General features: G+C 43.5%; 2 protein-coding genes across 4 annotated transcripts; one reads left to right on the top strand and one right to left on the bottom strand.

The window, feature by feature from the left end:
- Positions 1 to 315: 315 nt before the first annotated feature.
- LOC133131460 (nuclear cap-binding protein subunit 1-like) lies at positions 316 to 8253 on the bottom strand. 3 transcript variants are annotated; one of them, XR_009709021.1, is made up of 4 exons: positions 8061 to 8253; positions 6792 to 6913; positions 3426 to 3649; positions 2889 to 3258 (listed from the first exon to the last, which is right to left on the bottom strand). XR_009709021.1 is itself a non-coding variant. In XM_061246834.1 (3 exons), exons 1-3 carry the CDS (start codon positions 8070 to 8072, stop codon positions 1654 to 1656), a joined length of 357 nt encoding a protein of 118 aa, XP_061102818.1. In that variant the 5' UTR covers positions 8073 to 8253; the 3' UTR covers positions 316 to 1653. The 3 variants fall into 3 exon arrangements, 1 of the variants encoding a protein (XP_061102818.1); XM_061246834.1 differs by lacking the exons at positions 2889 to 3258; positions 3426 to 3649 and adding an exon at positions 316 to 1876; XR_009709022.1 differs by lacking the exons at positions 2889 to 3258; positions 3426 to 3649 and adding an exon at positions 2787 to 2820.
- Positions 8254 to 19825: 11572 nt separating this feature from the next.
- On the top strand, positions 19826 to 71416 carry LOC133131555 (sodium/potassium/calcium exchanger 2-like; the record flags this gene model as incomplete). Its single annotated transcript, XM_061246929.1, has 12 exons — positions 19826 to 20662; positions 23849 to 23902; positions 42532 to 42567; positions 43254 to 43362; positions 48073 to 48087; positions 52530 to 52580; positions 56019 to 56114; positions 58143 to 58243; positions 63536 to 63673; positions 65426 to 65515; positions 66472 to 66638; positions 67620 to 71416. Coding segments are annotated over 12 exons (1944 nt in total), but the record flags the coding sequence as incomplete, so codon positions are not given.
- Positions 71417 to 72089: the final 673 nt, after the last annotated feature.

The raw sequence follows: 72089 nt of genomic DNA, 5'->3' as shown, positions 1-72089 counted from the left end.
ACCTGTGTGTGTGTATGTGTGTGTGTGTGTGTGTGTGTGCATTTGCATGAGTTTGTATCCGCAGGTGTGTTTGTGTGTGTGGGGGGGGGGGGTATGTGTGTGTGTACCTGTGTGAGCACCTGTGAGTGTGTATTTGTGTGTGTGTGAGTGTGCATTTGCATGAGTTTGTATCTGCAGGTGTGTTTGTGCGGGGGTGTGTGTGTGCGTTTGCATGAGTTTGTATCCGCAGGTGTGTTTGTGCGGGGGTGCGTGTGCGCATTTGCATGCAGGACAGAAACGCTAAAAGGGCCCTCAGTGAACAGACAAAGCAGAGTGGTCAGTAAGTGCTCTTTATCACGGGAACAGGAAATGCTGATGGTCTGGACTACCTGCACATGCTTTATTTTAATGGACATATCAGGCCTCATGACACAAAGCACAGGGTTACCTTCATCTGATCTGAAGCTCAAAGCACCTGAGCTTCGTATGGTATATCATTCTACAGACACTGCTCTATCGTGGGATCAATGCTGAGAGTTTCAGCAGTGTGTCAATTTGTCATTAATAGGCTCTGCTGGGTTGTTGTTACTTGGCACTCAATGCGTCTAATGAAGCAGTCAGTAACACAGTTCACTCTGCTCACCTGGTTTCTGGGGTCTGAACTGTCTGCAGGTTTTAAGGGGAAAAGAGAGAACAGCGGATCCTGTGGCTCTTCTGGCCAGCACTAGTGATCACTGTTCTGCTCATCCTCTTAATGTGGTTGATATTAGCACAGAGCACTTGTCTGGCAAGCTGAGAGTTGCCGGTTCAACTCCCTGCCCTGGGTGTGTTTGTGTGTGTGTATGTGTTTGTGGTTTGTGTGTGTGTGTGTGAGAGAGAGGCATTAATTGTAAGACTAGTTCCTGGAAAAAGCACTATATATGTAAATTATGTCCATTTACCGTTCTCGAGCAGTGTTTTTCACCCCTAGTCCTGGGAGCATGTTTAGGAAAGATTTTGTTTTCCCAGCTGAGCTCCGTGATTTAGTTTTCATTGACCTGCTAATGGAATAATCCTCTTTATTTGACATCCAGTGGAATATTAATGCTTTCTGCACAACAGAATGGACAGCTTTAGACGGGTGTTTGCACTTGTATAAAAGCTAACGAAAGATGTTGTTCAGCTTTACTTCTCAATATCTGCCCTCTCAACAAATTTGGGGCTTTTTCAAGTTTCATTTGGCTCTACAATTATAATGCAGGGCATCACTGTAGAACTAAATGGGCCTAAATTATAATGCAAAACCTCACTGTAATTTAATCAATAAAGCCAAATATCTGGGCTAATTTAATAAAGACACCTTTAATCACTTCTGAAATAACTGCACTAACTAGTCCATCACATTGTGTTTGTTTGTAGATTTGCTCGTGGGTATACATCAGAACATGGGCAGCAGTTGGTGCGGGACCGGCGGGGCAGGGCAGTCGGGCAGTTTTACTGGGCTGTGGGGGCATTGGGGCGAGGCAGTTGCGCAGAGCAGTTGGGCAGGGCAGTTGCGCTGGGGCAGTTGTGCAGTGTGGCAGGGCAGTGGGGAAGTTGGGGTGGAGCAGTTATGCAGGGGCAGTTGCGCTGGGGCAGTTGTGCAGTGTGGCAGGGCAGTGGGGAAGTTGAGGTGGGGCAGTTGGGGTGCGGCAGTTACGCAGGGGGAGTTGCGCGGGGGCAGTTGTGCAGTGTGGCAGGGCAGTCGGGAAGTTGGGGTAGGGGCAGTTGGGCAGGGGAAGTTGCACGGGGGCAGTTGCGGGGGGCTGCACGCACTTGGCCAGGGCGCTGAAGGAGTGGCTGAAGGACTTGGCCGCCAGGTGGAGCAGAGTCTGCAGGAACACGTCGATCTTCAGCGGGTTGAAGCTGTATCCTCTGTCTGGTGACACAACAGAGCAATGAACCCTGTGCCAGCAGAACCACACCCTCACTCTCTGCCCCAAACATAAACGGGTAACTTAACTCTCTGCCCCAAACATAAACGGGTAACTTAACTCTCTGCCCCAAACATAAACGGGTAACTTAACTCTCTGCCCCAAACATAAACGGGTAACTTAACTCTCTGCCCCAAACATAAACGGGTAACTTAACTCCCTGCCCCAAACATAAACGGGTAACTTAACTCTCTGTCCCAAACATAAACGGTTAACTTAACTCTCTGCCCCAAACATAAACGGGTAACTTAATTCTCTGCCCCAAACATAAAAGGGTAACTTAACTCTCTGCCCCAAACATAAACGGATAACTTAACTCTCTGCCCCAAACATAAACGGGTAACGTAACTCTGTAAGGACACTTTTACAGGCAAAGCACCTCATGCACTTGGCTAGTATCTCACTCACTCACGGATCGCAGGGTCAAGGTTCTCCACAAGGGGGAGCCATTAGCACTCATGGTGCCTCTCAATGCCACTGTGTGTCCTTGTTTTCCATCCATCCATTATCTTAACCCGCTTATCCTGAACAGGGTCGCAGGGGGGCTGGAGCCTATCCCAGCATACATTGGGCGAAAGGCAGGAATACACCCTGGACAGGTCGCCAGTCCATCGCAGGGCACACACACCATTCACTCACACACTCATACCTATGGGCAATTTAGACTCTCCAATCAGCCTAACCTGCATGTATTTGGACTGTGGGAGGAAACCAGAGTACCCGGAGGAAACCCACGCAGACACGGGGAGAACATGCAAACTCAACACAGAGAGGCCCCGGCCGACGGGGATTCGAACCCAGGACCTCCTTGCTGTGAGGCGGCAGTGCTACCCACTGCACCATCCGTGCCGCCCCTGTCCTTGTTTTGGTATTATTAAAAGATGCATACCTGTAATGTAATAATAATATTGCAATATTCAGAACCAAAATCTTACTATAAAAACTAAAACAGTAATCATTAATTTGGCTCTTACAATACCATTAAAGATGGCTGCAGTACGCAGATATGATACCAAATTAGCACAATAAGCAGGGCCACAATTTAACATATAATACATACATGGACAGGAAAAGTTATGGGCAGCCTGTAGCCTCGTGGCTGGTGGTTGGTGGTTTAATCCCTGGTGTAGCCACAATAAAATCTGCACAGCTGCTGGGCCCTTGAACAAGGCCCTTAACCCCAAATTGCTTCAGGGGGGATTGACCCCTGCTTAGTCTAATCAACTGTAAGTTGCCTTGGATAAAAGGGTCTGCTAAATAACACATTGTTGTTGTTGTTGTTGTTGTTGTTGTTGTTGTTCTTGTTCTTCTTCTTCTTCTTCTTCTTCTTATTATTATCATAAAATGGAAACACAAAGCAAAAAGGGATTAAATCCTGGATTAAACAGAGTCTTTGAAGTCTCATGAAGGTTTCTAGTTTGGGTGATAAAACATGTCAATGCTCATCCTGCACTGCTGCAAATCTGCTCAGAGGCCAGCAGGGGGCACACTCACCATCGTCCTCCTCCTGGTTGGGGTTGGGCACCTCCTTCAGCACGGCGAGGATCTCCTCATTGCAGGTGTGCTTCTTGATGGCGTTGCTCCCTGCTATGGCGACCGGGGTTGTACACATACATCTCCAAATACAGTCTTTTCTTGCAAGGGCATTTCCACTTCCAGTGGATGTGATGTTTTAGTCACTGCATGCTCTCGTGGTGAGCTCCTTCTTCTGCCATCTCCTGTGAAGAGCAGAGCCATGAGCACAGGAGTCTGTCTAGACACAAGACTACTACTGCTCACTACTACTGGCAAAACAAGGGTACTGCAGCACACTGTCAGGAGTCTGTATATTCCAGACCTGGGCATTTTACACGGCCCGCGGGCCCTTTGGTTGACTCTGACCAGCCCGCGTAAAGGTTCATAAGAAAATACAAAATAAACGTATTTTCTTATTTTACCTCATGCGTGGATTGAATGTGCATTTCTTTTATTTTGAAGTTGTGTTTTTTTACATTGCGCATAGGTACGTAAGGTACGTAAGTGATGCGTGTTACTGAATTGGCGTTGTCGCAAGCAGGTTACAGGTGCCAAGACGACTTTCACCCCCAAAATGTCGACTAAAAAAAGAAAGGTAGATGCTGAATGCAGGGTTTTCAAGAAGACATGGACTGCTAAGTATTTATTTACTGAAGTCAGAGGTAAAGCAGTGTGTTTGGTTTGCGGAGACCAGAGTGCCGTGTTCAAGGATTACAATTTGAGTCGACATTACGAGACGAAACATTCAGAGAAATATAAAAACTTGAATGATGCTGAAATGGCGCGGATATCGGAAGATTTGGTAGCTAAGCTACAAAAGCAACAAGGGTTTTTTACCAAGCTTCACACATCCAGGGATGCAGCAACCAGGACCAGCTTTGTAATATCACACAAAATCACTAAAAACAGTAAGCCATTGTCAGATTGAGAGTTTGTAAAAGAGTGCTTGGTGGACTCTGCAGCACTAATATGTCCTGAAAAAAAAGAAGCATTTCAGCAAGTCCCGCTGTCCAGGCGCACCGTGACGAGAAGGATCGAGGACATTGCGGGAAATTTGGAGCTTCAGCTGCAACGTGAAGTGGCAAATTTTGACTTTTTCTCCTTGGCTTTGGACGAGAGCTGTGATGTCCGTGACACAGCCCAGTTACTTGTATTTGTCCGTGGGATAACGGACTTCAAGATTACGGAGGAGCAAGTCAGTGCTTAAAATTGACGATGTGATTGATGTTGTAACTAAAATAGTAAACTTCATCAGAGCACGAGCATTGAATCACAGGCAGTTTGTTGCACTTTTAGAGGAACACGAGACTGAACATAGTGACATCAGCTATCACACAGCTGTCCGATGGCTCAGCCTGGGCAAAGTGCTAAAGAGTCTGGGATCTGAAAGCAGAGATCCGAGAGTTTTGTGAGAAGAAAGGCAAAAACATCCCAGAGCTCTCAGATGAGAAGTGGATGGCAGATTTTGCATTTGCTGTTGATGTGACTGCACTGATAACTGCACTGAACACCAAACTGCAAGGCAAGGGCCTTTTCGTCCATGAAATGCACAACCTGGTGAAGGCTTTCATGACGAAGTTAGTTTCTTTCAAGGCAACTGGAGAGCAAAAATGAAATGCACTTGATTTCCTCTCCATTTACCTGCAATGTGGATGATGCACACCTAGTGATGTCCAGTTGGAACTCATTGACCTGCAGTCTGATGCAGTACTGGCAGAGCACTTAAAGTCACGACCGCTGCTGAAATTCTACTCTTCTCTTAAGCAAGAGAAGTTTCCAAACATGAGGAGACATGCTCAGAAGATGTTTGTTCTCTTTGGCTCTACCTACATATGTGAACAAACATTCGCAGTGATGAAGTTTAACAAGTCCAGGTACAGATCCTCTCTCACTGATGATCATCTGTCAGCTGTGCTTTGCATCTCCACCTCAGACATTCAACCTGACTTTGATGCACTTGTTAAAGACCAACAGAGACTAGATTTCTCTCACTGAACAAGAAAAAAGAACTGAAAAACACAGAATGAGTGATGACTGTGAATGTGATTAAACTACAAATGTAGGCATCATTATTTTCTAATATGATGCATCTTACTGAATGTGGCTGAAAATGGTCACTAATATAATGAATCAAAAACTGTACAAATGCTCACATTTCGTTAACCATTGTTTTGGGAAATCTTTTTGAGTAAATGTCATTTTTTCTAAGACAACCTCTCTTTTTCATTGCTCAATTATAACATATACTCTTACCAGTCTTACCAACTTATCAAAACAATGCTATTTACTGCTTCATATAAAGAAACAATTAATATTATGCAGACTTTAGTTCAGCCTTTCGTTCCGGCCCTCCATAATATTTTCTTGTTCTCATGTGGCCCCATGTAAAAAATAATTGCCCACCCCTGGTCTAGACACGACTACTACTGCTCACCTGTCTGCCCTCTACTGGCAAAAAGGGTACTGCAGCTCACTGTCAATTCACCTATTACCATAAGAATACAGGTGCATCTCAAAAAAATAAAACATTGCGGAAAAGTTAAAAAGTTTTTCTCCATAATTTAATTCAAAAACTTTCATATATTTTCGATTCATTACACATAAAGTGAAATATTTCAAGAAAATCAAAAATCCAGTATCAAAATATTAGAATATTACATAAGACAAATCAAAAAAGGATTTATAATACAGAAATGTCGACCTTCAGAAAAGTACCAATACTTGGTCGGGCAATCATGAGGAAGACTGCTGACTTGACAGTTGTCCAGAAGACACTCATTGACACCCTCCACAAGGAGGGTAAGCTACAGAAGGTCATTGCTGAAAGGGCTGGCTGTTCGCAGAGTGCTGTATCAAAGCATATTCATGGAAAATTGACTGGAAGGGAAAAGTGTGGTAGGAAAAGGTGCACAAGCAACAGGGATGACCGCAGCCTTGAGAGGATTGTCAAGCAAAGCTGATTCAAGAACTTGGGGGAGCTTCACAAGGAGTGGACTGAGGCTGGAGTCACTATGCACAAGTGTCACATTCTTTCTGTCAAGCCACTCCTGAACCAGAGACAATGTCAGAAGCGTCTTATCTGGGCTAAGGAGAACAATAACTGGACAATTGCTCCAAAGTCCTCTTTTCAGATGAATGTACATTTTTTATTTAATTTGGAAATCAAGGTGCCAGAGTCTGGAGAAAGAGTGGAGAGGCACAGAATCCAAGTTGCTTAAAGTCCAGTGTGAAGTTTCCACAGTCAGTGATGATTTGGGGTGCCATATCATCTGCTGGCGTTGGTCCAGTGTGTGGACCATCCCTCGATCTAACAGACTCAAAGCCAGCAGTGCAGGCCTTACGTACTTGAGGTATCCTTCGATCTGGTTGAGCAGCCGGTCCATCTCCACGTCCTTCTTCTCGTGCAGCTCCTTCCCCACCCAGGGGAGGCAGGAGAGCACCGTGTACACGTACCAGTCACAGCGCACCTGCACACAGGTAACATCCAGTCACACGGGTAACCAGGTAACAGACTTACACACAGGTAACTACCCTGCACACAGGTAATATCCAGTAACACAGGTAACAGACTTTCATACAGGTAACAACCCTGCATTCAGGTAACAGCCAGTCACACAGGTAAGAGAGTCACACAGGTAACCAGGTAACAGACTTTCACACAGGTAACAGCCCTACACACAGGTAACAACTCTACGCACGGGTAACAGCCTGTCATGCAGGTAACAGCACATTACATGACACAGGTTGTGGATTCTAAGACATTCTGGATGAGGAACGAGTGAGGGCTCAAAAGCAGAGGCAGACTAATGACACACTAAAGTGGTAAAGCTGGGATATCTGTCCTTCCTGACTACAGCAGCTTACAGCCCACACACAGCCAGAGCCTGTTTTAGCTGCTGCTCTGTGCGCATGCAGTCTACGTACACTCTGTGTGCATGCGGTCTACGCACACCCTGCGTGCATGCGGTCTACGTACACTCTGTGTGCATGCAGTCTACGTACACCCTGTGTGCATGCAGTCTACGTACACCCTGTGTGCATGCAGTCTACATACACCCTGTGTGCATGCAGTCTACATACACCCTGTGTGCATGCAGTCTATATACACCCTGTGTGCATGCAATCGCAGTGAGGACAGCCTCAATCTGGCTCAAAATGCATTGCATAAAAGCAGAAATAAAAACTGGTAGATCCATGCATGACAAACATAAACGAAGGCATAAAAATGTACAACGACGACGAAAAATGAAATACCAATGAGGATCAAAACAAAATTAACCAGGCAATTTAACCCTTACAGTGCCATATAGCACTAAAGCATGACGACTGTAAAATACCAATGCCACCCTGAAACGTTAGAATAAGTTTAGTTATTGTTATCTGACGTTCGCTACCATTACAGTTGCGGCCGGAGGCGGCAGCAAAAAGTTCAACTCAAATAAAGTTCACCAGTTAACTTAAAACAACCGTTCAAAAAATGTGCTATTTAGCTGGCAAATATTAGCAAGATAAACAAAACTGTTTCAATAAAGAGAACAGTTGATTCACATTAGCTCGCTAGCCAAGCATCTAGCCAGACAACGCTAGTTAGGCAGCCAGCTTCTGCACACGTACCGTCATTTTCATCGTTATGCCGTCTCCTTGACATTTAAAACAAATCTAAGCAAACGATAGATCTTGCAAAAATAAAATATTCCCATGGAATACTTAATTAACAGTGCTTAATTGTCAAAGATACAAGAGTGTATCGGTGAAGGCAACCGCATCCATGAACCCACAATAGAAACGCCGCAATATGGCGGTGCAAGTACTTCGATTCAAGCTCTAGGGGTCCGACACAGTTGCCAGGTTTAACCAGCAGAGGTCTCCCTCATACTTATTTACATAAACCTGGGGTCACGAACTTTATCAAGACTGGCAATGTTTAAGAACCGCTTTGCTAACAGTTCTTACTAGTTTACCTGTCACTCTCATAAGTAAAGGAACAGTGGAGGTACATTTTTGTTCTTTAGGGAAGACATTTCCCAAATGTACCCTGAAAGTACAACAATGTTCATTTTGGATACCGTTGAGTTGGCTACTTTTCAAGCAAGAACGCTACAAATGAATGGATGATGTATTTGTAGCGCTATGCTAGTCATACATGTAACACCACAGTGACAAGCATTTGTACCATGGGCACTTTTTCGTACCTTTTTTCTGACATAGTTTCAGTCTTAAAAACGAGCTATTAAACGGGCTGTTCTTCATATAGAATTAATTCTATATGAAATGATCCACACACTCATACATCCCTTGCCTTCTACTGCTTTCTAATACTAGAGATAACCTGGGATTTATTATCTTTTCTGGTTTCTGACGGCATCATTGTGTACCCTCAGTCAAGCAGGTGTTGGCTTGGTTAGTGCTTGGATGGGAGACCACCTGGGAAAACGGAGTTGCTGCTGGAAGTGGTGTTGGTAGGCCAGTAGGGGTCTTCCCTCTAGTTAATAAACCCTAGTGCCCTGATACAGTGATGGGGACACTGTGCTGTAGAAGACGCTGCCTTTCAGATGAGATGTTAAACTCTTCCTTCATGGGCGTCAGGCGTATGCTCGTATGCGGGGGTAATAACAGGTCCTGAGGTCAGGCACGGCTCTGGCCAGACTGCAAGTTGAAGGTTGCGATTGGACCCATGGATTATCTTTTTAATTACTTTTTAAATACATTTTGATATAGTTAATAGAATTTAATCGTTTGACAGGCCTAGTTATAAACCATGAAAACTGAAAACCAATTTACCATGGTTACCACAACCCATGGTAAAACAGGGTCGTTTTTCTAAGGGGTACATTTTCATGATATTTCTAGCCATCTAGTTTAGTTTGTGAATTTTCACACTCAGGTGTAAGTCGCATGAACCTGTATTATCTTTATAATTGATATGATATGTGTAACATGTTCATTTAGGGCACCTCATGAGCCAAATGAAGATACAATTTATGAAGCAGTGCAAGACAGTTATTTTGTTGAGAGTGCACATAATTAAATAGAATTCATTTTCATGAGAACAACCTTTTCCAAAAAACAAAACAGTACAAAATCACCTCAGGGAAATCAAAATTCAGCTAAGATTTTTTTTTTTTTGTTATTAGCTGATGCTTTTAAAAAAATGACTTACAGTTGATTGGACTAATCACGCTATGTAGGGGCTTGATCCACCAGCCTCTGGGACCCAGCCGTGCACCTTATCTACAGGAGTCTGTATTCAATCAAGCTGTCCTTAACATTGATTTACAAGTAAACATCACATGTTTTCATCACAAATTCAGGTAGGCAATTTCACCTTAAACAAATGGTATTTCATAGAACATGAAACATGTTCAACTGCAAATTAAACTGTGAGGGGAAGTGTAGCAGCTTAATTCCACCACTAGAGGACACTCTCTCACTTTAGTTATTTGTACAAATTATACATACGTTTATTATATGTACATATCAAGTAAGAAGAAAACACCTACATGTTTGTACCACATCAATCAATATGACTAATATTCATTGAATAAATGTTCAATACATTTTACACACCCAAAATTACTGAAGTACTGCATTACGTCTAAATCACGCAGACCCATGAAATGATTGTACAATCCTACCAAGTTAATGTATTACTGTGCTAATGTATGATTTGGAATATAATTACAGCATTGTTGCCAGTGGTTAGTGGTGAATAGACTAGGGTTCTGTGTCCCAGCCCATTGACTGCCCATTGACTGGTAATGAGTTTATATTATGACATCATCCTTGCATTGTATTAACCCTTTCAGCCCAAATGGCACTCAAGCTTAACTACTGTAAAATCTCAAGAGCACCATATAGCACTCTTGAACCTTTTCAACCAATCAAAATGACAGCTATACTCTTTTGAGCCCCCATTAAAACCCTCCTAAATTTTCTCAACTTTCTCAATTTTCTCAGCCAAAGATGGAGCCACTTCATATTGGGCTTGGGACTCACAGGGTTAGTGGAGGTGGCACACGCATCTCAAATGGCCACTGGAATGATCTGGGTTGGGGCCTGTATCACAAAGCAGGATTACTGTGGTAGCTGGATAACTGCACAGAGTAAAACCCGGAACCCGCCCAAATCTGGAACATGGATTAAAGTAAAAAGAGCTGTTTTGGGTTTTACGCACAACAGTTATCCAGCTAACTCAGTAATCCTTGTTTGTGATACAGGCCAACAGCCTTGGCAGTAAGAACAAGTGGGCTTGTCACCCTACGTACACCTGATTACATGAGCATTCCCACCTTCGGTAATCTGCTGAGAGTTAAGCCTGCTGCTTCAATGGAAGAAATCCCACTGTGATTACAATGGGATTAGAGCTCAGTTTCTGGCTGTAACATCATTAGCTCTTAAAACCATTTGTCTGTCACGCTTACTGCATTTAGCTGCCTCATATTGCAGTTTCTTTTGCTAGGATCCTGTTTTTTCACCTGTGATACTGGATGAACTTTGACCAACTGCCAGCCTATCAACAGCCATAGCTACAGAGGCAGATCGTGAGTGGCCATTTGTCTTTGCTCCTATCCCGCTCAAACTGGATCTTCCAATCACAATTACACAAATGTGAATAAAAGGGTGTTCAGTGTACGTTTTAACAAGAAGCAGATGAAATAATCATCTTCTTAAATGGGATTTCTCAACAGAAAGGCAAAGCAAACTGACCTATGGTTTGGCTTTAAACTGAAAATCCCTTTACCTTAAACACACTTTTTCCTCCTTAGCTGATTGGCTGGAATTCAGGTCTGAGAAGTCAACAAATTGTTGCAACCTCATCCAAACGTACACTCTTGGGGAACCATAAGCGTTAATCGATATGGGTGGACTCTGTTTTTCTTCAAAAAGACATACTTCTCCAAAGCATTTTGGTAAATTTCCAACTTGTTGACTTGGCCTATGGTCATGCCAGAATGTACACTGAATGGTTTAAGCTAACCCGGTGTGGATTAATACTTGGATGGGAGACCTACTGGGAAATCTAAGTTGCTGCTGAAAATGGTGTCGTCCTTCGGATAATTTGAATAATAGTTTCAGTACAGTTTTGTAAGAGCAGCAATGGATGCACAATTACTGGCAAGCATTGTTACTACTTTTTAACAGTGGTTTTACATTCATGGCTGGTGCCAGTTGGCAAGCATTTGGTGATAATATCTACAAGTTCAGACTCGAAAGGCACTAAAGAGAAAGAAATGAGCTGTTAGGTGTTAAATCTGTTCAGTGTAATTTATTAAATAATGTGGTATGAATGTAGAATTTAAGGTAGAATTTTGGCACTTTCATGTGTTGTGTTAAGTTATCACACAGGACCATTCCAATAAATGTGGAGTCTGTCAGAAGGTTGCTTTGCGCTTTGATAGAGCCTTCCCTCCATGTGTGTAGAGCCACGCCCCTGAGTGCAATATGCAGCCATGTGACCCACCCTTGACTGTTCCCAAAAAAAGGTCCTTTGGGTCCTTTGGTATGATTCTATAGGGGAACCTTTTTTTGTTCTTTATGGAACCCTCTCTCATAGGTGTGAAGTGTGAAAACACCCAGACAAAGAACCATTTAACTAGATAGGGTTCTTTATATCGAATCACAGGGTTTCTATTGGACCTAAGTGTACATTTTCCACACCACGACCTGCTCTCAGGATTAATCAGACTCTGTATTTAGCAGCTTAGAACTGATCCATCCTCTCAGAAGTCAGGCAGGCAGAATCTTCCAATTGCTCAATCAACACAGTACACGTACACTAAATTTGTGGTTTCAGCTTAGGGTTCACTTCCCTTTATACATAATGCTGATGAACATGCAACATTTAGGGGTGCTCCCAAGCAATCTCACCACCACCATATGGGCAACAGCCATGGGCGTGCTTCTGAGAACATGGCCATGTCTTGGACTACAGGGATCTTGTATCAACAAAGTAAACAAGTACTGACAAAGTAAAGCAGGGTTTTGCATTAATCCTTGGCATAAAATCACAAATACGTTATTAGAATGTTATAAACTGAACATTCCAATGCTGATGTAACAATCACCACTAGCAAATGGAGTTCTGAGGGGCGACATGGCTCAGGCAGTAAGAGCAGTCGTCTGGCAGTCGGAGGGTTGCCGGTTCAATCCCCCGCCCGGGCTGTGTCGAAGTGTCCCTTAGCAAGACCCCTAACCCCCAAATGCTCCTGACGAGCTGGTCGGCACCTTGCATGGCAGCCAATCGCCGTGAGTGTGTGTATGAATGGGTGGATGAGAAGCATCAATTGTACAGCGCTTTGGATAAAGGCTCTATATAAATGCCAACCATTTACCGTTTAGTTCTAGCAATTGAGTTCTAGAACACAATCAAATAAGCCTACGCTTCAAAGGGCTCAGTTTCCTCGGGAAACACCAAACGTGGCTTCTTCTATTGTTCTTCAGCAGCCCTATAAAGGGACTTCGTTGTTTTTGTGTCATCTTCCTCTAGGTCAGGGGGCATCAATTTCTCAGACAGCAGGTATTGTATACATTCCTCATCCTGGTGTCTGTTCATCTAATTGGCAAAAAAAATAAATGCTCCTCCTCCCTCTTCTGATGAAGCCCCACCCCTTCTGACAAATCCATTCCGTCGTACAGCGCAGCAACAAAGCAGGGATTTGTGTGGCACCACTCTGTTTTGTGCGTGTCTTTTTTTTTTGACGAGCCCAAATGAATCCTCTGACAGGCTGGGGCCTTTGTGTGGGAGATGCTTCCAGAACAGCGAGAGAGGCCCCATTGTGGAAATGTGCTGATGCATGTCCAGAGCATCTCTTAGCCTGAACAATAGTGTTTAACTAACCCATTAAGGTGTGTGATCACAGACAGTGTCATGTGATTAGAATTGTCTTACCTGAACAGTCTAATGCTGATCACGACTGGCCAACTGAAATCAGTGGATTTCTAGAACACTGAAACATAAGAAAAGAAAAAAGAAAAAAAGAATAAAAGTCATTAAGTACAATATGTAAGTATTATGTAGCCTATAAATACATTTCATAGTACTTTCCTCTGAAATCAAAATAGCTACTTATCAGTACTAGGTATTTACCCAGTAAGTACTAGGTAACTAACAGGCTGTAAAGTCTATAAATTGTTACTAAAGAAAACCTACTCTTCGGGTAGGTTAATGCAGTTCACCTCCCCTCACCTTAGATGTGCCCCCATCAAAGAGCTGCATTCATACCCATTAGAGACCAATGAGTCAGGGAAGGCCCTGAACCCCCCCCCCCCCCCCCCCCCCCTCTCCCCCGGGTTTGAACTTTACATCAAACATATTGATCTTTGCCTCGGGCAGACACTGGCATACTGAAGACTGGAACCTCTAATCTGGCCTAATTCTAATCTGACCTTCCAGTGCTGTGTCAAAAGAGGAGTGAAATTAACACCTGATGATGAAACGGCAGACTTTGAGAAATACAAGCTATATGGCTGAGAATTATGAGATAACGTATTTATGTAATGTTGAACCATATATTCAACTTGCATTATGTGCTATGGGTGTGTGTGTGTGTGTGAGTGTGCGTGCATGTGCCTGAGTGTGTGAGTGTGTGAGTGTGTGAGCGTGTGTGTGTGTGTGTGTGTTTGTGTGTATATGCGTGTGTTGTTGGTGGGGGGTTCATACAAAGACTGTGGCACTGTTTCATTTAAACAGTTAATGCTTTTTTCTGGGTTTTTTCAATATTGCTTTAAAAATCTTTTACTTTTTCCTGTATTCCCTTTGCCAAATCCTCTGAGATGAATCAGATTAGGCTACACTGATTTCAGTGATGTGTGGAACTGAAATACCAAACTTGGCACCTTGTGCACTTCATTTACGCAGGCTGAAGGAAAGAATTAGATTACTTCATTTTACAGACAAATCTAACGTGCTGCACTGAATATGAGACTCATATTGAGGATTCAGTGCCTCCAGTCTTCCAGAACATTCCAACTCATTCTGTCATTTAAACATGATGGTGCCATGTTCCTCCTCCCCGTGTGGCTTGTAAAATTAGTTTCTAGGGAAATGGGGGAAAAAAGAGCAAGTTGCCTTGAATATTGTGACAGAGCAACAGTAGTAATTGAGTGCAGAGTCCCTTTTAACAGTAAAGGAGCAGTCTGAGATATCAAATCTGAATGTATGTACAGAAAGCTTACAATCTTGTCAATCCAACAGTGTTATGTTTGGTACACTAAGGTCAATTGAACTTGACTTTCACCTCTTAGGATCTGAAAAGGCCATTTTTGGAAAGCCACAAGATATACATTCAGTGATCACTTTGGTGTAGTCCTGTACACCAGCTTGTTAATGCAATATTTAATCAGCCAATCATGTGGAAGCAACTAAATGCATAAAAGCATGCAGACATGGTCAAGAGATTGAGACCAAATATCAGAAAGAAATGTGATTTAAGTGACTTTGATCATGGGATGATTGTTGGTGCCAGACAGGGTGGATTGAGTATCTCAGAAACTCATGATCTCCTGCATAACAGCATAACAGTCTCTAGAGTTTGCAGAGAATGGTGCGGAAAAAATACCCAGTGAGCAGCAGTTCTATGGGCAGAAATGCGTTGTTAAAGAGACACATCAGAGGAGAATGGCCAGACTGGTCGAAGCTAACAGGAAGGTGACAGTAATGCAAATGACCACACATTACAACAGTGGTATGCAGAAGAGCATCTCTGAACACACAACCTGTCAAACATATAAGTGGATAGGCTACAGCAGCAGAAGTCTTAATAAGTCTTCTGCTGCTGTAAATGCTGTAAATGAATCTAATAAATACCTAATAAAGTGCTCACTGAGTCCGTACTGATCTTAAAATAGCTTTCTTTTTTACATGATGAACTGCCGTGGATAATTACAGTGTATTAATTATTGAATATAATTTTATCTATACTTTTGCAGCATGCATTTGTACCTGCCTCATGAAAGCCAGTGAAAAGAGCAGGCGTAGCAGCAAGAACAAACAGTTCACTTCTGTCAGCGTTTGAGGAGGTGGGAGTGAGACTAGGCTGCACCTCCAGCAGACCTATAAGCAATGATGTTACCCTCTTGAACGTGTTTTCTTGTTCAGGGTACAGAACAAACCGCCATGGCATCAGATTGAGTGCGGCCTTTGACGTGGTGTTTCTCCTTTCCTCATTATTCCTCGGCAGCTCGGGGGATTCGCCGCCAGGGCAGGGAACAGCCAGTGGGAATACCGGCGAGTCTGGGCCTGTCTGCCGTGCTGTATCCCGCTTCCCGCTGGGAAGCTCAGCTCCGCTCAGTTCCCACCGGGAAGCTCAACTGAGCTCAGTTCACTTTTATTTGTGTCGCGCTTTTTATGGAAGATTGTCACAAAGATGCTTTACAGGGCTGACATTGGCTCGGGCGGTAAGAGCCGTCGGAGGGTTGCCGGTTCGATGCCGCCCTGGGTGTGTCGAAGGGTCCCTGAGCATGACACCTAACCCCTAAATGCTCCTGACGAGCTGGTTGGTGCCTTGTATGGCAGCCAATCGCTGTTGGTTTGTGAGTGTGTGAGTGAATGGGTGAATGAGAAGCATCAATTGTACAGCGCTTTGGATAAAGGTGCTATATAAACAACAGCCATTTACCATTTACAGAGTAGCAGAATAGCAGGGTGCAGCCTGTAGGTGCATAGCTGGAACACAGGCGGTTGGTGGTTCCAGCCCTGGTGAAGCCACGATAAGATCTGCACAGCTGTTGGGTCCTTGAGCAAGGCACTTAACCCTACATTAAGTAACTTGGATGGGTCAAATGCAGAGGTCCAATTACTTCACGGGGTTGAATAAAGTATATTTTCATCTTCCAGCACCAGACCTGATCTCCCAAAGTAGCATGCATGTGAGGTGAACTTCCCAGAAAGGTCAGGAGGACCCCGGCTATAGAGGGGGAGCCCATCCTCCTCTGGCCGTACAGGACCCAGCTATAGAGGGGGAGCCCATCCTCTGCTGGCCGTACAGGACCCAGCTATAGAGGGGGAGCCCATCCTCTGCTGGCCAGCAAGGTGGAATGGTAGATGGATAAGATGTGTTAGGAAATGCATTATAACAAATCAAATTACTTGGATAGGTTACATTTAGGTAGTATATTAGTATTATAGATAGTCCAAACCTGCCCATTATGTCTTGTTTGTTGATGATACTCCCATACACTCTCACAAATAAAGGTACGAAAAGAGCCTGAAATGCTTGTCACTGGGGCGGTACCCTATAGGTACATGAATTTGTAGCCAGCAATATATAATTTGTACCTTACTTACTTGGAAAATGTACTAATTTGTACCCAAAGAGAACATTACAGTACTTTCAGGGTACATTTCTGAAAAATGTACCTCCACTGTCACTTTATTTCTGAGAGTGTATTAGGTGGCAGTCTCCAAGATTTTTTATTTTGAGAGCTTGCAAAGTCCATCGGATTAGTCCTGAGCCACCACACCTGTCGATCACACCTAACTCTGCTGCCTTCAGTAACCACGGCAACTCCCTTCTATAGATCAACGGTTCACCCGGAATTTGGGTCTCTCCGTGTCTGCGTTGCAAATGTATGGGGCGTGAATGGCAGAGATTTGCAGGTTCGGTCGGTAGTCTACCTGCCTGTGAAAAGAACCACGCCACGCTTCACGTAAGAGACAGACACAAACCAAACCTTTGATTCGGATATTGATGCTAGCCTACTTTGGTTCATGACTGGCTGGATTTTGCTCTCAGCGATAACAGTGTAGGGATGAAGACGTATTGGAAGTCGTTCGTTCAGTATCACTTTGCGCTCCTCCCCGTGTGGCACACGCTGTAGGCTACAGCAACCATCACATTTGTTCAATGAACGCGAAAGGGCACGGGAGAAAACAACGGTTTCCACTCCAACCAACTGCCATATCGTCGCCACTTTTCTTTGCCTTCTCTAAGGTAAGAAATCGCGCCTTTTCTCGTATGAGTAAACTACTGTTTTTTCACCTCCAAGACGGTACGTTTTGCGAAGATTTGCCATACAGTTGGCTGGATGTTTTTACTCATGGAACACACTCTTTTTGGGAGTGATAACGCAATTTAACAACAGGTTTTATGTGGCTAATATGGCACATTAAACGACATGATTGACAATAGTTAGACTGCGCGTAAATATTCACAAATAGATCAAGTGACGCTTGGTTTTTAGCTGATCATTCCAATAGCCTAGTGAGTATCAACATAAAAATATTGTTTTATACCCAGTAGACAGAATGAATTGTTATGAACATTTAACGACGTAGACGTAGTCTACAAACGTAATCAACATCGCAGGACAAAGATAAGGTTTAAATAATCCAAATAATCGGAGCCTAATGACAATAATATTACCGTAGCGTATATTAATGTAATGCGATACAAAAACGTTCTCCATGACGTTAAAGCATGTTTTTTTTTCTGAAACAGTTTGCTTTAATGAAGCAACATTACGGACGGAGAGAGTAGTTTGAACTCGACCTTCTTCCAATTCCACAACGCCATTATGGGTTAGAATCGGTTTGTGTAAATTAATATAGGCTATTTTAGCAATATGTTAGCAATTTACGCCGAAATGTAAAATAAAACATTATATCGGCCAGAAGCTGTATAGCCTACTCTTAGAAAGGACACATAATCTATTGAATGTCAAGAGTTTGTGGACACTGTTTTTTTTTTTTTTTTTTGTCAACTGTGTCACGTCTTAAGCGAACTGTGTTTACAATACATGTATTTAGTGCATGGATAACTTTCCGAGGTGTATGTGTAAATATACAAGACTGTAAACACCGCGCACGCTTGCAATAGATCACATCAGTATGACATTTTTTTTTCACGATGCGTCGTGTAAACCACAATTAATTCTCCCCACATTACAGTGCGTTTCAATACAATGCTTTAATGAAAATATCAGTACTTTTCTGATGTTTCGGAACACGTAGCTACAACCGCTCCTTCTCTTCCGTCGCTCACGTTGTTGTGCAGGTGAAATAGAGAGACGCAACTTAACAGGTGTTCTTTTAGGAGAACAATTGCATGGAAGCGCAATTATGCTCAACAAAGTTATTTTATATTCGAGACTAAGGTGGCAAGTAATTGTTGCGCATTTAATTCATATTAGACTCATCACAGTCAAATGTGACCAGAATAACGTTTGAATAGAATTGCTAACATTTTCTATTTGCATCGACTATGTATATCTTTAAATCTTTATTTATTTTTAAATAATTAAAATAATTCAATAATGTGTTTTCTTGTTATCTTGGTCAAAGCCCCGAGGGAATACTTGATGCAGAATAAATAGCCTAGTATTTAATTTTGTATTCTGTATCCGCGTTTACGAGGAAGTATGTACAGGTATGAATTAAAATAGTGATATTCTGTTGCAGTCATAGTATCGAGAGGACACTTAGGACAAAGGTTTTAGGACCACTAAAGCAAAATCAAATGACCAATTTAGCGCATTCGGGCGGAAAACAATAAATGCCTTCAGTCTTCGTAAAGGTCATCACGCTTTGGGAGATATGCTCCTGGTGCTAGCCACGATGGGCAAATAGCCTACCAAGCAGCACCGACCTTGTGTTGAAATTACGGTTAATTGTCAAGCCTGTCTTAAGGTTTTTGTACTTCTTGTACCGTGAGCTCTTATGAACAGCTGTTAGCATTGCTTTCTAATTAATATGAACTATATAATTATGACTGTGCTCTTATGTAATACCTCTGAAAACTACTGAAGACTCTCTTCTGGCAAAGCGCTGAGTGTTGTTTCAGCTGAGTAGGCCATTGTGTTATTACAAGTTGAACCTTTTCCCCGTCACGGTTGGTAATGTACTCAACAACAACATGGCTCAATCTCACACTAGGACAAGTTTTGAAGACAGTCTATAAGGACTCAAAATTGGGATTGTGTCTCCTAGCAGAATTAATTAAGCATGAGAAAGCTTAATTTGTTTTTTGCAAATGTTAAATTAGTTAATAATTGTGGATAAGATGTGGATTTTAAATGCAAGTTACCATGGACACAGCGCTTTGGTTTCGTTAGTGCTCTTTCCTTTACGCAATGTGCCATGTTTCCCATCTCCCCCAACAGAGTCTAGCATGAGGAAGCCATTTCATGCACCTGACCCCGGAAGACATCCAGGATCCTCCGACTCCTTTTAAAACGGAAACCCCACCATGCCTAACACGTGGTAAATTCAGAGTCCCGCTCGCTGCCCCCCTCTCTCCCTCTCTGTCCCTTTCTCTCTCTTTCTCTCTCTCCACCTCTGCCTGACCGTAGAAGAGGACATGTCTTCGACCGTTGACTCGGCGGCTGGGGTCGGGTCTTCCACGGAAGAGGGCTGCGGCGGGGGGGTTCCCCGGAAGCGGCACGTCCGCAGGAAGCTGAGGCCGGCGAGGGTCCTGGGCTTCCTTTTCAGCCTCCTGGCGGCCTGCGCCGTCGTGTCCCTCAGCGCCGTGACCTGGAGCAGGACCCGGGTGGGGGAGCTACAGCCGTCCCGGGAGGCCCGCCCGGGCCCGGGGCCCGCCGCGCACCGGGCCCTCCTCTCCACCGATCGGCTGGACGACTCCAACGCCTCGGCGGACGACGCCCCGGTGGCCATGAAGTGGCACGGCGCCAACGGGACTTTCGAGATGCAGGGGGACTACCCTCCGGACCTGTTCACCCTGGCCGAGCGCAGGAGGGGGGCCGTGGTGGTGCACATGATGGGCATGCTCTACATGTTCATCGCCCTGGCCATCGTCTGCGACGAGTTCTTCGTCCCCGCGCTCACCGTCATCACCGAGAAGCTGCAGATCTCCGACGACGTGGCGGGAGCCACCTTCATGGCCGCCGGGGGCTCCGCTCCGGAGCTCTTCACCTCCCTCATCGGGGTCTTCATCTCCCACAGCAACGTGGGCATCGGCACCATCGTGGGCTCGGCCGTCTTCAACATCCTCTTCGTCATCGGGATGTGCGCCATCTTCTCACGGCAGATCCTCAACCTGACGTGGTGGCCGCTCTTCCGGGACGTGTCCTTCTACATCGTGGGGCTGGTGATGCTCATCATCTTCTTCCTGGACAACAAGATCACGTACGGGGAGAGCGTGGGCCTGCTGCTCTGCTACTCCAGCTACGTCACCTTCATGAAGTTCAACTCCAACATGGAGAGCTTCATCAAGTCCATCTTCAACAGGAACCAGGTGAACGAGCTGGAGACCATGCCCAAGGTTAGCCATCCCGTCCTCTTCTGCCATTTTGTTTTGTTGTGTGTTGTTGCCTTGACCGGGATGTACTCTAAATAAGAATACTGTCCAAAAAATATTATTGTTGTTATTATTTTTATGATGATTATTATTATTTCTTGGGATTCTTGTTCTAAGTGGCCAAAACATGTCACATGGTCCAGAACGTTTGTATGGCAGTACAGTTGACCTTAATGTCAGCTAAGGTAAAAGCACAGCTTGGCTGTGGCTTAAGCTATGGGATTGTACTTAACATACAATGAAGACCTCTGCCATTGCCAGTCCTAATAGCTGGCATTGGGGGAAGGTATAACAGACTCAGAGCCTATTTTAGACAACCAGACACAACATTTAAGCAGCACGATAAGAAAAAACCTAATATGGTAAGTTGTCTGAATTTATATAGCGCCTTTATCCAAAGCGCTGTACTATTGATGCTTCTCATTCCCACACACTCACACCAACAGCAATTGGCTACCATGCAAGGCACCAACCAGCTCGTCAGGAGCAATTGGGGGTTAGGTGTCTTGCTCAGGGACACTTTGACACACCCTGGGCGGGATCGAATCGGCAACCCTCCTTCTGCCAGGTGACAGCTCATACCTCCTGAGCTAATGTCGCTCCCCGAGTTTTCTTATTTCATTTTTTGGTTCAGGTACAGTGGTGCATCCTCATTTCTATTAGCGAAATCATGAATTATTCCTTAGTTATTAAAGTAACCAGACTGAATCAATGCACAAACTGTGATTAACCATGTAACAATGTTTCCTGTGAACGGTCATGTTCATCTGAAGGCTCTGCTCAGGTTAGCAAACCACAATGGTAATTAAACTCCCTCGTTGCTGATTTCCTTGTGTGTATAAAATGGAAAATGATATCTTAAATCCACACAGTATCTGTGTTCTTGTGGCCAGACTGGAGGAGCAGAGGAGCCGGTGTATTGGATAGCTTAGTGTTTCTATTTTTCCTCCCTGATGCCTGAATCTAAGGAGCAAGGCCCAAGAGGCTCATCGTAGCCTTGTCTCCGTCTCCCGATGGATGTGGCACTAGGGGAATGATGAGGCGATATACGTGCATACAGCACCTTTTTAAACCAGTGCATGTTTTCATCATTCAGTCAAGGAGAGGCATGCAGCATTAGCAGACTGAGCCCTGGACTCAGTCAATCCTAAAGGATTTAAGCATGTTTTTAACTTAAGCAAGTGTATTTAAGCAGAGCTTTGTGGCTTTATTGCTAGCTGAAACTTCTTAATTATTATTAGTAGTAATACACATAGTATTTGCAAGATAAGTTAAATATGTGGGCTTTTGTCGGCTAGCTTGCGAGTTTGATGGTATCTGCTATTGATTAGGTTATTAACTGTACTCAATATTAATAATACAAGTATTTATTTTCTTTGCAGTTTTGATGCTTGTGAGGCTTACATGCTACAGTAGATATAGAGGCTATGGTGGTTGACGGGCTTGAATTGCTATCCTTGCCGCATTAAACCCAGTTCAGACCAAAACTGCAGGAACAGCTAATGGTGAGATTGAGAAACATTAAGATTTAACAGAGTAAATGCTGCAGACTCCTTATCAAAATGATGGCTAGCACATCAAATGGCTACTTCTACAACAAAGGTGTTGAGAGTTTTGACTGTGGACTGCAGAAACTGGGTGGTGGTGCATTAGTGGGAACAAAGTGTTGTGAAACCATCCTGTTAGCGGATTACTTTCTGATCTGAAGTCGCCGTAAGGCTCCAGTCCCACAATGCTTTGTAGACATCAGGTGTGACCCTCATCGTTCACTTCATGTGATTGTGATGAGACTCTTGGATAATTTTCTGAAGAAAAAGATTATATTTATGTCTTCATTTGTGCTTTAATCTTTTTATTTTATTTTACTTTGTTTAAAGAAAATTGCATTAATGATGACTGTACAAATGATGTGTTTTTGCGACTTAACAACACCAGCCAACGCACAGTCAAAATGTTTCTATTTTAAATACTCATTAATTTAAGAGAGAGAAAGAAATACACAGTATTATCACCTTAATCCTCTGGCACAAACCCTTTACTTTCAAAGATGACTGCTCTGTAAAGGGAGCCAATTCATCTGTCTTTAAAATACAGTCTAAATATGCTGTAATAATTACTGAAAGAATGTGAAATGCGGTTTTACATTTTTAAAGAAAGATGAAATGGAGTGCGAGCTGCAGGGCCTTCAGAAATATAGTTTCTGATCTTAATATTATTCCTCAGTCTTCGGGGGGGACAGTTAAACAAAAAAGACAAACGCTTGTGTCGGTCGACGTTAAATTGAACAGATTCATGTTCTACTATGAGCAATGAAACCCCAGGATATCGGGGACAATGATATGGTGAAGTGACGCCATATTTATGGAACGATCGCAATCTCCCTCCGTGTCATGGAAGCAAAAGGTACCAGCAGAAGTTCCTTTCTCAAAATATTTATACTAACTAACTAATTGTATTTTCAGTTAAATAATTGCTATACACCCAACACATGTACTGCAGTGCAGTGGCATTTGATGTATGGCATTTGATGGTCAGGCCTGGATTTAGTGTTCATATGGCGTTTTAAAGGGCTACAGTCAGTACAGGTAGGTTTGTGTTAAGGCCAGGAACATTGATGAGAAAATATCTATTGCTAATACATACACCACCATTCAAAAGTTTGGGGTCACCATTGTCTTTTTCAGCTTTTTCTGATTTAATATTTTATTTTCTCTGTTTGTAATCAAACAATTGATGGTCAAAGCGCAGACTCAGAGCTTTCATTAAAAGGTCTTTTTTTATACACTTTGGTTTCACCATGTACTAGTACTACTACTAGCACTTTTATATTTTAAACTTCTGAATGGTAGTGTACATTATTACATAATTACAGGTGATAGTTTTTGTTTTTTTCAGTTCAATTTCAGTTATGATTTAAACTGTTTAAATGGATACATGCAGACGGAAATAACAGAAATGAACTGAAAGACTTGACGAGAGCTTCAGAGATAGGAGGCGTTTTCATGTTGCAGCCGGAGTGTGTAAATGCAAAACGAAACCAAAAAAAATCTTTGATGTTACTCGTTTGTGAACGTTGGAGCGTTTGTGAAATTGGTGTCTTTTTTCCTTCAAATATTGTCCAACCTTGTGTGTTCTCTCTCTCTTATACAGTTGGAGTCTTCTGCATTGCTATCCAATGCAAGTTACGCACCGTACGGAGAGCAGGTGAACTAGCTTGGTGTTTACTTTGTTCAATGTTTACAATAAGTGGGTGCCTCTTCATATGGCCGACAGGGAAAATGGCTGCCCACGTGATCTGGTCAATTAAAAGGAGATCAAATTAATGACAGTTAGTTTGGAGATATCCCAGCAAGCAGTACTTGAAAAACATCAGTTGTAGCAGTATGATTTAAAATGACAAAACAAAACAAGTGAATATTGAAATGTTATAAATGTAAAAAATGGAGTACAGGTATGAACTCAAGTGTAAACACTGAAGAGAATACAGTGAAATACAAAGTGTTTGATAGATATGCGAAATACGATTCTGAAATGTGCCATCATTGTACCTTTAGTGCTTAATTTTAATATGAAGTTGGTCCGGCAAATTGATGGTGACCTTACGAAGACTTGTGTAGCTTAAATCAAACAGTTAAACAGCCTTATAATTCTTTGCTGTTTTGAGGGTCATCGCAGATGTCTTCGGATGTTTCCTAATATGCAACTAAACCGAATTAAAAAAAGAAAACGCTGACCACCGTCCTATCACCATAATCACTGATCTTTACTGTATTGTTGATGTATACTATATTCTTTCATACTGTAACAAAAAACTCCTGAAACATACAGTAGATCAAGAGCTTACAACAATCCTTGAGGTGTACCTTTTTTTTGTTTGTTTAATGTTTTCACTTTGCTCATCTAGTTGTGAGTGCAAAAGAAAGAATGACAGATGAAACATTGCACTGAGTCGAGAAACACAGTTGAAAAACAGTTGTTTTTGGTCGATTCACAGTGAGAGATCTTCCAAGGCTTAAGTACTGTATGCCAGCATTCTCCACAGGAAAAGTAACAATCGATTCACTTTGCCGTCTTGTTTTCAAAGCCTTGTATTCATATTCTTTTCTTTGTAGTCTTCCTGTCAGGTAAAAAGAACCCTGCATTTTCTTGCTATGTTTTTTTTTGCTTCGGTAGCAACTTGAATTGAATTGAACTGAATTTCAGAAACATATGCGTGACGGTGATTTATGTAGAAGAGAGAATTACAGTGCTGGCCCGCATTCAGGCATGCTGTTCACACTTATGGCCCACAGACCCTTTGACCGTCAATATTTGAGCCTTCAGAACAACATAAGATGTCTTTCATATCTCATAGAAAAAGACCAATTCCTAGCCTAGCTATGTGCTTTGAGTTTTACATTTAAGCTGACTCACTTCTGCATTGTTTCAATGAGGTTGTCATTACAGTTTTTGAGTAAAAAACTGAAATATTTGCTTAGATTATTTACTCAAGAATAAGGGAAAGACTGACTACAGTTTGACTGAATGGAGACCTAAGTCTAGGGGATCATAATAGACCTGGAAGATAGACTCAATTATATGTGGGTCTTCTTCTTAAAAAGCACCAAGGAGTGTGATTAAGTACTACACTATGACAATGGGTGCACAGTAACATGGAAACAAAACCTGCTGGCAACTGAAAGTGTCATAGATTATCTAGTGCGTCCACACGATCTATGGTTCTGCTGTGCACTGTTAAATTCTTCTCCGACAGTTGAGGTGGAACAAAGGTACTGTGTGATATTACTGTACTATGAAGCTGTCTGGAGAGGCTTCCAACATTTCCTCCAGCATGCAGGGCTCAGGAAATCACTGAAAAAGCCCTAATTCCCATTAGCGTAACCATAACAACCACAACGCGTGTCACTGATTCTGTATGAGATCCAATCAACATCATCCGGTGAATAGGCAATTAACAAAGATGATGAAACCGGTGCATTGCAGCGATTAAAGCGTTCTCCATGTACCACACGGTATTTATGGAACAGGGAACTGCTGCAGCAGTAAATGTGAGTGCAGTTGTGGTCTGACCCCAGGTAGAGTGAGAACACTTAATTATTCCAGGGCTATAATCCCGTTTAATACCATATTAAGCACTCATGAGAGCTGGTGTCAATGATGTAATATGAGGTCTTAGGCCCGATATTCCTTTTGCATTGACTCATGCTGATGCTGCCTTATGGGGAGGGTGGGAGAGAGAGGGAGAGAGAGACAGAGGGAGAGAGAGAGACAGAGAGAGACACAGAGAGAGAGACTAATCTGTGTGTTTGTGTGCATGCATGTGTTTGGTTGGGGGGTATAGTGTATGTGTGTGTGTGTGTGTGTGTGTGTGTTTGTGCGTGCATGTGTGTGTTTGTTTTTTATTTGTATGCGTGTGTGTTTGTGCGTGCGTGCATGCATGTGTTTGCTTGGTTGGAGGGTATTGTGTATGTGTGTCTGTGTGTGTGTGTGTGTTTGTGCGTGCATGTGTATATCTGTACTTTTTTTCTGTGTGCGTGTGTGTGCATGGGGGGGTGCTTGTCTCAGCTGGAGAGAGCAGGTGTCAGGACTGTTACAGTGTTCTGTTATTCTGTTATTGAATAAAACCATTAATCTTGAATTAAAATGCACAGACACGAGAGACTGTGTTGCCTACAAAGTATCTGAGTACCCATCGGCCTTAAGAGACACATCCTATTTAAGAGTGTCACCTTCCTTCAGCCAGAACCTTCTGCCCAAGGAAGGCATATGAACTTACACATATTTTTCTCCTATTGGGTGTATGTTAGTACTGATCAGTTATTTTCAGTTAAACATGGTTTGATTAAATTTGACTTGTCTCTGTGTGTGAATACACGTAGTCCCATGGTGGTTTACATGCTTTTTTTGTGATAAAAATCTTGATGCAGGACTTTGGATAATGTTTTGTGATTGGTCACTATAAAGCCATAATGTCATAATTTCAGTGAGTTCTATTCATTATCATTTTAAACTCATAATGAACCATGTTCCCTTATGCTAAGGAGATACATCAGAACACATTGAATTGAAATGCATGGTCATGATACTGTATCACTTCATAAATAATTACAATATAATTATTGCATTGTTTGTGCCCACAATAGGTTGAAATAAGTTGGTAATAAAATTGACAGAACCAAACCAAAACACCCAAATACAACCAGGATATTCCGGTTAAGCTGAAAGTACTTTGACAGTTGCACATAATCAGTGGCGTGGAGCTATTTTTGAAAGCCAAGCAAGATGGCTCATTATTTCATAGGCATTTGCAGGTTCACTGCTACCCAATCAATGGCAAAGCTGAGCAATGAATTAGCAGCCAATCAAATGTCAGCCTGTGACGTCCTATGGGGGTGAGATCAGAATTTGCTCTCAGAACTGGATCGCAGTTCTAAATGTGGTTATCTGTTTCCATTAATCTTCTTAGAGAGAGTTAGCTCGTATTACACAAGCTGAAGGGCCTGTCACTGGCCCTGGCACCCCGGCAAAAAGAAAGTGATTCAAGGAGAGATTGCCTTTTTTCCCCATTACTTAAAAAATATACAGTCCCCTCCAAAAGTATTGGAACAGGAATGCCAATTCTTTTGTTTTTGCAATACACTGAATACATCTGGGGTTGAGATAAAACGATGAACACAAGAGTTCAGAATTTCAGCTTCAAATTCAGATCTGTCATCTCAAGTACATCTTTTGACCTTCAACTCAATCTTCAGCGTGTAGCAAAAACAAAATAACTGACCGTGCTGTTCCAATACTTTTGGAGGAGACTGTATATGCAAACAGCATTGCAGGCAAACCTACATGTTATGTGTGGAGATCACATGGCACGTACGATGAAGCGTACGATGGCACGTACGATGAAGCGGCAGAAGGACTGGAATCACCACGTTTGGTGCAGAAAATGATCTGCACTGGGGAGAAAACGCATCGTTATTATTCATGGATTTATTTAAACTGAAATGTTTTTTACAGTAATCACTGTCCTCTTGAAGGACTGTTTTCTTATGAAAAATCATTCTCAGGAATGATTTCACACAGGCAGCTTGTGTCCGTCAGAAATCTGATGCACAAATTGCACTGCCCTACTTATCCCTTTGAAGAGTGGGTTCTTTGGAATGTTTTTTTCAAAATTCTAAGTCAGTGTTCTAGAACTGCTTTCAGTGACCAGCAGTTATTCTTACATCAGCATTAGAATGTTCAGTTAAGACTCCCTGCCGCTCAAAGATCTGTTTCACTCGCGTACACATCACATCGCGGAAGCTGCTCTAACTCTGCTCTAACTCAGCTTTAAAGTGCCTCAGCTGCTCTCGAATATCTCCCCCTGCCCACTGGCTACCCGAATGCTCCATCACGACGATGTCAGACCTGCGTGTGGCGTGGCTGTGAAGTGGCTCATTACCGAGTCCCTTTCATTAGCGCCATCCACCGCGCTGCTAGCGCACGCCGCACTGAGGCACTCACGGCTGCTGTGAGCTTTCAGGGCGGGCTCTGCTCTAGTGCTCTCCGCTTATCTGGTCTGCCTCTATTCACTATTCACCTTTCATTTTAGTGCCATCCTCCATAAACATTGGACCTGTGTGTTTGTGTGTGTGTGTGTGTGTGTGTGAGAGTGTGTGTATGTGAACAGGGAACACAAATGCCCCTCCCCTGAGAAAAGAATGATTTTCAGTCACGTACCACACCACTCAACTCCCCACCTCCTACTTTAACTCAAGTGTTAGTCACACAGAGGCAACATTCATATGTAAAGGGGGTCAGCCACACAGAGATTTTCTATTCATTACAGTTATCTAGCTGACTAATTTAATTAGTTAATTAGACTAAGCAGGGGCCAATCCAATGCGCTGATCCACCAACCTTCCAGGTCCCAGTCAAGCACCTTAGCCACTAGGTTTCAGGCTGCCCCCTATCTGTCAGAAATGGCCTGAGCGAATGTGTTTTCTACATAGTGGAGGGGTAGCTGCTATAGTCAGTGTGTTTTTCCATATTTTGCACTCATCAAAAATTGAAAGCAGTTGGGAGTTTTGACGGACTGCGGTATACCTCATCATCCGTTCACTGTTCACTGTCTATTCTGAAAGGGTGAAGGAGGTCCATGTCGTTTCCGACTCGGACAAGCACATTATCAGGCTTGTTTTTTTAATTATCGCTGTTTGTTGACTTTCCGATCCCGATTTCCTATCAATCCCCAATGTTAAACAGGAAACCCTTCCCCTAACACCTGCACTGGATGGTGAAAGTGTGTACGTGATTCCTGCCATTCCCCAGTGCCACTGCAGCCGGGTCTCTCCGCTGAGACCGAATAGCAAGCGGTGTACAACCACGGGCCGACTCGCGCACATTATTCCCGCCGATCGCCGTCTTTCATCCCGCAGAAGGACCCGAGACACCACCTGTCTGTTCGGCAGCTTGCCAGTCATTGGAATTTACACTCGGCTGACTTTAAATTCAGTGTCACACATCGCATATCAACACTTCCGCTAGAAAAGACTACACTCCCCATAGATCTGATGCCATTTTCCTTTTTCCTTAAACTGAGCTTTGCTGACTGTAGTTCAAAGCAGGACAGCGTAGCTCAAATATTTTTACTGAAGAAACACATTTTCCATTACACTCGAGTGATAATATGAGCTGAACTACAAATGAGTAAAATGTTGAGCAATTAATTCCTCTTAATTCCACTATGACAGAGAATCCAGTAGGGAAGAAATGTGCTATATGAGATAAGATTTACTCTCTGAGCGCAACATTTACTATATAACAGAGTTGACCTCACACTTTACAGTGTGTCATTGCTCAAATGGGAATATTCCAGAATATTGGCAATGTACATCCTAATGCTGAAGTAAATCAAATCTTGTAAAGCGTACATTTTTAAAACTGATGTCGGGAGACAGCGTTTAGGAACATGATTTCAGTCCTCTTCATGTTTGCCTGACTTATTCAAGGATACAGGCCTGTTTTGCCTTTGAATCCTGCAATTCTGTTCATAGCTGCTTTGGCTGTTTAAATTCCTGACCCTCTGATTGTGCGCTCTGGTCTGAGGTCACAGCCTAATTAGCGCGGGCTCTCTGAGATAATGGCCGTCTCTGCTCGGGTCTGGGCACTGTGACTCAGCCAGCGGGATGGAGACGGCTCGGCACAGACGCCGCAGTGCTTTGACGAAGGCTCTTCAGCCGGTTCGTTAGTGGAGGAGTCTAATCATCACCGCACAACAGCGTAGGCAAGGCCCCTTCTGCCCAGATAACACTGAGACAGAGAGAGGCAGACTCAACAGGTAAACAGGGTATGGATGACAACACGTAGGTGCTTAGTGTTTAGAGCAAACACACTAAACACAGTCTTACACACACACACACATTGACGCATTCACACAAACACACACACACACACACACAACTGCTTGCAGATACAGACAGGTAAACAGGATATGGATGACAACACATAGGTGTTTAGTGTTTAGAGCAAACACACTAAACACAGTCTCACACACACTCATGCAGTCACACACACACAGACAACTGCATGCCGATACAGACAGGTAAACAGGATATGAATGACAAAACAATGCCCTTGGAGTCATAAGGTTCTTTTTGCATTCTGAGTAGTTCTGAGCTTTTACTTCCTACACAACAAAACTGTCAGTTAGAGCATTACCATTCTAAGGTCTCAAATTGTGTCTGGAGCAAACACAGACACACTCAGACACACAGAGACACTTGCACACACACACAAGTGAATGCAAATACAAACATGCACACATTACGACACGCAGCAATATACAGATTGCAACATAGGCAATCTGTATATTCTCCTACTGTTTAAGAGATTATGGAAATGAATTTGGATCGTGCATGCATAATATTTAGAATTCAATATGACCCTGTAATATTTAATGTGCATATGAAATGTTAATAAACAAATTGCTAGATTTTTCTCTAGAAGCTAAAATTGGTTCATTATTTCAGAATAAAAGTATAAAAGTGCACATACACTCACACACAGACAGACACACACAGTGCTGAAAGCTTTCCATTACAGAGCCATGGACAGCTACCACTAGCCTGACTGAAATGTTCTTTCTTGGATATTCTGCACACATTTCTATCTAATGCATTTTGAACAGCTGGCATGAAACCCTTCAACAAGCAGGTTTGTCCAGCAGACAGCTATTTCAGTGCAAGGTGTGAATTCATCTGAACCTCAGGGTCCCAGACAGGGTGTGGGTGGGCATGTGTTTTTGTGTGTGTGGGTGTGTGTGTGTGTGTGTGTGTGTGTGGGCATGTGTTTGTGCAGAGATGTGTGTGTGTGGGCATGTGTTTGTGCCTGTGTCTATGTGTGTGTGTCTGGGAATGTGCTTTGAAAGAATAGCAGGCTGTTAAATTGATCAGGCTGTTTAAATGGATTGTATTTTTTATTATTGTAGACTGCGTAATTGCCTGTGGAGAAGGGCTTCTGGTAAATGTAAGATTGGTGGCAAAGAACGCTTTTTGCAGTTAGCAGTTTGTGTGGGTGCATGTGGAATGGTAGTCTACTCCCTGGGGGGTACAGGTATTAGGCCTTAGGTGGTGGTGGTGGGGGGGGGGGGGGCGTTATTAATTTGGAGAGGGGAGGGGGAGGGTTGCTGGTAGAGGTTGTTCAAGGTCGACGGTGATCCCTAAAGTGCAGTCACACACCTTCCTCCCGGGGGTGTAAGCTAATCTTCCTGAATCCTTCAGGGGGTGGGTCTGACAGTGTGAAACAAAGGGGGGAGTTGAAGCACGATCAATCAGAGCGGTTTTAAAGAGCACCTCCACCTCTGTGAAAGACGATTTTCTTTAACAGTGGAGGTGCTCCAGGACGTTCAGACCTCGTTTCTGACCGAAACCTCTCAAGCCATGCTTCCTTATTATGGCTGCGTCTTTTCGACTGTCACGCTGTGCCTACACAGTGTTCAAGGATTCCCTGTATCCACGCTTCATGTTTTTCCCTGTGATGTTATCAACACCAGGAGACAGAACCTCTCAGAGCCACTCACCCCCCCACCCCCCACCCCCCACCCCCCAAACCCAAACTCCCCAAACCCACCTCCTTCAACACTTAAAAAAAATCCAAACTCTCAAACTCTCTCAACTAGTCAAACTTCTGAGGTGTGTTTCCGCAGCGTGGAGAGCTTACCGGCACCGCAGCATTTTGGGTAGCCCTAGCGCTGTCCTGATTGGCTCCCCGCTGTACTCGCGGAGGGGTCCGCCTGACCGGGCTATTTAAATAACGCCGGCGTCTGAAACACAGAGCTCCCCTCCTCACCCCGACTGCCACTCTGAATCAGCATGCTGGCAATCAAGCTGCGCTCTGGAACAGCTAATTAAGGAGAATCTGTGTGATGCAGCCGATAGCTGCACTTCAAACCCCTGGCAGCAGCTCTCTCCCCCCAGCCCAGCCGCAGAGCCGACGGCTGACTCGAGGTCATCCAGAGTCCCTTACAGCAAGGGCCACGCGTCTAAACTATATATACTATACTAAATAATATTATTATTAAAGGCACAATAGATACGATTTTTGTGTTCAAACATTGTCACAAGACCATTGTAGATCCCTTCCTATCATTGAAAAAGGCTCACGGACATGTTGACTCACCATCTGCCTGTGTTTATAGTCCATAAATTCGGGTTTCAAAATATACAGTCGACACAGTGACACTCTGTACCAAAACATTGTACAGCTGTACAATAATTCAAGCTCAGTGGTTGAAAATTGGTTTTAATTGCCACAGCCAATGATGTTTCAACGTCAGTGTGTTTACAGAGAAGACGGAGGGATAAACAGTGTTGTGGTTTGAGCGTGTTTGTTGCTTCAATTCTCTCTTGACCATTAAGAGTCCGAAATTACCTATTGTACCTTTATTATTCTTATTAGTATTTAGAATATTATAAAAGCCACCTTTTGTCTCTCTGCAATAATCTTTTTGTTGCCATGGTGCTATAATGCCGTCATCATTAATCAATTTTTGTTTTCTGGTTACTATGGAAAACCGCACATGCCTTGGTTTTCAGAATCACATGGAAAGCTACAGCACCGAAGAAGAAGCAGCTCGAAAACATTGGGTAACACTTCACAATAAGGTTACATAAATTGGCATTAACTAATGTAGTTATATTAATCAATTAGCTATTGAGAAGTTAATATGTGCTGCTTTGTTAATGTATTTACACATCATTAATTCATGTTAACAACAACATAAAAATATGAATGTAATTAATACATTTGTTAGTAGCCTAGTTAACAAATATTAATGAAAAGGTAATTAACTTAAGATCGATAATTACTACATTTGTACATTATTAATTCATGATTAACAACTACATTAGTTAATGCCAATCCATGAACCTTATTGCAAAGTGTGACCAAACATTGTTCCTGTGTAATCGTCATTTTCTCTCATAGCATGTCTGAGTTAGAGTTCCCTGCTCTACAGTGATTGATATCACAGAGTAAGTGCCCTGGGATCAAGCCTTTCTTCACTGACAAATGAAAAAGAACAGCATTATCACTCCGAGGGTTTAAATACACCCTCTGTCCTTTTTTTCCAATGAGTAAGACGGAGGAAGTCTTACAGAGTCTTACAGAAAAGTTTTACAGCCGAGTCGGAGAATCAGCGGATGCTCTTTCATTTCCCTGTGATTGTAGCCGTAAGCCTCTGCTGTCCTGACAAATCCTGTTATTTCCCAGATTAGCCGTGTAATACAAAGCTGAGGAGAACACCCACGTGGTCTGGAAGACACTCCAGATATCAAATCCAGTCCAGTCTGAGAAAGCTCGCCTTTAAAGGGAAAAAAGACCAAAGTTTGGATTAATTTGAGAGAGATTCAAAATGTTAATGAATCTGGTCTTTAAATCGTATGAATTTGTTACACATTCATTTTTGTTGGCTACTTTTAATCAATAGCGATACAAGAGGTCTTCTGAAAAGCAATCCAAAATTCCATGGAGGCTTCATCAACCAAAACGAGAAAATGAACTGAAATATAATCCGCACATTTAAAAACGGCTATCATGTTCAGTGAGAACAGACCCGAATAGAACTTCAGTTGCGTTCCTTATGAACTTGGCAAGTCAAAGCTCTGAGTTTGGAACATTCCAGTGATCACCCCCAAGCAACCGTTTGACGTATGATGGCTGGCAAGAAACTCGTTAGCTCTGACACTTTTCTATGCAGCAAATCTTCAGAGCTACATTGTAACATACGCTGCTGTTGGGAACTTATTTAGGAGCCAACTGTTGTTACATGTTATTCTGCATTCTGACATTTCAGCCATTTTGAATGAGGTCAGTTTCTTCCTACTCGGCAACTCGGAGCTGTGAAATGATATGTGACTTTCTGACTTGTAATCCAGAGTTCATCTGTCCTGGTCATAATAAGTTTTCCAGGTATGTCGAATGCAGGAATCAACCTGAGAAATAAAATGTAAGGTAAAGACAGTAACATGCACAGCACTGACTTCCAACATCATTTATGAAAAATAGAAACACAGGCAGCATAATAAAATAAGTATAGTAGACATTCTACAGTGTGGCAAAGCTTTTAAGTGTTTGTGTGCTTCAGTATCCTCAGTACTCAGAAGGATTACTGAGGATACTGAAGGTTCTGGGACCTTCCTGGTCAGGATGTTCTTCCGCACAAGTCTGGGAGATTAAGGCGTGAGACCTGAACTTGGCATGGACTGTGTGTGTTATTCCAGGTCACAGTAGAGTCAGCGAGGCCTGTGCGAGAGGTGCATCGTGGGAAAACACTGTTAAGGTCTTGTTCAGGTTGTGAAGATGACTATTTCTTATGACCTATGATGACTAATATTTTCTCATGACTACAGCGTAAAGCTGAAAATAAGAGAACAGGTTGAATGGATGTTAAGTATTTCATCGTGGACTGTTTATGGGAGCAATTTTGTACAGGATGCGTGGTGTTGGGAACATTTTCGTACAGGATGCACGGTGTTGGGAGCGTTTTGTACAGGATGCACGGTGTTGGGAGTATTTCGTACAGGATGCACAGTGTTGGGAGCATTTTTGTACAGGATGCACGGTGTTGGGAGCGTTTCGTACAGGATGCACGGTGTTGGGAGCATTTTTGTACAGGATGCACAGTGTTGGGAGTATTTCGTACAGGATGCACAGTTTTGGGAGCGTTTTTGTACAGGATGCACGGTGTTGGGAGTATTTCGTACAGGATGCACAGTGTTGGGAGTATTTCGTACAGGATGCATGGTGTTGGGAGCATTTTTGTACAGGATGCACGGTGTTGGGAGCGTTTTGTACAGGATGCACGGTGTTGGGAGTATTTTGTACAGGATGCACAGTGTTTGGAGCATTTTTGTACAGGATGCAAGGTGTTGGGAGCGTTTCGTACAGGATGCACGGTGTTGGGAGCATTTTTGTACAGGATGCACGGTGTTGGGAGTATTTCGTACAGGATGCACGGTGTTGGGAGTGTTTCGTACAGGATGCACGGTGTTGGGAGCATTTTTGTACAGGATGCACGGTGTTTGTCCCGAGCAGGCGTAACTCCTGGGGCCGGGCTGGCAGGCGAGGGTCCCGGCGGTGGCCTTAATTAGATCCGCCGCTTGTTAAATGAAGGACTGCTAATTAACGAGCGGGTGGCCTAAGGTCTCTGTGTGCTCCGAGCTCTCATTATACCTCCAGGTAGGAGAGGAGCAGAGGAGAGAGGGAGGGCGGGTGTGAGGAGAGGGGGAGAGAGTGAGAAAGAGAGGAGCAGAGGAGAGAGGGAGGGGGGGAGTGAGGAGAGGGGGAGAGAGTGAGAAAGAGAGGAGCAGAGGAGAGAGGTAGGGGGGAGGAGAGGGGAGAGTGGGAGAGAGGGAGGGAGAGTGGGGTGAGGGGAGAGATTGAGGAGAGGGGAGTGAAGGATAGAGGGAGAGAGGGAGAGAGTGAGGAGAGAGAGGGAGATAGGGATAGCTTTTTTGTGCTGTGTGAAAAAGGTAAAAAAAAGTATTTTCATTGCAATTTTTTTTCATGACTGAAGGCTTATTTAATCATATTACATGTAAGCAAACTCCAAGTTGGTTTCCATGGAGTAAGAATTCATTCAAGGACAGGAAAACACTTTAGAAACACTGATAAAAAGGCATCCACTCTATATTTCTTTCACTAAAGCAAACCAAATTGAATAGCTTTGAACAGCAATACCAATAGGATATAGTATTACATTTTCTGTTTAAAATTGCACATTTGTTTCACAGGCCTACAATGGCACCTGGTCCTTGCCACATCACTTACTGCAATAATATAATGATGTCTGTGATTTGTCCCACTGTATGCTCAGAATTTTAAAGTGGTTTGGGACCAGGGGAAGGAGGACAGACAGTATTTTATTATTGAGATTATGGATGTAGTGAGATGCGTTGAGGGTTTCGAATCTACTTTATTTATGTCTTATTTGTTTTTTATTTAATAGCTTTGAATCAGCCTAAAGCTGCTTAGCATTTCAGTGATATTTTTACCACGTACACCTTTTAAGATTTAGCAGGCCAAACCAAATGTATTATGGGAAATAGTTGGCCCTCAGGGCATAGTTTGGCATTGGTGCCCTTTAAGCCCTTGTTCAGTGGAAAGTGGTGAGACGTGTTGAATAAAACCATTCCGGCTCAACCCTTAGCAATCCGGTGGAAGCAGATGGGTTAAAGATGGGCAATGGGAATGTATTACTGGTGCTTTAAAACTTAAATAAATATATAGAAATATTGCCTGTTTGAGTTGAGGGGCTGCTAGCCTTTGGATTTGAAAGCTTGTTGCTGTTGTGGAAAGTGTAACCTTGGGTTCTCATTCATGGAGCGACTGACAGATGAAAGGTGGGGTGTCTCTGTTGGAATGATGGCCATTCTTTGTCAGAATAATCTCAGGTCTCAGTCAGAATGATCTCAGGTCTCAACCAGAATGATCTCAGGTCTCAGTCAGAATGATCTCAGGGCTCAGTCAGAATGATCTCAGGGCTCAGTCAGACTGATCTCAGGTCTCAGTCAGAATGATCTCAGGTCTCAGTCAGAATGATCTCAGGTCTCAGTCAGAATGATCTCAGGGCTCAGTCAGAATGATCTCAGGGCTCAGTCAGAATTATCGGAGGTCTCTCAGAAAAGCCTCTTCAGCTCTGTCTGACATCAGCCACCGGAAAAAAGAGGCACAGGGGCGCCATTTCACAGACAGAAATCATGTTATGGTAAATGGTCTGCTTTTATATAGCGCCTACATCAAAAGCGCTGCACAATTGATGCTTCTCATTCAATGGCAATTGGCTTCCATGAAAGGCACCGACCGACCAGCGCGTCAGGAGCATTTATGGGTCAGGCGTCTAGCTCGCAGGTGACACTTCGACACACCCAGGGTGGATTCAAACCAGCAACCCTCCGAATGCCAGACGATTGCGCTTACCGCCTGAGCCAATGCTTCCCCAATGTTATCTGCACCTGGGATCAGAGAAATCTCCGGCAGGAGAAAAGTCATGGCACAAATGACATTTTAAGTAACAAACGTCAACGATTATGAGGAGGCAATGATGATGAGCAGCAAATGAAAATGACGCTGTAGTTTATGGCTTGAGGCTGGAGTAGGAGGTGATTAGAACAGATTCCTGATTGGTTGGTTGGCAGGCCAATGACAGACGTACGTGAGCGAGCCTCTCTGGTGTAACCATGAATCCCAAAATAGCTCTGTATTATGCACAGCAGGGTGACGCATAATAAGTTCTCAGTTGCGATGTAGAATGAGGTTAATTCTGATTTATAATTCTGATTTGTTCTTTCATCTTCTCTTCTACCTTTAACAACGAGGCTCAGTTTTATCATGCTCAAAAATCACATGAAGAAGATACTCCGTAGAAATGTTCTGTTCTAAATAATCTCTTATATAGTAGTCAATTCACTCCGATCGTTAATCTTACTCTGCTTGAGTTTAATTAAAATTGAACATTTTACTGTGTAATACTTGCTAATTCCCCAGCCCCCAACCCCAGACAGTAATTTTAATAACTTTCCAATAACATATTCTGCGGGACAGATGCATGTACTTCTCTCCCCTCTGTAAACTAGGCCAAATCAGACTCCTACTGTGTCGTCAAAATAGGTAATGTCTACTAAGCCTACTGCATACTGCATACAAATGTATTAGTAAGCGATGGGCAGGTTTTGATTGCTGTTGTTAAAAGAATGTCAGTGAAAACATGCATCGAAATGGTTGTTACCTTGAAAAGTATACTCCTGCATATAGCTAGCAAAGCTCTGGAAATGTGTCTGTCATCCTGGGATTTTAAGCACACTACATGTCTGTAGAAAAAAGGTTGCCTACTTCACAGCTTAGTGTACTCAACAACCATACTGAGTAGTAGGGACTCGGTTAGGAGCCTTGTTCAGTTTAATTTAAAAGTTTAAAATTAATTTCAGCTCTCCTCCCAGCCTGCATTCCAGCAAAGCCAGATGAAATCAGGCCGATCGCAAAATAAGCCCCTTTCTGCACACCCTAATGAGGGGGGAGTATGTAATTAAGGCCCCTGCCCCCGTTAATGTAGAGATCTTCACAGCACTGTAATCAGGCCTGTTAGGTCTGCACTGCCATTATAAATCACAGCCCAACACTTAAACAGGGCAGGAGGTGTGAACTGCTGCTATGCCAGGTAATGACCACAGGAAAAGGGCTCAAGGCTCGGTAATCACTGCTTGCAGATCGATAGACACACACAATCACACACAAACATGCGCACACACACACAATCACACACAAACATGCGCACACACACACAATCACACACAAACATGCGCACACACACACACAATCACAAACAAACATGCGCACACACACACACACAATCACACACAAACATGTGCACACACACACACACACACACACAAACATGCGCACACACACACACACACACAATCACACACAAACATGCGCACACACACACACAATCACACACAAACATGCGCACACACACACAATCACACACAAACATGCGCACACACACACAATCACACACACTTGCACACACACACACGCATACGCACACACACACACACACACACACACACAATCACACACACACATGTTCACACACACATGCACACACACACGCACACACATGCACACACACACAAGCACACGCACACACACACAATCACACACACACATTTCAGTGAGTTCTGGGCATTGGCGCTGCATATCTGGGTCACATTGTAAAACCGAAGTGGGCTGCAGACAGTTTTAATTCGCGACACAGGCCGGGGGGGCCAGCCTGACTCCGTCCTTCCAGCAGATACTGCGCCTTTCCCTGCTACTGCGCATCGTCTCTCCCCCTGACAGCCCGGACGCCTCATTCCTGTCCCTCCACTCTCTCATGTCCTGTTCTCCATGTGTCACAGAAAGAGATGGAGTGAGAAAGAGGAAGAGAGAGAGAACCGGTGGGGCTGTGAGTCATACTTTCATTATCGGCGAACAGAACCGTTATTATTTCCCATTTTCCCTGGCAGGTCCTCTAGTCCCCGGTGTCTTACGAAGCTGTCATTGTGAGATACGTTAAGGAAATATTCAAACCAACCAGGAGAAGGAGGGCGTATAGGCAGAGAAGTGCAAATAACAGCTCGCAGATCAGGCATCGGGACGAACAAAGTGCTCTGACACGACGGGGAGCTGTTTTTAGCACACACACACACACACACACACACGGTGCCTGAAACGTAGCAGGAAATCAAAATCTACATTGTCTTATTCCAGAGGTTGTAGCACCAAACTGTAATCCAAAAGCGAAGCATTGACTTCCTGTAGAGACGTGCAGAAAACAACAACAGGGCATTCAAGTCCAGGCTTGATAAAGTGCTATACTCCCATTATGTACTGTTATGTTCTTATGTTCTAGCTGGGCTGAATGGTCGGTTTTCTTCATTATGTGTTCTTATGTTCTAGAGGGACTGAATGGCCTATTTCCTCATTATGTGCTATTTTGTTGTGTAATACAGTTACACGTTGTGTTTAACAGTGGTCTCTCAGAGCAGTAGTATTGCACTGTGCCCAACTGCCCTGAGGTTCTGCAGTGATTTATTAGGTGCGCAACAAAATGGTTCCTGTTCAATACTGTAAGCTTTGAGTCCATTTTTCACTGATGTGGTACATTTTTCACAGATAGTCATAGAATACATTTTACGCTGGTAGAATACATTTTACATTGAAAGATTTTTTGAAATGTATTTAATGTTTACTTGAATAGGGGCAATGCATAGCATAGCATCATTACTGCAAGTTTACATCAGGTTCTTGTCACGAATGTTATGCATACAGAGATTATAGCTAGAACGTATTGCTAGTTTCCAACTCGGAACGTTCCAGCGACGGGAGCTGAGGATGCTGCCCTGAGTAATAAGCGTGGGTAAAAGGTCTGTTCCTCTGGCTGTAATGAAGCCTGAAAGCTCTGATGAAGAGGGTTTTGATGTGTCTCCGCTTTAGATGATTGTTTTTGTGCTTCTGTTTTCCAGCCGATGTTGATGCTTGTGAACGGTAGTTTTGATATGGGAATGAGTCAGAAAGGATTCACGCTTCTGACATTTGTCCCGATTTGACACCGTCGCTTATGAACAGCGATCAGAGACAACGTGGCTTGGTTTTTCTGCTCCGGCCTTTTGGATTAGCTCTGCTCCACTGTCCACCACCGAGGCTATGTGTGGCTGTGTGAAAGTTCCTGTTGGACTGTTTACATTCTGGGTTAGCAATGGCTAGTTATAGCAAGCAATTTTGGGCTATTTCTGGGGCTTAAGAATGCAAAATGCCAATTATTGTAAGAAAATTTTCTGATGGTTCATGGAGGACTCAGGGTTTCTGTTTGACCATGTTGGCAAGAGCAAGTCACAACTCGCCCAGTTTGTGCTTTATCTGAAATCCCGATTTCCCCGACTTGATCATCTGACATTATAAGGTGTTCATGTGGGCATTTCCAATTGCAAGTCGGGAGAGTGAGAGAGAGAGAGAACGGGGTGAAGGCCCTTGGGCATTTTGTGCTTTAAGGGCCTTGGATCAAGGGCCCAATGGCAGGGTTCTTTTTTCATTTCGGGACCCGACTTCATCTCTCCAGATACAGGCCAGCATCCCTATATGCCGACCGGGGGCTCGAACCAGCAACTCTACAGTTGCCTGTCGATTGCCCTACCTGAGGCTACCCTGTCGCCCTGACCAGCTGTTCTTAGTGTGGACTGTACCACTGGGAGGGGTGGATGGATGTGCCAGCGGGTTTGTGACATAAGTGGAGCGCTCCGTGGTTCTGACCATGGCAACATGCGTTTCCATGGCGGTTCCTCCGTAGCTACAGACAGTTTCACAGTAGGGGGTCTTGGGGGGGGCTGGGGGGGGCACAGTCAGAAGGATGCTGACACACATTCACACGAGAGTATGAATCTTATACAGAGCAACTTCCACTTACAACGAGAAGACAAGTGCTGAAAGCAGCTGAAAACCGAGAGGTGGGAGGTAAATACTGAGAAACCACAAATGTAAAAGCCCAGTGAAGACTGTGAGGGGCTTAAATCGATGCCAGACTGAAACCAGTCAGAACATCAGTCTGATGGTCAAAGAGACAGACAAAACAACAAACAGACAGACAGACAGTCTCACAGACATACAGAGAGAGACAGACTCACAAACAGACAGACAGTCTCACAGACATACAGACAGAGACAGACTCACAAACAGACAGACAGACAGTCTCACAGACATACAGACTGAGACAAACTCGCAGACAGACATACAGACTCACAGACAAACAGACAGTTTCACACACTCTCACCCACATCTCTCCTTCCATTAGAGGAATCTTGTAAACGTGTCAAAGTCTGATTTCAGAATGTATTATCCAATTACTCTCCTCTCCTCTCCATTTTATCATTGTTAAACAGACATGTTCCTCAACCTCACTTCATTCATCTTTAACTTAAATTCTGTTCAGTATGAGGATTCTATTACAAATATTTGAGTTATAAATTATCATGCTACTAAAATGAAACAAGCACATTATTTTAACCGATGACAATACTGCTTGCTAAGATATCACAAGTGATCTGAATAATCACACTGATATGAATATTGATATAGATGAATGTGCTGTATGGATCAGAGGATAAAGTGCCTTATATTGCCATACATGACTGTGTATAGACACATCTCCTCATGCGTATTTTCTCTGGACTTAATCCATGAGAATCAAACCGTTATGTGACCACGACTTTGAGAATTGCAACGATTCCCCGTTTGCTGACCGCATGGTCGTATTCTGTCACCCTACTCCAAAGCTCTTTTGGACCCATCTCTGCAGTGAAACCCCCTTCCCCTTTGTTGTAATATTTTTGTTAATGCTTCATTTTACAGCCTGTTAATTACCTCATACGTATTTACTGGTTGCACAGCTACTTACAATTATTCGGCAACTACTTTGATTTAGTACTATGAAGTGAAGTCAGTAAGTACTATATGTACAGTAAGCACAATGTAAATACGTTTTACAGCCCATTTCATCGTAATTACCTCTGAAATCTAAATAGTTACCAGAGTAAACAGTAGGTAATAAAGATTTATCGCATTTCCTCGTTCTTTTCACTCAAGTGGTCCACGATGTCCTTCCATCTCTTGTGCAGTGGTTTCCGTGACATCACAAACCATGTGACAGTCTCTTCTTCTGTGGTGTAATCCTGTGTCTTGTGTCCCGGTTGTACGACGTGTTTTCACACCCTGTCCCTGTCTCTCTTTCCTTGTCTCATTATTATTCTCCCTCCGTGAAGAGTCCGGGCCCAGGGGAGGATGGGACCAGGTTGACGGTAGGTGCTGCTGCATCTGACCTGTAGCTGTTTGTCTGCTGTACATGTGTGTGTGTGTCCCTCTCTGCTTATATCTGCACCTGCATTGCCACCACCCTAACCCAACTGCACATACATACACTCCACACTCACACACATACACATACACAGACATACACACGTGCACACATACATACACACACATGCACTCCTTACTCATACTCACACACTTACATAGACATACATGCATACACACTGGCAACACATGCTCATACTCACATACACACAAACACATGCATGCACACGCATGCAAAAGCATGCAGATACACACAGATACAAACAAAGACACACACCAGCAATACTCTGCATTCAGTGTACAATTAGAGGAAATACCTGTGTGTCCATGACAAAAACTGTTCACTACTCAAGTACTGAAGATGAGGGGATGGCTTGTCATATCTACTTACTGAAAATGTGTCACAGACTAGATGTGCTAATGTTGCCTCAGTTTTACCCTTTTAGCTCACAATTGATTGGGTAGATAGTAAGTCAAGGAAGGAAAGGAAGTGATCTGATGTGATCTGATGTGACCTCTCTTAGCACTGTCCTTCGCTGGCCACAGTGGTCATGGCTGACAGTGAAACAGTGATGCAATATAAGATGGTTGGGAAGGCGGGGCTAATCCTACGCCCCTCCTCGTCCTGCAGACCAAGCCCCGCCTCCAGAGAGGTGGGAGTTCCGCCTCCCTCCACAACACCCTGATGAGGAACAGCATCTTTCAGTTGATGATCCACACACTGGACCCGCTCAGCGAAGGTAAGGAAGAGAAGTCCACACTCTTTTAATGTATGCGGTTACAATCGTGCAGTTAGAATGTTTTCAACTGAACATTCAATGCTGATGATGTAATCATCACTACTGGTGACTGAAAGCAGAGAACACCGATTTGAGAATAATAAAAAAACTCTCTCTCTCTCTCTCGCTCTCTAATCTGGGACACCAGGGGAGCAGAAACATTAATCTATAATCAATTAGTTAATAACCATCAGGTAGAAAGAAGAGCAGCAGGATTACTGGTCCCCAGGATCATATTTCAGTGTCCCTATGGTGTTGGCTCTCTCTTACGTGTGCGTGTCCTGGGAATGCACGGCTATGTCTAAAAATTTATTTTTTGGACATTGTCTGTGGAAACACACACATGAATACACAGGCATATACACACACACGCCCATACACACACACGCGCACGCACACGCACACACATGCAAGCCCAGACACACACACACTCGACGCACGTATGCATGCAAGCACGCATACATACGTGCCAGGAATGTCAGGGTGTGTATAAAAGGCACATTTACGGAGAATATCTAAGCGGCACAAAAGAAGCATTTTTGCCACTGTGAAAACGTTTCCACAGTAACTGATTACACAATTTACCCTGGGTAAAGTCGCACAGCGTGATGCCCAAGCCCGGACCAGAATTCAGAGAAAATGTTCCTGTTGCGTTTTTATTCAGAAAAAGCAGCTTATTTAAAAAAAAAAAAGACAACAACACACATTTATGCAACCTATCAACAGAGAAAACAAAAATCCGATGAATCTATATTATTTGATGCAACAAGAGAAATCTTTCCCCTAAACGATTTGAAACAAAGCAGAACCTGCTAGTCAGTGTAGAGTTCGACTAATACAAGCTCCGAGGTAAACACACACAAACGGGGGGGAAAAGGCAGTCTATTGTAGCAGCAATCGCTGCTAGTTTCCCTTCTGCTCACGGCCAGCTTATTTTGCTGTGAGACGGCAGCTTGCCTGGAGCCCGTGGTGTAGATGGTAAACGCTCTGAAAACACGGCGCGGAAATCTCAGACAGCCTGCTGCTGGCTCCGCGCTTCACGCTCCGCGCACCCCGCTTGCGGTGGAAAATGTGCCTTAATCTGCGCGGCGGAGTGTTTGTGTTCGCGGCGGGGTCCGCGGTCGTTACAGACGCGCCTGAGGCTCGCGGCCCTGCCTCGGCTGTCTTCCTTAAGCCTGCGAAGGAGAGAGAGCGCGAGTCTTATAGTTCAGTTTTGACGCAAGAATTAAATCGGATTAAAGGAAACGAGTCATCCCCTACCGGCGTGACTGGATCCGTTCGGATTAAATACGGTGAATCGGGAATAACGTCCCGTGGAAAATCGTATCATGGGTTGAATCATTTGAGAAATGGTGCTGTTGTGATATTACAGTAGGTGTGTCATTATCAGTATGAATATCAACACACAAGGACCACTTTATGAGATAGACCTGCACATCTGCTTGTTAATGCAAATATATAATCAGCCAATCATCTGGCAGTAAGTAAATGGACAAAAGCATGTTTACATAGCCAAGAGGTACAGCAATTGTTCAGACCAAACATCAGAATTGGGAAGAAATGTGACTTTGTCAAAGTGACTTTGACTGTGGAATGATTGTTTGTGCTAGACGGGGTGGTTTGTGTAAAACCTGCTGATCTCATGGGATTTTCACACAAAACAGTCCCTGGAGTTTGCAGGGAATGGTGAAAAAAATACATCCAATGAGCGGCTAGTTCAAGCTGACAGGAAAGCGACAGTAACTCAAATAACCATGCGTTACAACAGTGGTATGCAGAAGACCTAGCTTGAAGGGGGTGGGCTACAGCAGTAGAAAAAAAAACAAAAAAAACAAATAAAGTGGTAATTGGGTTTATCTTGTTGGCAGTGTGATAATATTAAGTGTGACTTTTTTAACCAAACAGATGTGCACTGTTCTCGCCCCTGCAAAGTCCTCAAATGCATATTTTATCAGGCTTGGAACAGTTAAAGTGTTAAAATGTGAACCTGTATTTACATTCTGTCAGCACTGAGTGAGAACGTGTCTGGTGATGTGGCTGACATTTGCCTGTCTGCAGCATGCAAATAAACAAACTCATTAAAAGGCTTCAAAGGAAATGAGATCAGAACAGACCCAGAGCAGTCGCACAGCAGACTGCGGGAGAACAGTTTTTGAGTCACGCTCCTAAGCCAAACTCAAAACATTAGCATAGGGGGACAGCTACGCTCCTTAGACAAACTCAAAACGTTAGCATAGGAGGGCAGCTACGCTCCTTAGCCAAACTCAATCTGACGCAGTTTTTCCAGCCTTCTGTAAAATTAAGCACTGCGTGATGGTACTGCCTTTACAGGCGCTGAGTCACAGTTTTTAATTCTACATTCTAGTATCAGGTGGAAAAGTGTTTAACATGTTAACACCTAAACAGCTCTAAGCCTGATGGAGTATGCGTTCGAGAAATTTGCAGGAGCTAAAATCGTGGGTGGCACATCTGTTTGGTTAACAAAGTCACACTTATCAGTATCACACATTGCATGTGCTACCAACAAGTCTGATTTACACTGAGAATATTAATGTGACATTAATCATTTTTTCATAAGCGCTGCTAGATACCTCACACACACACATACACGCAGACAGACACACACTGCCGCTCCAAAGGGGGAATATGCCTGTTTTGAATAAAAACATAGTCACGAATGAAAAAAAGAACACACACAAAAAACTGCCAACATGATTGTAGCCCCAAGTTTACTACACTGTGGTCATGGCTGAGTACTTTAACAGACTCCAGTATACTGCAGATGAGATTGGGGAGGACCTTTAACAGATTCCAGTATACTACAGATGAGATGGCTGAACACTTAAACAGTATCCAATAGAGTACAGATGAGATGGCTGAACACTTAAACAGTATCCAATAGAGTACAGATGAGATGGCTGAACACTTAAACAGTATCCAATAGAGTACAGATGAGATGGCTGAACACTTAAACAGTATCCAATAGAGTACAGATGAGATGGCTGAACACTTAAACAGTATCCAATATAGTACAGATGAGATGGCTGAACACTTAAACAGTATCCAATAGAGTTCAGATGAGATGGCTGAACACTTAAACAGTATCCAATAGAGTACAGATGAGATGGCTGAACACTTAAACAGTATCCAATATAGTACAGATGAGATGGCTGAGTACTTTAACAGACTCCAGTATACTGCAGATGAGATACGATGTAATGAGTCTCATGAGAGTGGACATGTGAGAGCAGGTGTTTGCTTTCAAGTGCACTTAGCCTACAGTGAATTCGGCTGGAGTGTGAAATGGAGCCATCCGCCCCAGAGAGAGGCCCGCTTGTTTATTGCTGTAGAATGTGTCTCTAACAGAGGCCAGATATGTAGGCGTGCAGGGCTCTTATGCGCTAAGTGTATGTGAGAATGTAATCCCGCTATTAACATGATTCATCTTCCCCCAGACAGTCAGGGCCCTGACAACAAAACTGCTCTTTTAACGCATGAGGACCCTTCCGTGTGGGTGTTAAGCCACGGTGCTGAAAGGCCACTCTTTGCCACTTTAAAAGGTTTCAGTGCTAATCTACTGCTTTTAATGTCAGGATGTGCTCATCTTTCCATGGAAACAAGTCTGTTGTCATATAAATGACGTCTTTGTTTTTCCAAAATCTTTTAGAGCAGGGTTTGTTAACATTTTGCATGTTTTTACTGTGTGGGCGGCACGGATGGTGCAGTGGGTAGTACTGCCGCCTCACAGCAAGGAGGTCCTGGGTTCGAATCCCCGTCGGCCAGGGCCTCTCTGTGTGGAGTTTGTATGTTCTCCCCGTGTCTGCGTGGGTTTCCTCCGGGTACTCCGGTTTCCTCCCACAGTCCAAAGACATGCAGGTTAGGCCGATTGGAGAGTCTAAAATTGCCCATAGGTATGAGTGTGTGAGTGAATGGTGTGTGTGCCCTGCGATGGACTGGCGACCTGTCCAGGGTGTATTCCTGCCTTTCGCCCAATGTATGCTGGGATAGGCTCCAGCCCCCCTGCGACCCTGTTCAGGATAAGCGGGTTCAGATAATGGATGGATGGATGGATGGATGTTTTTACTGTGCTCTATAGCAGTATTTCTCAACTCCAGTTGTCGGGACCCACTTGCCAGAAGGTTTTTATTGATTTAACTAATCAAAGGCATTTATTTTGTGTGGTTTGATTGGTTCAGTCATTAAATCAGGAGTGTGAGTTCCTGGTTACAACAAAAACCTTCTGGCAAGTGGGTCCCAAGGACTGGAGTTGAGAAACTGCTCTATGGTAAACACTAGTTTAGGCAACTTTTCTCTTGGGCATTGTTGATACTAAATTATAAAAGTAAACGTGTAACCCTGCAAAATCAAGGACCTCATAAGGTAATGCAAACCGTCACAATTTGCAACTTTCAGGATTACTAGCCAATTCCGTTCCCTGCTGAGAAATGATTCGAGTTTAATCTGGTGAATCAGATCTCACTTATGTACTGTTTTTACCAGTGTTTAGGTTACAAGCGTACAAGTCAAATACAGATAATGATGCAATCTTTCTGTGGGCATTCACAAGAAGCAGTGATTTCCCGGCTTACTACAGCTCTTATCTCCTCTGTTTTCTTTCCTTCTTTCCCTCTGCACATCATTTTACTCATCCCTTCTCTGAAACTTCCTCAGAATTTGCAGATTCTGGTGAGTTGAAGCCGTCCGCCGGTGTGAGTGCGTTCATTCATGCTCCGAGCCTGAAAAAAGCTGCCCATTGTCATCGCAGCTTGACAAAACGTGGCTTTTTGTCATCGCCTCTTTTGGGTCAGATCCAGCTGGCATTCCCAGCCCTGCCTCTGGTGGAAGCAGGTCCCGGATCAGCCGGGAATATCGCTCCCGCTCCCGCTCCTGCTCCCACTCTCGCTCTCGCTCTCGCTCCCATTGTGCCGTGTAGCTCCATGGCGTCACTGTGTGTTGTGCGTCATGCTCCAGTCGCTGTGCTGGGACCAATGGCGTCGCTGTCGTTCTCTCCTGGTGTGTGCAGAGCCTTCTGCACTGGGAGCGTCTCCACGGCAACACAAACCAGCCTGGGGCAGCCTGCAGCCTGGTGGCTAAGGTGCATGACTGCAACCTGGAAGGTTTGTGGTCCAAGCCCTGGTGTAGCCTCAAAAAGATCCATGCAGCTGTTGGGCCCTTGAGCAAGGCTCTTAACCCCACATTGCTCCTGGGGGGATTATCCCCTGCTTAGCCTAATCAACTGTAAGTTGCTTTGGATAAAGGCAAATTATTATTGTTATGATAACCAAACAGAGCCTCTACCACCAGCTACCCTGGTGCAGTCTGGACTCCACCTCCTTCTGCAGTCAAGCCCACAGCCACGCCCATCTCTCAGTCCAATCCGCTACGCAAATCACTCACATCTGTGTTTCTCCAGCTTCTGTTTCTGTTTATGAGTGTGTGTGTGTTCCTGTTAATGAGTGTGTATGTGTGTGTGTGCATGTTCAAGTTTGTGTGTGTGTGTCTGACTCTGGCTCAGTGGGTATGAGGAGAGGAATATCACTCCCGCTGTGAGGAGAGGTGGCAGTGGGTGGGGAAGTAGAGTGTGTGGGCGACAGGTCCCTGGGGAGTGGGGGACTGGGGCCACATTTCAGTGTGCTTTACCAAAGAAACTCAGGCCCCTAGTTCGATGGTCAAAGCACACGAGGATAAAAAGCACTGGGTTATCTGCAGCAATTGCTCAATTGTGATTTTATATTAATTGTATAGCCATTTGGAATGTAAGACTTATAGCCATATAACTGTTCCATTCTACTGGTGTGATTTTGACACTACATAATATAACGTTTTTTGAAAAAGAAAGGACCACAGCAATAATTCCCGGTGTGATATGTGCGAGTGTGATCGCTGGAAACCCACCTGCCTTTACGAATAAGAAGCAGCACTCTCAGCACTGGCTGCCACTAGACCGCCAGGGAGACCTGTAGACTGTTTGCTGTGGTGCTGCGTGATTTTGGAGTGAATGTAAAACACGCCACCCACGCCAACTTCACCGCCCTGCTGTAACCTCTCAGTACACTCTCAGAAATAGTGACAGTGGAGGTACATTTTTGTTCTTCGTGGATCAAATTTCCCAAATGTATCCTCTTTGGGTACAAATGAGTACATTTCCCAAGCGAAAAAGGTATTAATGCATTATATATTGCTGACTACAGTTTCATGTACAAATGGATAGGTAGAATTATGTACCAATGCTGGAGACCCCAGAAATCTGCAGGATATAAGAACTTTAAGAATAGTTCATCCAGGGCAGACAAATTCAGAAAGTGTCTCACTATTAACCTTCAATAATCATACAAATACAAATATCTAAATACAAATACAAAGACATTGCATTTAAAGACAATTCATTCATTTCTTTTTTTCTGCCTTATGGGTTCTTTTTATTTTTAACTGAAATTACGGTGTGACTGCGTAAGATATGCATTCTCTCTCACCCATCCCATTGCAAAAATGCGGATAGTGATTTTTATTTTCCATGCTGTCCCGTGTGACCCGAACCTTCTCTGAGAATGTTCTGCAAATGGACAGGGCCGTTACAGTAGAGCAGCCCTGATTAACAACGCACAGGCTCATCCAGCGTAATGGAGAGAGACAGCAATGCGCTCTCCAGACACTTCTCTCTGGAGTCAGTCTTGGAAGTTGGGGTGGGGGGGTGGGTTGTTATGTAATCTGGCAGCCCTGGGCAAGCTAATTTAGAGAAGTTGGACAGCTCAGCGTGCGCTGCGACAGGCTGTCCACAGAGAGATTAATTGGAAACGGCGTGATGATTGCTCCGGCCATTGAACACGAGTAGACGAGTGCTACCCGTTCGTCAAGGAAAGAGGATAATAAAATTAAATCAATAGATAAATAAATAATTGTCCCCCCAGCACACTGTGGATTTTGCCACATGACAGTGAGGGGGAAACAAGAGAGCTGTGACCTGTGCCAGACTCTGAGAATCCTCTCAGGGTGTCTAGACGCAGATGCCACTCCCTGTGGGATTGGTTCCTGGGGTCAAGCCATGCCGATACCCCCTCTCCCCCTCCTTCTCCCTCTCCCATCCCCTCTCCTCCTCTACCCCCTTCAACTTCGCCGATGACCTCTCCCACTGACTGTGACCTTTAACCTTGGGGTCAACCCGGGCTGCCAGTCTTCAAGAGTGACACGGACACTCTTAGCCCGTTGCTATTTACTAGCTGTTTCGAAACATAGCTTGAGCTGGTCAAACCATGTCAAGCAGGGAGCTGGTCTGAACTGTTCAAGCAGCTAAGCCATGTTGAAAATAATTTTTTCAACAGGAATGCCCCCCCCCCCCCGGTTTGATAAATGAGTCCAGCTTCAGGGTTTTTTTGTTTAATGCTTGTCAGTTAGTTTGTTTGTTTCTCACTCCTCAGTGTTATGTAGGCTGTCCTCGTGACTGTACAGAGCCGTGTTGATGATTTTTCCCTACTGACGCAGTTACTGGAAATCTCATAACAAACAAAGCTTTGTTTGGGAGGTATTAAGAAGATGGACTATACTCAAAATATATTATATATTTTATCTATAAAATATATTATCCAAATATCCTAACACTGAACAATACCAGGGCACATTTTTGTTTATAAATTTTTATGTCTCCCTTATGTATCCAGGGAGACCCAGTGAGACCTAGGTCTCTTTTTATAAGAGCCAAAAAACAACACAAAAAAGAAAAAAGGACTAATTCACCGAAGAGAAACACACATTGAAAATAATCTTAGAAACATGCGCATTTATCGTAACTATGTCTGTCTGGAGGATTGTAATGTTGTTTTGAAGTCACCCATTAACTCAAATTCTGCCACTTTAAGATATTGCAATAATTACACCGCTATGCAAATATACTGATTTGCAGAAAATGGCCGATGTGTCATTCTGATGAACACTGCAAGTGTACACAAAGGACTAATGATTTAAATTGATAAGAAATTTGATCATGAGGGGTACTGCTTAGTGACCTGATATGTGTGTGTGGGAGTCTGATGTGTACCACGTTCTGCAGTAAAAACATGACATTATGGTATGGAAGCAAGGGTTCTAATGGGATTCAATTTATATAGTGCCTTCAATCTCACAGTGGTTTGGCGGTGTGTGTCAAAACCCGCCATGTCATACAACAGCACTCACCACACATCGGCTGAGGTGGAGACGGAGGACTTTTTGTCCTGAATTCTTTGTACAGCACGTTACAGAAAGCGGCTGTGTGGTATTCGGTACACAGTGCGGCCCGGCTCCTCTACCTCTTCCTCTCGGATAATTCACACGCCGTCGTTCTGGATGTGCGCGTGAGGGGAACCAGCGCATCTGTCAGAGCTGGCTGTCTGAACAGGCACAGGATGTCACTCAACCCCACATCCTCGGTTATGAATCATAAAAAAGAGCAGCTGGATCCGTGTGTCAGACATGCGGTTATGCGGCTGGTTTGCCTCGTCAGAGTTGATGTGCTGAGCGTCTAGTTTTTTTTGCGGGCGCCTCCATTTTGATATCAGACACGTATGGAACCCTAGCTTGTGCATTGTGACATCAGACGTCGTGACTCACGAAACAGACAGCTGAAGCTTGGGGGGAGTGTACTTCCAGATGAAAAATACTGGCGCTAAAAATATCAGTGCAATGCAATGTCCCGGATTTAATTGTGCACTAATGGCTACTTTTATTCGGAAAGAAATTCATCTTCGCATCGCGCAGCATGCCTGGAACACCCGGCACAACAGATCCAGGTGTGCCCTGTAATGTCACGGGAAAGAGGAAACTGGGTTTTTCCTGCATGTTAAACCAAACGTAGGCCTTGTATCTTTTATCCTGATCATAATTAAAATCTGGAGAGTTATCAAAACTGCAAGGTGTGCTTGCGAATGGAGGATGTTGGTTAATTGAAATGTAGCTTGGTTTGGTTACTTTTTCACTTTGACAGAGTGTGAGTGAGAGAGAGAGAAAGAGTGTGAGAGATTGAAAGAGATGTACAAATGCTCTTTTCCCTATACTTTGTGCCATGTTGAGAGCTTGCTCTTCCTTTTCCCTCTGTATTCCTCCTGGTTACCTCGCCCCTCTCAATCCTTTCCCCCCCTCCCGCTGTGACGCTGTAGAACTTGGGACTTACGGAAAACTAAAATATTATCAGACAATGTCCGAGGAAGGTAAGAACACTGCTCTTCTCTTCACTTCAGCCCTTCATCGCTTCCCCCCCATTGCCAGTTTCCATTACCAATTCCCGTTCCCAATTCCTACTCACAATTCCCATTCCCAATTCTCATTTAGAATTCCAATTCCTACTCACAATTCCCATTCCCAATTCTCTTTCACAATTCCCATTCACAATTCCCATCCCCAGTTTCCATAACTATTCTGATCATCCGTTGATTTCCGGCTATTTTTTTCCTTTTTGGTCCATGTTTTTGAAGTCTTTGGCTTTGACCCAGTGTCCGATCTTTGTGAGATAAATGCATGCTAATCATTGGCTGCCGTGCTCATCTGTCCTCGCTGTTGGATCATCCTGCATCGCGGGCTGCCAAGCTGCTGGCATTGGCCGGATGTGTGATTGCAGTGGTCGAATTATAATCTCCTGTGTTTATTTTACATTCCATGGCCCATATGCTCTTAGTAAGCTCGTCATTTGCCTTGTTTTATCATTTTCAATGTGCCTAATTGCTCATTTGCATGTGTTCACTGTCCAGACACACACCCTGAAATGATAGATAGGTCTGGATAGATAGGTCTGATGAACCACAGTACAGGTGCAAAGATCTGATCTAGCCCAGTTGAGACAACTCATTTTGTGAAGTGCTCCTGCCTTAAACCTGTTCCTGTCTATTTGTCATACCACACATATTCACAAACTACAATCGGAGAGATCCCAGCTAATCCCATATGTATGGATTATTAAACTGGCATGTTGTATTATCAGATAGAAGACCGTAATATACAGTATAAATCCAGGTGATCGGAAAATAACTGAGACTGGCCGTTCACTGTCTTATTAACAGATAATCTAATGCTAGAAATCTTTGTAATACTTACAAATAATAGGCAATTTCTCAAGGTCTTGTGGGAATTGTAGTTATTCACAGCCTCTTAAAAAAAGTATTTGCTCATAAAAAGTGGTTGGCGTTGAGACATTTTGTTCAAGCATTGCAGGCCTTAATGTGCACGGAAAAGAGTCAATTAGCATCGGTGTCAGGTCATATTTACTCGACACTATAAATGAGCTGTGAACATGGAAACAGCACAAGTGATGTGCCGCACAGAGTCCTGGCGGACGCGGGACACAGGTGCGTTCAGGCTCCAGGCGTACCCCGGGAGGTTCTTTTTGCCGAAACGGAATGACTCATGGGCACGCGGAGCGGGCACAATGCAACAGCTCCGTTCCAATTCCGTCTCATTTCCATACCGCACCTTCTACAGATGCCGGCACAAAGGCGCTCTACGGGAAAACTGGAAATAGGAAAGCTCAAATTAGACTGGGCCTGGAACCACAAAACCCCAGCAAGAGAGATAAAACCATTACCCAGCGGGAAGAATCTTTTTTTTTTTTTTTTAATCTCCCTGTGGGATGAAATTGGTGATAGAGCAGGGAGCCTATCGTCTGCTGGTCGGCATAATTAGAGATAAGCTACATGGTGGTAGAGGTAGTGGGGAATGTACCAGAGCAAATGGAGGACGCTGACTGTATCCTGCCCAAATCATTTTAGCATTTGCTCGGCTAGACCCGTCATTACATTTCTGTTACCGTTCATTCTATCTTTACCAGCCGGCCCGATGTATAGCTGGTCCTGAGATTTCTTTCCATTCTGGACTTTTTTCGTGCCAGCGTTTCAGTGTTTTTCTTCCGACTGGGGAGTCCAATTTTCTATTGTCATTAAACTGTAAAGCAATTTTGTTACAGGGTCTCTGTAAAAAGCACTATGAAATTTACAGTTTGAATTGAATAGACCAACTGGTTGAGCAGAATATAGCTTGAGGTATTAAACTAGCTGCTAAAACAGACAGCCAAAGCTAAGACTAGGCTGTTACTGGACGGGGGTATTCCTAAACTGACGTATAAAATCGCATAATTCTGGAAGGGTTGAAACTGCCGTTACCGCTGTTCAGAAACAGATGTTTTGACCAGAGAGCAGCAGCCAAATTAATCATGGGATTTAAAGGCTAATCGCTCATGCCAAATTGCAGGTTGTTTTCTGAATAATGAGTTTCACTCCATGAAAAAAAGAAATTGTACCCATCTCAGTTTTGTGAAGACTGCCAAACTTGTAATAGCTTGATGTTGCATTTACTAAACGGAGGGTCCTTTGCTTTGATTAATTATTCTTCTGACATATGAACTTAAAATACAGCGATGTGTCAGTCACATTTAAGACTCATTCTCCAACACACACAGGAGATAAGAAGCTCTGCGGATGTAGGTGTAATTGTAACTCATCGTGCTTATGTATTTTGCATCACGTTACCAAGTGGAACATCATTAGTGACATACAGTAGGTGGGGTCACCCTTTCAGAACATGCACAAGCAGGCTTTCACTTATCATTCTCTCTCCTCGCTGTCTGTTTCACTTTCATCACATTCTGTCTTTTATCCTGTTTTTATATTTTTTCTGTTCACCTGAAAATGTTGTGTAATATCCATGATATGTATGATTCATACGTTTTTGCTATGTGTGCATCTCATACTGTGCCCATCACAAAACCCAGCCATTTGTCAGTTGTGCCATTTCCCTGTCGTATCAGAGTGCAGTTACAGTGCAGAATTTTTATTGAATAGACCAAACTCCCTGCTATGAGACCAATCTGTTCTGTTGTAGCTCAAGGACTTATTTCATAAATTGCTTGTGAAATTAATATCATAATGGACGACGAGAGTTTTCTCTGCTACATTTACTTTATAATACAATAATAAAGAAAATATTTGGAATTATTCCTGACCGTATAACATTTTATTAATGCATGAAGTGCTTTCTCTTTATGACATGTTTCTCTATGTTATGAATGATATCATTCAATTCAATTCTCAAAGCAGTCAAATAATTCATAAAGCCTAAATTAAAATGGTATAGTATGTTTATAAATGATTCCTTCACACATTCATTGCCTCCTGAAGATTGTACACACAGAGCTGTCACTCTGACCTGTGACATAATATACAGTATGTCACTTGACAAGGTCAAACCAAAACCACTGGATTACCTTGACCAAAGTTCTTGCACTAATGCTCATGAATCATTAATAAAGATGTTATAATGCTTTGGGCTACATGCTACATTCAGGACAGCCTTGAGGTAAATAAACCATAATCTGTCCATAATATGTGGAATGTAGCATTAATTTGTTACAACGTGCTACTTTTGTCACCTTTTCTGTTCCTTCATTGTTCCTTGATCACTGTACAACACAGCCTCTCTTACGCAATCTCTGGGACAAATGCAGAACTAACTTATGCAGTTCTGTTTTTTAATATGGTTATCCACAGGATTTAGGGAGCTCAGGAGAAAATAAAGTTTGTAGGCCATCTTGTCCCTGTGAGAAGACTTGTGTGCAGTGAGCTGTGTTTCTGGCTCTGACACGCCCATGTCTCGTGTTTCAGGAAAGTTCCGTGAAAAGGCATCCATTCTCCACAAGATGGCTAAAAACAAGTGCCAGGAAGACGGGGACAAGGCTAACGGGGTACCAGGTCATACTGGTGAGATCTACCACACCTCTTTCATGCATGCAACATTACCACCTGCCAGTAACACAACCACACACACACACACACACACACACATACACATGACTCAAATCCATCTCAATGAGTTAGGACTGAAGATGCAAGATCCAAAAGATCTAAGATCTTTTACTGCTTCCCTCACTTTTTTGCCCTCTTTTGATCTGTTCATTCATTATGTCTCTTTTTTTATCTTACAATTTTTCCCTTTCTACCTCTCATTGGCTTGAACATCAAGGTCAGAGGTCACTGTTAGGATCAGTAATCAGTAATATGAATTGGAATACATAAAACACAAGATCAGTGACCAAACGATTTCATAGCTCAAAAACTATTGTTATGCATAATTTGCATCACCGATCAACCGTTGTTTTTCAGTAGGACCCATAGCAAGCGTGTTTCTGACCTCAAAGTGGATTCTCCAAAAAAAAATTCCAGGTTCAACGTGTCTGAGCGGGAAACAAACATCTCACAAATTACTGTGAGGAACTGAGTTATATGTTCCATTTGATGGAGGAAGGAGTTGGCATTTGATATCTGTGCTTCTCCTTCGCTTGTCGTATCAGGCGGCCATTACGGCTCTTCAGCTTCTGAACATGTTAATCTGTTCACATCCATATTAATAATGTTCATTTAAGGGGAAGTTAGCTCCATTACACGACGCTGTTCCGCCACTTGTTTAATTTAGCCCTTTACGGTTCGTTGCCGAACAGGCGTATAACAAATACGGCGCCTTTGTTTATCTCTCCGCTTTATTCCCCCGACAATTTCCTCCCCGTCGCAAGGAGTTTGCTTTCGGCGCGCTGATCTGCATGGCAATGGGCCTTTAATTATCTGATTACATGACTGTCCACGCCTTTTAATGCGGCGGAGGAGAAGATGAACCTCAGACTGCGCTGAAATGAATTAGAAGCGCACAAGCATTGAGATAAACGGTCACATCGAAGGGTTACCGCTCCGGTTGATTACTCTGCGACCGCAACGGTCACCTGAGTGGAATTGACCCCGTGCTCTTTGTTCCTTATGACCGCTCAAGACCGCTGACCAAGACACCCTCTGTCTGGAGTGTGAGTGCAAGTTATAATAATAATAACTTGTTCAAAATGTTCTTTTTTTGGTCAAACTATATCAGGTAAATGTGGTGAGATATAAAATAAATAAAGATTTCCTTTTTTACACTCATTTTGGCAGTGCGAAGGAGTAAGCAACCTCTCGTGGGAAGATTTTATCAAAAGCACTAGACAAGCAACTCGACATATTGCTATCATTATGCTTACTTAACAAGATTAAGGATAATGCTGAACTAAATAAAACACAAGCGATGATAATTGTTTTTTCCTCAGTAGTTATGAAGAAGCTTATTTCAAAGAAGTGGAAAGATAGTGGAAGCTATGGCACTAAACATTATTTGAATGGCAGCGCTTAATTAAATATTATTTAAATTTTTTATTTAAAAAATAGCAACAGAAAAGAAGAAGCAATGGAAGCCATTTTGCGGCAGAATGCTCACCACACATCAGCTGATGTGGAGAGGGAACTATTTTTTAACCAATTAAATCAGGGGATTATAAGGTGGCAGGTTGAAAGAGCAGGACACTGGGGAACCCCCTACTCTTTGCGAAGAGTGTCAGGGGATCTTTAATGACCACAGTGATTCAGGACCTCGGTTTAACGTCTAATCCGAAAGACAGCGTCTCCTACAGCACAGTGTCCCCATCACTGCACTGGGGCATTGGAGTTTTTATTTGACCACAGGGAAGGCCGCTCCCTACTGGCCCACCAACACCACCTCCAGCAGCTTAGTCTTCCCAGGAGGTCCTCCATCCAAGTACCCATGTACTAACCAAGCCCACACCTGCATAGCTTCAGCCATTCAGCAGGACCAGGGTGCATGGTGGCATGACTGCTGGCAAGCAAATACAGTACATGATATTATGTTATTGGGACACAGTTCATGGTACAAGCTGAGCTGATAAAGGTGTTTGTCCCCGTACCCCCTCACAGATAAGAACCTGCCCACCTGCTCCAGTGTGGATGTGCAGGTCACCCCTCCCATGAATGGCACCACAGGGCAAGATCCGGGGCAGGAAACGGGCCAAGAGACGGTAAGGAATTTTCTTTTTTTAAAGCATTTCAAAAAACACCATCACGACTGTCGCTTTATGACTCCTTAATAAGCGCTACATAGCACATTCATAAGCACTACATAAGCATTGACAAGCGCTAATATCAATAATTATGAAATAATTGCACATATAATATTTTCTTTGAGGCCTATACCTGTGTCTCAGTCTCACTTGTGCCATGATTTAAGCTCTTTAGAGGTGGAGAAATTTCAGGAAGAAATCGACCCTAATTGCGTGAACTTTAGTAAATTTGGCAGAAAGCATTATCAGCCACACTTATAATATCTCTGCACTTTATTTGCATGATCTACCCTTAAATCCCTAAGGAGAGAAGCTCATGTGAAGCTCCCGATGACTCATGTAGATGGCAGGAATAGTGCGCTTCCAGCCCTGTGCGTCTGTTTGACATGCTAGACGCGTGTTTCTGGAGCAGAATGGAGCGGAAAGGAGGGTATTATTCACACACGTCAAAATCGTGACTATGTCCAGAAACTCATCTCCATGGTGTTAGCATACCTCCCACTAGTGACAGAATAATAAATTTTAACGAGGGAGAGATATGCTCTGTGAACACAGATGAACAATGCATCTTGTTTCTGCATTCTATCTGCCTAATACATGGAAGAATTATTCAAGAAAAACAATCTGACCGCCAGGAAGAAATAATTGAAGAACACTGCCATTCATCAAACCACAAAACTGAAAAACATGATGTGGAATAAAGGTTGAACTGTGTGTGGATGCGGATTCTACATTTGTTTCCAAGATTAACTCTTTCAGGTGCAAATATGTGAATTAACTGAACATTCTAACTTAACATTCTAATGCTGATGTAACAATCACTTATGTTTGCAATGGAGTTCCAGAACACTGATATAGCATTCTGAAAAAACAACAGTCCAAGAAGACTGCTCTTCAACAGATTAAATCAGCTCGGAAATAACAGTGATACTAAGTCTGAGTCCTTGGCCTTTTGGGGGGCAGGTAGCCTGGTGGTTCTTGAATGGCAGCCCAACATGTTCAGTCTGAGAGCTGAGAGTGCTGGTTCATCACCGAGGTGCTGACTGAGACTTTGGTGAGCTCTGTCCTGTTAATTGTTGAGTCCTCAAAGGAATCTGCTTCCCTGGCAACCTCCATTGGGATGTGCTACCTTCTCATTTTCCCCACAGGAGTCGGAATTTAGGCAGGAAGGGCACCTGCTTCCGGAGCGTGATATCATATCACACACTGGTGCCTTCATTACCCCAAAATGTCTCTTACAAAAATAAAGTGATGAAATCCTAATGATTTTATGGCTTACACAGTTTTGGAGACAGTTTTTAGGGGTGGGACAGTGCTGTGCCTGCAAAGCTTAAGGGTTAAAGGTGTTTGGAGACAGCACCAAACTTTTATTGTTATTTTTTTACCTCTTTGATTCAGTTCAGTCAATGGAGCAGATGGCACTGACTCATCCAGCTTGGAATGGAATGGAATGGAATGTTCTCTCTCCTCATATTCTACATCAGTGTTCCAGAACTCCAATAGCGATTGTTACATCAGCACTAGAGTGCTCAGTCACAAACATTTCTAATGACATACGCATTTGTGATCTTACCTTACCCCTAAAAGGGTTAAATGTTCACTAGCAGCTAGCTAACGGATGCCTGGCAGGCCCCAGTGAAGAGAAACAGAGTGGTGGCCGCCACAAAATGGCGGCGGTATAAATCCTCACGCAGATGGCCGATGATGATGACCATGGGGGTAGTCCTAAGATGAAGAGACCTGATGTAGCTCTCTCACTCTCAAATCCTCCATCTTACGTGTTTTCTGACATGGCCTTGCTCTGTGTTTGGTTTATCAGTGCTGTTACCACCTGCTAGTGTACAGTGCATATGGCACATGTCACAAAGGAACAGATAATTGCAGCAACAAAATAATTAATTGCTCTATAATTGCTACTTCTCCCTATGAGAAACAGGGGAAAGAACTGTGTTTTTCAGGTACGATTGTAAGTGATACAAGGTCCTGACACTCAACACACTCTTTCAGTACCCTGAAAAGCACTATTTAAATAGATTATGATATCATTATTCTTATTAGTATTTGTGTTTTTTATTATTTGATCTGAAGGTGACGTTACATTCCATAGTGGGTGTTTCCATGCAAGCTCGTGTCTGGAGGAAATGAGGGACTGCATATTGATTAAGGCTGTAATTCTTACACAGATCACCCACAAATTAGGGACTGACAAAGTGCTCTTTAAACTCATATTCATCGTTCTTGTTTCACAACCAATGTGCAGGAGTACAGAGCCAAAACAACAAAATCGTGTCACAGTCCATGTACGTACAGATCGCACCGTTAGGTGCACGTGTCAAAAAGTGACACTCAGGCTCTTCCTATTGGTCAGTTCTCCGTGAACGTGTAGCGCAGGCTAAAGGCACAACATGGCGGTTTCTGTCCCGTGACGTGTTTGCTGTAGGAGGGGGAGGTGGAAAATGAGCCGGCGCAGCCTCCTGTGGAAGGCATGGTAATTAGCCGCTGGGACGGGCTCCGTTTCGCTTGACATGTGAAGGCACGTCCTGGCCATTCCCCAGGCTGGAGCTGTTCAGATCACCTCTAATGAGAGGGCCGGGGAGCTGAGGCAGCTTCCTGTAACATCGGCCCACACCAGCTCGCTCTTTCCTTTAGATTGTTTATGTCACACCTTCTGCCTCCTGAGTGTGTTCTGCACTAGGAAACACACGCTCTGATTGGTAGCTCCTCTGTAATTGGCTCGCACACCTGTGGTGACACGGTAGAGACAGCGGTGTATAAGACTGCTATCAGCATTCAACACCATTTCACTAATGAAGGCAGGACATCAAAGTGCTTTAGTTTCATCTAAATGAAATATGTTGACTGTGGATACTTTCCGAATGTAATTACATGCAAAATAAAATCTTGAATTTCTTTTTTCATCATTTACTAAAGTTGATTCATAATGTTTTTTTGTTGTGGAAGAAATTTGTTGATTTTGATTTGATATAGTTGAGTAAGGATGACTGTTTATTTGTTTATATTGTGAATGTGATCAAACTGAAAGGGAGAGATATCATGATAGTGACCATACAGTGTAGGAAGAGATATTGTGACAGTCACCATACAGAAAGGGAGAGATACTGTATTGTGACAGTGACCGTACAGAAAACAGTGATATCATGACAGTGATCATACAGAAAAGGGAGAGCTATTGTGACAGTGACCATACAGAAGGGGAGAGATATCACGACGGTGACCAATGCAGAAAGGGCGAGATATCATGACAGTGATCATGCTGAAATGTAAAGAGAGAAGGCGAGAGATACGACATCTGAGGGATGGTGTTCATTAGCATCTCTCCCGTAAAGGCCACTCGAGTGACGGGAGGCAGGCCTGGGAGTCTACATCCACCGCCCGGTCCTTCAGGAGCTAACCTTTCCTCACCGCTGAAGCTGGGGCGGCTGGCATTTCTCCAGAGCCCCCTGACGGCCGACCTTCTGCGGCTGGAGGGGGCGGGGGGGGGCACTGCCCCACACGGGGTCCGCAGTCCTGTACACATCTGGCGGTTCAGACACACGTGTCACCGCAGCAGGAGTCCTGAGGAGCCTGGTTCTGCCGGTTGCCTGGTTACCAGCCTCCCTCGGTGACGCGGTTGCCGGCGTCCTCTTTTCCCCTTCCCCTCCTGGGGGGGGGGGGGGGGGCTGAGAAACGCCCTGGCTGTCAGCCAGCCCGGCTGCCATTTTATATATCACCACAGTGCGGAGATCGAGATCATCGGCATACATTACATTACAGTTATTTAGCTGACGCTTTTATCCAAAATGTTTTATAGTTGATTAGACTAAGCAGGAGCATTGTCGGGTTAAGGGCCTTGCTCAAGGGCCCAACAGCTGCACTGATCTTATCGTGGCTACACTGGGGTTCACAGAACCACCAACCTTCTTATGTGGGATCAGCTTTTACCTGCCCATGTCCTGGCCTTATCCATTATGAGCTACAAAGGCAAAACTGTTCCCAGATCCGCAAGTGTTACTACCCTGCTGTAAAATGCAGCTATGCCAGCTTGAAAATTGAACGGATCTAGCTGGGTATGAGCTGGTCTACCAGCATGGCCAAGCTGGTCATGAAGCTGGTCTAGCTGGGTATGAGCTGGTTTGCCGGCATACATAGTTTCAGCTGGTCAAACCATGTCAAGCTGGGTGCTGGTCTGAACTGGTAGCTGACCTGCCGTTTCAAAGCTAGTTTGAGCTGTCAGCTGCCTGGCTTTCAGCAGGCTAAGTGACTCCTGTAACTGCCCAGGCTGTTTCTCAGCGCGCAGCGGTTCGGTTGAAACGCGCGCGACTATTTATGGACCGGGTGTCAGGTGTTTCTTTTTCTTTCTTTTTTTTTTCTCCGTTGCCGTGGCAACCAACACCATCTAATTTGAGGGCAGAGGAATCTCAAGTCAGGCCCTGGAAAGTGCTCTTTTAATCGTGTTCTGTCGCCATCGAAAGCTACGCAAGGCCTGCTCCCGCGTCCATCCGTGTAACGTGCTCGCTGTGTCTCTCAGGCAGAAGGGCATTCTGGGATTGGTTGAACCGCATGAGATAATCCATTTGCAGAGCTGGTATTCGACCGCAGATTATATCGACCCAACAGATACTCAGCTTGTGTACGTAACATCAAAAGTTATGTCTCCCTACTGTTGAAGGCAAAGCACAGCTTCGTGAAATTCAATACTACATGAATGAAAGCTCTGTAATGGAATATACCATCAGAAGCTCTAGTTGCTAGCGGAAACCTGCTGTTTAAAAAGCAGAGAGGATCCAAAGAATGCAGGAGGTGCACTGCAAAAACAAAAAAAACAGGTACTTTGGCCTTGTATTTAGACTTATATCTTCTACTTTTTTTGCTAAATAAGGTGAAAATATTCTGAGTATTCTGTGTTGTGGGTTAGTCAGCTGCCCTTAGCATGCTTTGTGGCTATCCTTTCACCATGGCATTGTGAAAGCTAATGGTGTCCATGGCAAAGCAGAGCCGACAGAACTAAGATGACATGACATACAATTCTTTTTTTCCTTAATTTTGTCCCTGTTTAGTTTCTCATTTGATTTTCAAAATGATGACAGGATGACTCATCTGGTTTATGATTGGTGTGAAGAAAACTCTTTCACATGTGCTGTAAAAACTCACCAGGAAATTATTGTGTGTGCATGTGCCTGTGTGTGTGTGTGTCTGTGTGTGTGGCTACATATGTATGTGTGTGTGTGTGCATCTGTATATGCATCTCAGCAGAGTGAGGAAGAGGAGGATGAAGATCAGCCCCTCAGTTTGGCCTGGCCAGAGACACCTCGAAAACGCATCACATACCTTCTCATCTTCCCCATTGTGTTTCTCCTGTGGGTCACCCTGCCGGACGTCAGGAAAGAGGTGAGTACAGCAAACACATGCACAGTTAGTGAGTAACCTCCCACGCACACACGCACAGTTTGTGAGTATACCTCACACACACACACAGACACACACACGCACAGTTTGTGAGTACACCTCACACACACACACACACAGACACACACATGCACAGTTAGTGAGTACACCTCACACACACACACACACGCACAGTTAGTGAGTACACCTTACACACACACACACACACAGTTAGTGACTACACCATACACACACAGACCACCACTTTCACAGTCTTTTCCTTCTTTCACAGACTGCTTAACATTTAGCATCTGTTCCTTTCTGTTGCTGTGCTGTATTCCAATATTATTTCACCACTTGGATGTCGCCAGCAGTTCCTATTGTCTGAAAGGAGGTGACATTTCCCTCATTAAACAAAGCTGTCCAAACCAGAAATTAATATTTGTTCAACAGGGGCCTAAGATTCTATAGTCTGTTCAGCCAATGAATAATTCTCCATAGAAAGGTCAAAATGAACCAACCCATTTGCTTGTGGGTGCTGCATAATTATAAGCTATAAGTCATAATGAACTAGAAGTCAAAAGAACCAAAAAAAGGACCGCAAATCAGCAACAGAACACTGGTCCTGACACATTTGCTTTATATTACCTTACATTTGTTTAGCACTTGCAGTTACATTTACAATGCAAAGGAACAAACATGCCTCCACAAGAATTATATTAGCAATGGTGATATAGACCAGGTTAGAAATTCTATTCAGCAATGTTGAATATGTAATAACAAAGTCAGTATGTTTGCAACATTGCTGAAGTACCAATATAACCAGGAACAATAACATTATGGATACTACTAAAAGCATCAATCAACAGTATATAGCATAATGTCATTGTTAGACTGTGCTAGCAATACTCCTAGATCAGAGATAGTATATGTGCAGAATTGTAAAATAACTAATGTTGGTGGGTATCAAATGAACTATAGAATTCACAGAAGTGGCTGAACTAGAAATAACATTCACCAGCATTTACCCATAATGCACCACACACAAGGGGAGTAAGAATATGTCTCAAATGTCCATATTTGACAAGCACAGTGCAGGCAATAGCTGATTCATGTGGCAGCAGTCAGCTACAGTACTTCACATAAATCGCTTTAAAAATATTCAGCAGAATTAACGGATTGTGTCTAAAAATATGTTTAAGTCGCTCTGGAGAAGAGCTTCTGCTTGATGCCCAAAATGTGAATGTAAATGCTAGGTGCTCTCCTTAGAGGAGGAATGTGTTTTAAAAGCTTTTATTTATTCAGCAAAACCCCATTGGAAAAGTTTCAAACATGTTCTGAAGAAAAAAGCTGTTTTACCACTAGTCCTTGGACATGAGGGTACTGTGTTTTTCATTTTGTGGCATGGATTTGGAAGGTTATGAAGGTTTTTGTTACGTATACAGAAAACCACTTCTCAGAAGAGAACTAAATCCTAACTAGACCACAGACTGAGATGGCCAATCAAAACTCATTAACATCACACGGGTCCTTTTTTTTACCTTATACTTTTTTGACATGAAAAATCAATATTTTAGAATGTCCATTATGTTAAGAGAAATACTGTATAGAGCTCAGGAAGCCAGAATTGTATGTCCTCGTACAGGGTCACAGGGTCTCTAAGGGCTACGTTAATGTTAACTTGTGTACCTCGGAGTTGATTTTCCCTGAGAATTCATCGCTTGGGGGGGTTCTTCTTCTGCTGTTGTCTTCCAGTCTTCCAGAAGGTTCTTCCCCGTAACTTTCCTTGGTGCCATCTCTTGGATTGCGGCCTTTTCGTACCTCATGGTGTGGTGGGCGCATCAGGTAACCGTCCTTCTGAACCAAACCCCCCTGGAGGTCAGAGCAGGTCCCACAATGCCGAGGGGCATGTAGAGACCTCTGGGTTTGATAAACGTTCATTTTGGGACACGGGAAAAGTCTTCAGCTGTCATTTATGCACTTATCAAGAACTGTAGCTGAAATGGCCGATGGTGTAAATGTTTGGGCTAATTCAGTAATTAAGGCCAGAAGTTGGAATGAAAATCAGATATGGCCCTTGCTGCCCTGGGTGCACAAGCTTACAGTCCAAGCTTACAAATAAGACTAGGGGGAATACATTTTGGAGAATCATATTAATCTAGCTGAGAAATAAAAAAATAGGGGTGTGGGAAGGGTTATTTAAATAAACAAGGCTTTGAATCCTTGCACATTAATGTTGGTTGGGAGTAATTATTTTGATTCTTTTCATGGCTACAGTTGGTGGGTGGGTGGTTTACAGTGAGAATGTGCATTCAGGTTAGGAGGAAGGGTATGCTTCCTAATATGGCTGTCCTTGGAGTTCTGTGAAAGGTCAAAGGTCCCTTTTGGACTGTGTAAGCATTGCACAAATGTAAGAGAGCAACAACCTCCGGTCACAAACAGAGCTTCCTATTCACATCATACCTACAGCGATTCTGTCAAATACACATCTCTGTGGAATTTAGTTTAAGAGCAGCACCTTTGGCCCTTTGATTAGCTGTAGAACTGCCTGTTACTTATTAAATGCCATGCTCCGCCATTTTCGAATCGTCTCTGGGCTGAGTGTAAAGCCTCTATCAAACTCGAGCAAAACAAAATGGAGGAACCAAAAAATAATAATCAAGGAGAAAATAAAGGAAAGGTTGCGTTGTGGTATTTAAACTGTGCTTTGGCTTTGTGGTGTTTTCTCTCTTTTACTCTTTTTCCGCTTTCTAATTTTTCTAGAAATAAATGAATAAAAGAAAGTCTTTCCCCACCAACAGGTGGGAGAAACCATTGGGATCACGGAGGAGATCATGGGATTGACGATTTTAGCGGCGGGAACGTCCATCCCAGACCTGATCACCAGCGTCATCGTGGCTCGCAAGGGGCTCGGTGACATGGCCGTGTCCAGCTCGGTGGGGTCCAACATCTTCGACATCACAGTGGGGTACGTCTGCCTCCCCTATACTTTTTAGGGTGACTGGACTCTAGCTGGCCTGATCATAATTTAAGATTATGATTATGATTATATTTTAATTTTTTCTAGCAGTCCCAAAGTCACCCAACCGCTTTCTTTGATGTTTTGGGCATAGAGCTAATGATGTATCCTCTTTTTTTAAGTATACAATGTTTGTGTTTACTGGGCCCACAGTGACTGTACAATACATTACAAACTCACTTCCCATTTTATTTTGATAGCCTCCATTCCTTCTACACATGAGGATGATTATAATATTCCCATATTTGTCTCTTGGGTCTAAATTGTGTGCAAGAAGCAGGGCCTAACACACAATTACATACAACAGTGATACTCAATTTCTCCCAGAAAGGACCGGTGTGGGCGCAGGCCTTTGTTCCAATCAGACAGTTACACACCTGATTCTCCTCATCAGCTTTTAGTGTCTTTGCTAAGGACTTTGATTAGTGTGTACCAGCTGGTTGGAACAAAAGCCTGCACTGGCCCTTCTGGGAGAGATTGAGTATCCCTGACATACAATATAACATAACATACAGTAACGTAATGGCGAGAACAGGCCATTCAGCCCAGCAATGCTCGCCTTTTCCTGCCACTAAAATGCACCTACTGCTGGGTTTGCCTAAAAGCGAAATAGTATCTAGCACCATATGATGTTTCTGGTGTTTCTGCCTCCACTACATGTCCTGGCAAGCTATTCCACACCATGATCACTCTCTGTGTAAAAAATACTTTACCTAATATCTGTGTGGAATTTATCCTTTGGCAATGTTCATTTATGCCCCCTCGTTCTCAAACTTATCCTGAGTAATTGCATGTATGTGTTCTCTTTATATGTTCCAGAACATTCTTTCATTAAATACCATACTGCCATTATCAGTGTGGATGCGGTGAAGTGCAGTAAATGACACCACAAATGTCCCCAAACCCTACTTCTGTCCATTTCCCTTTCAGCCTGCCGTTCCCATGGTTACTCTACTCGTTAAGCCACGGGCTGAAGCCGGTGACGGTCAGCAGCAACGGGCTCTTCTGCACCATCGTGCTGCTCTTCCTCATGCTGGTCTTCGTCATCATCTCCATCGCCTCCTGCAAGTGGAGGATGAGCAAGCTCCTGGGCGCCATCATGTTCCTGCTCTACCTGGTCTTCCTGGTGTTCAGCGTTCTCCTGGAGGACAAGATCCTGGAGTGCCCCGTGTCCATCTGAGGCCGAGCCCACGTGCCCTCCGCGGGGTTAACTCTGGAAGCTGGAGGGAGGAGGGTTATTAGGAGGAGGTCTGGCCTGGTTTGGGTTGGAGGCATCAAGATGGACGGACTTGATGGTGTGGGAGCGTGTGTGTGTGTGTGTGTGCCCGGAGGGGGGTTTTTGATGGGTGGCCATGTTAAGCTTAGCCCAATTGTTTTGTTTGTTGTCTTTTTTTTATTTTATTTTTTACCGGATGTACAGATGGGCTGTATGGTATTAGCACATGTACAGACTGAGCATGCACCCCCCCCCCCCCCCCCCTTCCCCTCTCTTGGGCCTTGGTACTATGTGAAGGGAGAGAGACAATCTAAAACTGCCCTTTAAGAGCTCCACTGCACACTGCAATCTTAACACCAGCGAAGGAACCGGTGAAGAGAGCTTTCACGGACAGGCCAGAGAGCGGCCCCTGCCGTGACTTTTGACCTTTAAAAAAAGCCTTTCAGAGACAGCGGCATTGGATGGGTTCATCGCCAGGCCTACGCCGCCACCCGTGAAAACGCCGCCTGACCCATGCGGACCTGAGCAGGTGCATTCTGGGTGGGAGTGGTGTTGTTCTGTACAGAGTGGGAGGACGGACAGGAGTTGCAGCTCTTTCGATACCTAATGTATCAACGGATTCCACGGCGCTTAGCACCTCCGAGAGGATGGAACCTGGGAGCTTGTCTCCTCCTTCGGCGACAATAGACAACAAGATTATCAAAGCTGCTTTGGAAATCACTAAAGAATTATGGGTGGCAGGGTGATGCCTAACGACTCATTTACATTGCACTCGATAACACCCACAGTCCAGAGTTAGCTCTGAAAGCTACAGAAAGTGACTAGGTATTTTTTTCAATTTCTTTCAGTACGATGGCTGATATTAGTAGTAAAAGTGGTAGTTCTATTGCTGTTCGTCTGACGTCTCCTGATAAACGGCTCACACATTCAGATTGTATAGAGAGCGTTCAGTGTTTTCTATATTAATTGGGGGATGTAAACAATAAATGTGATTAAGCCTATATAAACAATGAGCTAGGATTGTAACCATGGTTACAGCAAAACATGTACAACTTCCATTTGTATTATGCTCTATTCAAGAGAATGAGCACATGTAGAATCATATTTTCCCAATAAAAAATTCTGTGTTAGAACAACAGATGACAACTGGCATTTCAGAAAATGTTACTCATCAAACCAATTCCTGACATCATCAAGCTATTTTTGAATATGAGGAAGACGGTCACAGGCGGGTCACAGTCAAACACATCAACGTGCTAGACCACTTATTTCCTCATTAGAAACAGCCTCCTGGAAATGTTAAGGCAGGTACACATGTAGAAAACCCATTGATATTAATGTGTATGTCTATTTTCAAATGAAAGATGCTATTGTCCATGTGTGCATAAGCAAATACTTGCACATGTCAATGTCAAATAAAGAAGCATAAACTTGATTAGAATACGCATACTGATAATTAGGAATAGTATTCCATGGCTGTTGTGCATTGCTGGTTTTGCAATATGTCTTCTATATATTTTCTATTGGGGTACAAGTAGGATTTTTTCCCCACTGGGTGCAAATGTCATTCCTGTAATCCTTGGTTTCCCTTTAGCCACCAAACATGTAGATTCCAGAGCAGCATTAGCAACAGTAGAACCTGTATTGTCATTGGCTAACAGTCCACCAATCGGTGCTGTTGTCCTGGCCCCTCTGTACCCTCAACACTCTGAATATGTGCATTGTTTCCGGGTACAGTATGGCTACTTATGGTTTAATTCTTCTCAGAATTTTGCGTGTTCTGCCCACACCAGTCAATAGCTGTACTCCAAAAGTTTGTGAATATATATGTAAGTGCACCTTTGTCCCAGTACTGTTGTGCACACAAACTGTAAATTATTTTTAAGTATAAAACTTTGTATGTGTATTACATTTGAAAAAGAAAAAGGATGTATTGGGCTTGGTTATTCCCAAGAAGGCAGGGTGTTATTTGAATTTTATTTATTTATTTTGCTTTTGTAAATAAAAATAATATATACATATGGATATTTAACATTGCAAATGTAAGGAAATGAAACCTGTTGAATGTACCAACCCAGCATCCCCTTTGTCCATGTTTCGGTTGTTATTTGGATTTTTATTTTTTTAACAGAAGGAAAAAATGCTTCTGAAGAGCTGTATTATAAACGCAGAACAATCCAGAGCACGACTACCTTGGATGGAATGAAAAATGGCTGAAAAACCTTTAATATTCTATATACGTACGCACTTTAAAGCTCAAGGCCTGAATTGATTTCAATGGAAATTACCTCATAATTGTTCCAGCAACAGAGACACATCCTCTAAGTTTTTATTTATTTCATGTCCCCTTGCTGCCAGAAGTCAGTGTGCTGCTGTAAAGTTGGCAAACCTTGTCAGTGCAGTATGTTATCTTCCTGGTACTAAGGCATATTGTGCCCCATTTCTTTCATTTTTTTTGCTTGAAGACTGATGCTTTGCAGTATTGTTTGTACTGTGCAATGGGGAAGGGGGTGTGGTCCAGTTGTCATGGTGATGTCTGCTGGTTGGGGCAGTGAAATTGATGCCTCTGCCCTGCCTACTTGCTTTGCGTCACCTTAAAAACAGGGGTGCCCAATCATGAGCCAGGGAGGGCCAGGAGTATGCAGGCTTTCAATCCAACAAATCACTATACCTGCTGATTTCACTATGTTAGTTCCCTCCTGTGTGGTTGAACGTGTGATAATTAGTGAAATCAGCTGGTATTGGTCAGAATATAAACCTGCATACTCTCAGTCCTCCATAGCACACGATTGGGCACCTCTGCCTCAGACCTTCTGGGGCTAGCACTAGGATTTTGGGGTCTAGAGCAGGTTGGGGGGGTTGTGGACCAGTGGGTATTTTGCTGACTAACATGAATGCAACGCATCATTCCGTTTTTCCACACCTACCCTCCCTCCCCCCCCCCACCCCCCCCACCCCATTTTGTGACCTTGGAATTTTAAGGTTCTTTCTGCATTCTGAGTAGTTTCTAGATGTTGAGCGTCAAAGCTTTCACGTCCTAACACAGCAAAACTGAAATGCCAGGGCAGTCCTTCATGAGTTCAGTTTTTGTTTACTGTGAGCCATTAATGGGCTCTGAATTCCAATGTGTGATTATGCAGCGATGTCTTCATACACAGGAGGCAGGACAATGCGCGATAATCTCGGGCAGGCGGGTTAAACTGCAATGCTTCTGTTCATTGTGAAAACCGTTAAGTACAACTACGAAATCTAAAATAAATATATCGGTGGACTACTTTTATTCTTGCATTGTTAAGGTTTCCTTTCTTTTTATTTCTCTCTTTCTCTCGCTCTCTCGCTCTCTCTCTCTCTCTCGGTGTTCATGTATGATTTATTTTTAACCGTACAAATATACACACAAAAGAACAATATAATCTCTTGTATACTTGAATCTAAATAAATGGTATTTCTTTATGTAAAAAAACACATGAAGTATGTAACAGAATATGGAAATAAAGTTATGAAGATGTTATGCCAATTTGTTGCTTATAATTGTACAAAAGTGTAGCAGTCGGAACGTTTGAACATAAACCTGCTGAAAAGGTGAGTCAGAGGTGAGTCAAAGTAAACCCAAGCAGCTTTATGAATGGGTGAATGAGAATCAATAATTGTACAGCACTTCGGATAAAGGTGCTATATACATGCCAACCATTTACATTACTGGCATTTAGCAGACGCTCTTTTTCAGTGACATACCCAGCAAACACAGTGCACATACTTAAGCTTAAACTCAAAGGTACAACAGCCAATGTCCTATCTATTACATTACATGATATTTGGCTGACGCTTTTATCCAAAGTGACTTACAATTGATTAGACTAATCAGGCTAATCGGGACGTGTGGGGTTAAGGGCTTTGCTCAAGGGCTCAACAGCTGTGCGGATTGTGGCTACACCAGGGATTGAACCGCCGACTTTGCAGGTCCCCGTCAAGGACCTGAACCAGTACGCTACAGGCTGCCCCCTATGAGCTATTATCCCCAGTCTGGGACTCAAACCTGCAACCATGAGTTTACAAGACCAGTTCTTCACCCATAATGCTATACTGCTGCACCTATGTGGTAATATACTGTAGCGTCAGCCTGGAAGAGAGATTGTGCCAAATGAGCAAAAGTAATTGTACATGATGTGTAGCTCTCTTTCTTC

This window comes from Conger conger, chromosome 6 (genome assembly GCF_963514075.1).
Source record: "Conger conger chromosome 6, fConCon1.1, whole genome shotgun sequence".
NCBI classification, from domain to species: Eukaryota; Metazoa; Chordata; class Actinopteri; order Anguilliformes; family Congridae; genus Conger; species Conger conger.
The sequence above is the reverse complement of the archived record's forward strand: the minus strand, read 5'-3'. Positions and strand labels throughout refer to the sequence as shown.

Excerpts from the sequence above, each read along its gene's own strand:
- LOC133131460 (XM_061246834.1), bottom strand. Across the intron at positions 1,877-6,791 it reads CAGATCGAAGGATACCTCAA|ACAGAGGATACAGCTTCAAC; the intron begins GTACGTAAGGCC and ends TTGTGTCACCAG.